General features: G+C 54.5%; 5 protein-coding genes and 1 long non-coding RNA gene across 8 annotated transcripts; 2 read left to right on the plus strand and 4 right to left on the minus strand.

Moving 5' to 3' along the window:
• Window positions 1-1,801: 1,801 nt before the first annotated feature.
• On the plus strand, window positions 1,802-5,067 carry MPV17L2 (MPV17 mitochondrial inner membrane protein like 2). Of its 2 annotated transcripts, XM_070373320.1 has the most exons (6): window positions 1,802-2,149; window positions 2,439-2,582; window positions 2,791-2,961; window positions 3,938-4,014; window positions 4,148-4,276; window positions 4,578-5,067. In XM_070373320.1, exons 1-6 carry the CDS (start codon window positions 1,918-1,920, stop codon window positions 4,668-4,670), a joined length of 846 nt encoding a protein of 281 aa, XP_070229421.1. In that variant the 5' UTR covers window positions 1,802-1,917; the 3' UTR covers window positions 4,671-5,067. The 2 variants fall into 2 exon arrangements, with proteins under 2 accessions (XP_070229421.1, XP_005906776.2); XM_005906714.2 differs by lacking the exon at window positions 2,439-2,582 and having other exon boundaries at window positions 1,887-2,149.
• Window positions 5,068-5,115: 48 nt separating this feature from the next.
• Window positions 5,116-11,283, minus strand: RAB3A (RAB3A, member RAS oncogene family). Its single transcript, XM_005906713.3, has 5 exons — window positions 10,700-11,283; window positions 9,351-9,578; window positions 8,071-8,189; window positions 6,935-7,059; window positions 5,116-5,985 (listed from the first exon to the last, which is right to left on the minus strand). The coding sequence occupies exons 2-5, from the start codon at window positions 9,576-9,578 to the stop codon at window positions 5,795-5,797; spliced, it is 663 nt and encodes a 220-aa protein (XP_005906775.1). The 5' UTR covers window positions 10,700-11,283; the 3' UTR covers window positions 5,116-5,794.
• A 1,288-nt stretch (window positions 11,284-12,571) lies between these two features.
• PDE4C (phosphodiesterase 4C) lies at window positions 12,572-27,326 on the minus strand. Of its 2 annotated transcripts, none has more exons than XM_070373319.1 (15): window positions 27,160-27,326; window positions 23,205-23,396; window positions 22,598-22,634; window positions 22,436-22,509; window positions 22,154-22,206; window positions 21,775-21,887; window positions 21,602-21,695; window positions 20,903-21,066; window positions 20,606-20,704; window positions 20,018-20,182; window positions 19,812-19,911; window positions 19,082-19,236; window positions 17,591-17,713; window positions 17,152-17,334; window positions 12,572-16,623 (listed from the first exon to the last, which is right to left on the minus strand). In XM_070373319.1, the coding sequence occupies exons 1-15, from the start codon at window positions 27,303-27,305 to the stop codon at window positions 16,234-16,236; spliced, it is 2,088 nt and encodes a 695-aa protein (XP_070229420.1). In that variant the 5' UTR covers window positions 27,306-27,326; the 3' UTR covers window positions 12,572-16,233. The 2 variants fall into 2 exon arrangements, with proteins under 2 accessions (XP_070229420.1, XP_005911970.2); XM_005911908.3 differs by having other exon boundaries at window positions 21,775-21,884; window positions 27,160-27,317.
• On the plus strand, window positions 25,773-30,073 carry LOC138988489 (uncharacterized). The gene is made up of 2 exons (XR_011464728.1): window positions 25,773-26,114; window positions 27,116-30,073. It is a non-coding gene; the product is annotated as an uncharacterized lncRNA (long non-coding RNA).
• Window positions 30,074-44,418: 14,345 nt separating this feature from the next.
• CIST1 (colon, intestine and stomach enriched 1) lies at window positions 44,419-49,338 on the minus strand. Its single transcript, XM_070374795.1, has 4 exons — window positions 49,175-49,338; window positions 46,184-46,573; window positions 44,666-44,817; window positions 44,419-44,549 (listed from the first exon to the last, which is right to left on the minus strand). The coding sequence occupies exons 1-4, from the start codon at window positions 49,290-49,292 to the stop codon at window positions 44,502-44,504; spliced, it is 708 nt and encodes a 235-aa protein (XP_070230896.1). The 5' UTR covers window positions 49,293-49,338; the 3' UTR covers window positions 44,419-44,501.
• Window positions 49,339-50,399: 1,061 nt separating this feature from the next.
• IQCN (IQ motif containing N) lies at window positions 50,400-66,453 on the minus strand. The gene is made up of 10 exons (XM_070374704.1): window positions 65,524-66,453; window positions 62,712-62,840; window positions 55,663-61,617; window positions 55,502-55,580; window positions 54,232-54,399; window positions 54,041-54,178; window positions 53,803-53,975; window positions 53,182-53,298; window positions 52,720-52,938; window positions 50,400-51,656 (listed from the first exon to the last, which is right to left on the minus strand). The coding sequence occupies exons 3-10, from the start codon at window positions 61,585-61,587 to the stop codon at window positions 50,424-50,426; spliced, it is 8,052 nt and encodes a 2,683-aa protein (XP_070230805.1). The 5' UTR covers window positions 61,588-61,617; window positions 62,712-62,840; window positions 65,524-66,453; the 3' UTR covers window positions 50,400-50,423.
• Window positions 66,454-67,379: the final 926 nt, after the last annotated feature.

The raw sequence follows: 67,379 nt of genomic DNA on the forward strand, positions 1-67,379 counted from the left end.
GTCTATGGGATTTTCTAGGCAAGAGTACTGGAGTGGGGTGCCATTGCCTTCTCCAGTCACTTAGCTGGGTGATGTGTTATAGTGAGCATATACTGAGGTTCAAGGTCTAGTAGAAGCTGTCTTGTCCACCATCTTGAACCCATTTGGTCTAATCAGTATATGTTGTGTCCTTGGGCTATGTCATTCTTTCAAAGATTGTGCTATGCCCCCTTCCCTCCCGTTTCAAAGGCATCAAAATCATATTTAGAGAAAGGAAAACAGAAATGAGAAAAATAGAGAAATAGCAAAATTCTCTTACTCATTTGGAGTTGCCAGGGCTTCAGCTACCATGAAATGTACTTTCTCATGGAAAAAGTTTATCTGACTCTGTTTTGTGAACCATAACTTGACTCTTACCCCTCTTTAAGCCATTTTGAAAGTTTTCCACCAAAATGCAGTAAAATCTGGAGCCTGGAATACCAGAATGAGGTACTTGACTGCAATAGGAAGTGTTTGAAGGATCATTTTTCCCAAAAAGTTAAAATCACACCTCTCATACAGATACAAAAATGAGCATGTGTTAAAAACTACTGTTAACTCACTTTATTAATAAAGGGAACTTGTCAGGTGTTAAAACCATTTCAAAGAAGTTCCAAATAAGAGACAGAACAGGAAGTATAAAATGAACGTGCAAATAAAGGCCAAAAAAAAAATGGGGTGAGTGTCTCTTTACTTGGCAGAATTCATTTGCATGTTTATAAATAAGAATTACTTTTTGGTGTTCTCAGTTATAACCATGCGGTTTATTAAATATCTTCCATAGAATCAAAATCAGAAAACTGAAGCGTGTCCTCTAACAAAGAGCAAAAAAAAAAAAAAAAAAAATTTTTTTTTTGTAAAGAGTAAAACAGTTTAGTTTTTGTAGACCATATAATCTTGGTTGCAACTCCTCATTGTAGTTGAGAGTAGACAACAAAAAAAAACAAATGGGCATGGCTGTGTTCCAATATATCTTTATTTATGGATTCGAAAATCGGAATTTCATACAATTTTCCCACGTCCCAGAACAGTACCTGGATTTTTTTCGACCAATCAAAAAAAGTTAAGAAAATTCTTAGCTCTTGAACCTCACCAAAACAGGTGGCGACAGAATTCGGCCCACAGGCTCCAGACACCCTGCTCTTGTAAGTAATGCATAGATTTCCATTGAAACTCAGATTTTTCCCCTAACAGGAACATAGGAGGTGATATGGTGATATAATTATCACTGCAGCAACACAAAGTTGCTGTCAGATTTCTTAAAGCACGTCATGTGCCCAGAACAGTGCGTAGCGTCTTAAGTACTATCATTATTGTGGAACTTAGGTCAGACGCCCAGCAGTAGTCAGGACCAAGGTCACGTCCAGACAGGAATCCCTGCAGCCTGCGCGCGCAGCAGAACTGGAGCCCCGAGGCCACGTCCCCGAATCTCTGCGGGATTGGGTTTCCGCCCTGGTGGCCATTACTTTTCAGGAATTGAAGGAGAATCTGGAAATCTTGAGGGCAATTTACACGGGAGAACTCGGTAACGGCCTTAGATTGGCCATCTCAATACGGGAGGCAGGACAAACAGGCTGTGATTTTTCCATCTTAAAGTCAGTGATTGGTCAGTGAAGTACTGGGCGGTCAAATAAGAGGGTGACGATGGTTACCCATAGGCCAGAGCAGAAGGGGGCGGGAAAACGAGGGTGGAACGTCAATAATTGGCGTGCGCGGTGTGACGCTAAGCCTTGTGTGATTGGTCCGTAAGGCGCGGAAGGAGGTGTGAGGCTTCGAAGAAGTCGGCGATTGACTGGAGCGATTTGGGGCGGGCATACAAATCACGAAGGCAGCGTTCGATTGGGTACCACCGCGCGGGGCGGGTAACCGGGACTCGGCGGCGACTTGGGATTGGCCGGCATGGGCGGGGCGGCCCGGTGTGCCGGTTCCTGTGTCCGGCGGACGATGCCGCCCGGCGGCTGGCGCTGGCTGCGCGGCCTTTGGGCTGCGGGTCAGCCCCTGTTCCAAGGCCGTGCGTTGCTCGTCACCAACACCCTGGGATGCGGCGTTCTCATGGCGGCTGGGGATGGGGCGCGTCAGACCTGGGAGATTCGCGCCCGGCCCGGCCAGAAGTTCGACCCGCGGCGCTCAGGTAAGGGGACCGGTGCTGCTGGCTTTTTACCCCAGATCTTTGCCCCCGTCTTCAGATCCGGAGACCGGTGAACCCGACCTGAGCTCCGTGACTATGTCCGGTGACCTCAGTTCCTGGCAAGACCCTTTACCTCAGCGTGCAACCTAGACACCCCCTCCCCGTTCTCCGCGTCCCTTCCCCCTCGAGTCTTCATCTCATCTCCAATACGTAGGGTTTCTGTCCGCTGCCATCCTGACGGTCAGGTCTTCGCCCACCCCCTAATCTGCTACCCTCTCTCTTGCACTGACAGACTTACCATTGAGCACGATATGCTGCACCTGGGGTAGTCAAAGGCACAGCATCTGGCTGCCAGCCAGCTTGGGTCGCACCCTGGTCCCACACTTCCCTGTCAGCTGTGCCTCTGTTCCCTCCTTCGGAAAGCGGGGCGATGGTGGTATCCTTTGATAGGGTAGTGAGGGAGTGAGGGAAGATGCAAAAGCACCTCTTGGAATGGTACCTGGCGGTGGGGCTGATACTGGAAGAATATTCGGTTCGGCCCTGGGAGGGTGTCAGGCTTACCCAGGTCTTAGCCAGGGAGGGAGTGGACTGGGGGGAAGGTTGCTGGCCTCACGTGCCCCCCTTAACTCTTGGACTGTCCACAGTGAGCATGTTTGCAGTCGGCTGCAGCATGGGCCCCTTCCTGCACTATTGGTATCTCTGGCTGGACCGCCTGTTCCCTGCATCCGGCTTCCCTGGCCTCCCAAACGTCCTCAAGAAGGTCCTCATTGACCAACTGGTGGCCTCTCCTATGCTTGGCGTCTGGTACTTCTTGGGTAAGGAGTCCTGTGAACTTGGGCTTGGTCCCTCCTGGATCAGGGGGTCAGGGGGGTAGAGTCAGTTTTGTGTCCAGAACTTGGAGATGTGTTATCGATGCACCTCCTGTGTGGGTGGCCCGGGACTGGAGGCTGGGGTACAGTGGTGACTGGACAGACCCAATGAAGTCAGGTGTGAATGGCAGAATCACAGACAGTGGTGCTACGTGTAGGAAGGGTGAAGACAGTGTCTGAGATGATGGTTGGGAGAACCTCTCCAAGGAGAAGACACTGAGATGAGACATGAAGAAGGAGCCACCGGGCCGGGAGGGAGGTGGGGTGGTGGGTGGAGGGGGAGGACAGCTGGTGCAAAGGCCCTGAGGCTGGAGGAAGGGGAGGTGAGACTGAGGTTGGCAGGGCACAATCATCCTAACCCTTGGCTCTGGAGAGCTGTTCATTTCTTGCCACCCAGGGTCAGTTTCATTATCTGTAAAGGTAAAGGAAGGTACAGGACTGGTAATAAAACCGCCTCAGCAAGGGTGTGTCACCGCCCACAGGGTACGAGTTTATACAGGACAGACCTCTCACTTCTTGTTCACCCATTTCAGCCTCCCTGCTGTGCCCCACTTCCCACTGCAAGGCCTTTAAACGTCCCGGTTCCTCTGCTTGGGACACTGTTCCGCTGCCTGGGGTGGTGATTAGTTGCTCAGTTGTGTCCGACTCTTTGCGACCCTGTGGACTGTAGCCTTCCAGGCTCCTCCCCATGGGATTTTTCAAGCAAGAATACTGGAGTGGGTTTCCATTTCCTCCTCCAGGGGATCTTCCTGACCCAGGGATCAAACCCGAGTCTCCTGTGTCTCCTACACTGCAGGTGGATTCTTCACCTGCTGAGCCATTGGGGAAGCTCTGTTCCTCATGGGTCCTACCCTACCCGCTTTACCACTGTACTCCGTACTCCCCAGCCCCTGATACTCTCATTTCTTGGTTTTCTTCCTAGGCCTTGGCTGCCTGGAGGGCCAGACCCTGGACAAGAGCTGTCAGGAGCTGCGGGACAAGTTCTGGGAATTCTACAAGGTGGGCATGCCTGCCCAGGCCCCGCCTATCCCTTCTCCTCCACCCACTTTCATCTCGCTTCTGACCCTCCTTTCAGGCCCCACCCAAGTCCCTCCTGGCTCCGCCCCTCACTACATTCTGCCCCTCCCCATAGGCTGACTGGTGTGTGTGGCCTGCTGCGCAGCTGGTGAATTTCCTCTTCGTGCCCCCCCAGTTCCGAGTCACCTACATCAACGGCCTGACGCTAGGGTGGGACACCTACCTCTCCTACCTGAAATACCGGGTGAGCGCAGTGGGTGGACCAAGCACCCAGGGGACTCCTGGGGGAGGGGGGCACATGTGTGAGCCCCAAATGGCAGTACAACTACCCTTCAGGGTGAGGGCTGCCTGTGTCAGCCTTTGTTTCCTGACAGCCTGCCTGCACCCCGTGGTGGGTGGGCAGGTTGCTGATCACCAACGAGGTGAGGACCAAGCCCACAACTGTCCAGCGAGGCTGACCCCAGTGCCAAGGGGTTGGAGGAGGGTTCAGTGGGGTGCCTAGGGGGGTGAACAGCACATGTAACCAGATGCTCTTGTGCGGTCAGGTCCCAGGCCCTCTGACACCCCCAGGCTGTGTGGCCCTGGGCACCATACAGACTGAGCCCCCAGATGCCAGACAGCAAGGCAAGACTGACTGAGCTGCCGCTGACCAGCCGCCTGGGCAGAAAGGGGAACCGACTCCTAGGCCAAGTCCTAGCCACACCCTGACTTCCGGGCATCTGCTTGGGCTGCCCCTGCCAAGCCCACTGCCAGGCCTCAGTTTCTGCCTCTGGAATACAACCATGAAGATGGACAGTTGTACCTCAGCCTTTCTGGGACAGCTTCAAGTGACTCATGATGGGCCATCCTCAGCTCTGGGGTCTCAGCCAGCCAGCTAGCACCAAGCCCTCAACACTGCTGTAGGCTGGGCGCTGGGACCAAGGTGGGGGATATCGCCCATCCGCTTGGATCCAGGCCCCAGAATTTGGAGCCTCCAGTCTTATCCTCTAGTCATGGAGTATGGAAGTACCATTAAATTCTCTTTGTAATTGAAAATCTTGTGGATGAACAGAGCCAGCATTATCAGGCCGGTGCTCATAGGGACATTGTGTCATCCATTCACTTTATTGGGTGTGTGTAGTGTTGTCATGACATCTCCTGGGGGGCTGGGGGGCATGTTTGACACTCATGACGTCAGAACAGGTCTGGTGGAGAGTGGTATCCCAGGGTGGTGCATATCTGCAGCAGCCCCCCGCCCCCCAACCCTGCTCCCATAAAAGGTACAGCCTTGGGGGTGAAGAGCCAGATGGGCCATTTCCTGGCTCTGACCCACCCAGTGGTCCACGTTGAGATGCCTGCAGCCGCCTGGACCCACCATGCCACAGCCAGGAGGCTGGCTACCTCCCATCACCCGACCAGCTTGCCCTGGGGTGTCACCTGGCCCCCTCTTCAAAACTGATAACTGTTGATGGGGGTGAATTTATAAAAAGGTGGGGTCTGGAGGGAAGAGTGAGCGGTGAGTTCACGGGGCCACGACACGCCACTGCAGAGCGAGAACAGGGTTGTATGTACAGGGTGGGGCGTGGAAGAGGGGGGTGCCCGAGCCCCTGGGGGACATCTCCAATAAATAAATAAATAGCTACGATAATAAATAGGGTGATGGGCTAAATCAGGGCAGGGGACTCAAGCCCATGGCCAGTAGGGGCCCTGGCTCAGGCCCAGGGGGTGGGCAGGGGCGGGGCCAGGATGGGGCGGGGCGGGGCGGGGCGGGACAGGGCGGCTCTCAGCAGGCGCAGTCCTGATGCGGAGGCGCCTGCTGGTCCGTGAGCTGTGGGCCCTGCTTGGCGCCCGTGACTGCGGGATCGGCCGTGTCCAATGACTCAGACATCTTCTCGCAGATGACATCCACAAGGCGCTCAAAGGTCTGCTTGACATTAATGTTGTCCTTGGCGCTTGCCTCAAAGAACTCGAACCCTGTGGTCAGGGAAGGGAGGGGTGAGGACGCTGGACCCCACGCCCAGACACACTTTGCTGAGGACAGGTAACACCTGGAGTTTCCCAGTGCCAGATGCATGTGAAAGGCACAGACAAGTCCCATGGCGAAGCACCAGTGGACTGAGTCAGCCTTTATTTCCTGGACTCCTTTCTTCACCTTAAAATTCTCCTCTTCTCATTGTCCCCAGAGCCCCTGCATGGAACAAGGGGGTGCCCAAGCCCCTGGGGGACATCTCGATAAATAAATAGCTACGATGATAAATAGGGTGATGGGCTAATTCCTTGCTTCCACCATCCGGCCCAGCCCTGGTCCTGACAGCATCTGACACAGATCCAGGCCTTTCCTGCTCACACAAACTCTGAGGCTTCCTACTGCCCTCTGAAGAGTCTGAGTCCCCAGCTTGTAGTTCAGGTCTTGCATGATCAACCATATTTCCTCCAAGTGATCCCCATGTTCCAGTCATGTAAAACTATTTGCTAAAAAGATCTTTCCCACATCCGGTCACACTGTTTCTTCTGTCTGAAAGATTACCCTTTTTCTTCAAATACCAGTTCCAATGCCCCGTTTCCAGGAAGCCTTACCTATGCCAGGCAGAGCCTGGCTCTCTGCTAGTTCCGCCAGCCCAGATCCCTCCCTTTCACAAATCTGGAGGCCTCTTGGACCCAGCAACATCCAGCACTAGTCTGGGCAGTGACAGTATCAGAATGAATCATTAACTTCTTGCAGAGTGAACTCCTAAACATCCCTCAAGACCCACCTGAAATGGCCCTTGGATCAAAGGCCAGCTCGCCGAGAGTATAAATTATCAGGATTCAAATCCAGGCCACATCTTGGCTTAGCTGTGAGACCTTGGGTGTGTGTCTTCCCCTTTCAGGGCCTCAGTGTCCCTTTCCTAGCCTGTGATGTCCAGCGTCACTGGGTACTCACCCAGGTGGTCTGCCAGTTGTCGACCACGTTCCGATGACACCACCCGCTCGTCCTCCATGTCACACTTGTTCCCTACCAGCAGCACCTGGGCATTGTCCCATGAGTAGGTCTTGATCTGGGTTGACCTGGAGGAGATGGTGACAGAGGAAGGTTAGGGCTTGGAGAATCTGAGCACCAACCCTCTCCCCCAATTCCTTGTCACTCATCCTATTCAAGCCCCCACCTCCCATTAATTCTCTATTTTTAATATTTATTTATTTGGCTATGCCAGGTCTTAGTTGCGGCACACGGGGTCTTTGATCTTCTTGCAGGATGAGGGATCTAGTTCCCTGACCAGGGATAGAAGTGGTCACTGGGAGTGCAAAGTCTTAGCCACTGGAAAGTGAAAGTGAAGTCGCTTAGTCATGTCTGACTCTTTAGTGACCCCATGGACTGCAGACTACCAGGCTCCTCTGTCCATGGAATTCTCCAGGCAAAAATACTGGAGTAGGTAGCTATTCCCTTCTGGAGGGGATCTTCCTGACCCAGGGATGGAACCTGGGTCTCCTGCGTTGCAGGTAGATTCTTTACCATCTGAGCCACCAGGGAAGCCCACTGAACCACCAGGGAAATCCTGTCCCATTAATTTTTGAGGAGGGCAGGCTCAGTCTCTTCTCCTGCCTTTGTCCTGCCAGGAACACTCTTCTCTCTGCAGGGGCCTGCTCCCACAGTTCCTGAACTTGAGAGTCCCTCTTTCAAGAAGTCTTTCCCACCCTTCCCAGATCCCCCACCCCCAGAAGAGAATTCTCCCTCTTGAACAAAGTCAAACATTTTCTCAAAATTTATCATTACTCTCAGCAGAAAATGTAAATGTTTATACCTTCAAAACTTACAAGCTATCTTTATATTTTCTGTCCCTCCCAGTTTTTTTTTCCCTTTATATGTTTATAGTTTCATTTTCCTACCTAAAATCTTTCTTTCCCGTTATTTTGAGCTGATGCCACATTGTTTTAATGATTATAGATTTATAGCATAGCTGGGACCCCAATATTGTTATTTACATTTTTGGCAAGGGGCTGGGACTCTCTCATCTCGGCCTGTACCCCAGGCTTTACACGAAGCCTGGCTCAGAAGAGGGCAGGTGGGGGCTCACGTACCAGTCCTGCACAGCATTGAAGGACTCCTCGTTGGTAATGTCGTACATGAGGATGAAGCCCATGGCACCTCGGTAGTAGGCTGTCGTGATGGTCCGGTACCGCTCTTGACCCGCTGTGTCCTGGGAAGGAGAGGTGGGGTGTCAGAGCGGAGATACATGGAAGTTCTTCCGCCTGGGAATGAACTCTGAGATGGTGGGGTCCAGCCCCCTTGAGGCTCAGAGGAGCAGGGGCTTGCCCAGAGGCACAGTGGGTCAGGAAGGGTGAGTCAGCTGCCTGTCCCAGGGAAGGTAGTACCAGTGATCCCAAGGTACCTATAGCATCATTCCTTCATTCATTCGACACATAGGGACCTGTGCCACACCCTGTGCTGGGCACTGAGGACACAGTCATTAACAAAATGGGCCCAAATCACTGCCCTTTTGGAGCTGACAGCTCTGTGCAGGAAACAGAATCAACCCAGGACAAGAAAGAAAATGCATCCTCAGATCACGGAAATGTACTGTCAGAAAGTAATGAGACAGGAGAAGAAAAAAAACCAGGCAAGGATGGGCAGTGTGGGATGGGGGACAATTTAAAAACTTGCAGGATGAGGGAGGGAGTCATACGGGGGTCAGGGGAAGGAAAGTCTAGGCAAATGCCCTGAAGTGGGACTGGGTCTGGTACATTTGAGGAACAATGAAGAGGCTGGAGACAGAGGGAGACAGATGAAATGAGGCACCAAAAGGGGCTGACCAGGCAGGGTCTCCTCAGCCAGGGGAAGGTTGCAGGTGTTACCAAGAGTGAGGTGGAAAAAAAAAAAAAGTGAGGTGGGAGCCATGGAAGGATTGTGAGCAGGGGACAACCAGCTCTGGCTTGGGATTTATCAGATCCCTTTAGGACCCAGAGGTGTTGAGGGAGGTGGCCAGAAGACCCTGGTGGAGGAGCCTGCTCTTGGCCCAGGGAATGAGGTTGAGGGGTCAGGATCGCTCTGAAACCTCATCCAGACACTCATGGAGGAACTTGAACATGGGGAAACTGAGGCACTAAGCAAGCAATGCATCTGATGATGTCAGGGGTAGGACAGGACCCAGCATTTACCCCTTCCCCACCCCTGGAGAGCACTGATGGGAGAAAGGGCACACTCTCTTCTGTGCCTCTAGCCCCTGGTACACAGTAAGCGCCTCATAAATGCCCAGTGTGTAATGAGCGAATCTAGACAGGAAAGAAATAGGCAGAGCTGGGGCTGCTGTTCCTGGTGGGGGGAGAGTGATGGAGCCAGAAGGCCCCCCAGCTGGACCCACCCAGATCTGCAGCTTGATCCTCTTATCGTTTCGGTAGATGGTCTTGACCTTGAAGTCGATGCCTACAGTGCTGACAAAGGCAGGCGTGAAGGAGTCGTCTGCATAGCGGAAGAGGAAAGATGTCTTGCCCACGCTGCTGTTTCCGATGATGAGGATTTTGAACATGTAGTCGAAGTTCTGGTCCGAAGATTCCTTCTGCCCATAGCGAGCGTCTGTGGCAGATGCCATCTGGGGGTGTGGGGCGTAGGCGAAGGTGAGGGATCCCTCTCCGTCCCCAAACGCCCAGGCTCAGGCTAGAGAGCTCCCAGCGAGAGACGGAGATTACTCTTATCCCATCAGGAGCCCCAGTACTAACGGCGCGCCCCACCGCAGAGGGCGGGCCGTGACCTTGAAAGGCCTGAGGTTCCAGGGGAGGACCTCAGAGCGAAGGGGATGGAGACACCTTGCAGCCCCCTCCAGCAGACCTGTGCCCCGGGCCCGGTTGTAACCTAAGCCCTACAGCTGCGCCAGGAGAGGTGACTAACTGCGGCCGGCCCCCCCGCCCCCATCAATCATTCATGTTCCTCAGAACTGAGCCTCGCGGGCGCACGTGCACACGCGTGTACTGTACCACGGGGACGCGTGTCTGCCGTCCTTCTCCCAGACTCCCAGGCTGGGAGAGCTCGAGCTGTGACAGCTATATCACGTGATAGGCACGGGACGTGCACACGCTCACGTGCACACAGCAGGGCACACACTGGGACATGCTCGGTGCAAGGGAAAGAGCCAGACACCTGTCTGCACGCCAAAATGTATATACAAATGTGCAAATGCACCGTGCGCAATGCGTCCTCCACCCATGCAGCCCAGTACACGTCACCCACACAGGCACACATCTCTGTGCACATAGGCACACTGTTGTGCACGCACACGCGCAGTCCACGCGTCTGCCTCCACATGCCTGTAACACTCACAATCTTGGGTCGGGATCCCCAGGGTATGCACGAGCACACCCTGGTAAACAAGCAAGGGTACACATAGACCCTCTTGCACAGGCGGGCGCGCACACGCGTGTGCACTCCACGCGCACGCGCACGCAGAACCTCCCGCGCGCACAGCTTCCCGCAAGGCACTCGCCTCATCTCCCCTCCCCCTCCACCGCAGAGCCGGGGGTGGAGGGATGGAGGTGGGGGTGAGGACACGGCAGGTAGAGGGAGCCGAGGCCCTCCCCCCCAGGCTCCCGACCGCCGCATCCTCCTGCCTCATTTAAGGCCGGCCAACTTCGTCCCCTATCCCAACCAGACCACCAGTCAAATGAAGGTTATATAGGTGCTCGGCGCGGAAGCGCAACTGGAGGCCTGGGAGCTCACCTTGTTCTGCACTGATGCTGTGGCGACCCTAGAGGCGGCGACTTTTTTGGCAGTGGCGGTGAAGTGACGGGGCCCCCGGTATGGTGATGTGGGGCTGCGCTGCAGCGGAGGCGGCGGCAGCGGCTGAGGCCCCTGCAGTCCTCGGTGACGTCCTGCAAAAGGCGGGGCGGGGCCTCACATGCAGATACGGCCGTGATGCCATTCTAGGGCGGAGCCACGGATGGAGATACTGTCTACTGTCGCAGGCAGAGCCGGGAGGGGCGGGGCTCTTGCGCAGATTGACGCGAGAACGGGGCGGGGCGCAGAGAGCTCATCCAGTAGCTAGCAGAAGCGGTGCAGGAGGGGAGGAATCGCTTGCTGGCTCCGCCTCTCTTCAGAATAAGGGAGGCGGGGCTTCGCAGCGCCTTCTCACTGGCTTAAGTGGTCGAGCGACGGGGCAAGTAACCAGTCAAAGATTGCCACCCCCCCCTCCTGTCCAATGGTGGTTTCCGGGCGATTGAAGGGCCCAGAGGTTGAGGCCTCAACTGAGCCTGAGTCTTCTGGGGGCGTTCCCCTTCACCGCCCCCACGCACCCCAGGTCTCAGACTCAGGAGGTCCCCGTTCAGTCCAAGGTGCTGTGACCGCTCATTAAACTCCCCCTATTCCCAATTTCAGAAAAGAGGAAGCGAGGTTCGAGAAAATGCTCCATATCTCCTATTTACGGGGTTCAAAATAAGTATAAAAGAAAAAATAGCGGAAATAGGGATCAAGATAGACCCTGTCTCATTGCTGATATGTACCCTGGTGGCTCAGACGGTAAAGAATTTGACTGCAATGCGGAAGACCTGGGTTCGATCCCTGGGTTGGGAAGATCCTCTGGCGAAGAGAATGGCTACCCATTCCAGTATTCTTGCCTGGATAATTCCACGGACAGAGGAGCCTGGTGGGCTGTATAGTCCATGGGGTCGCAAAGAACTGGACACGATTGAGCGACTAACACACTCAAGACCCCTGAAGGGGGTCAGGCTAGTAGATGCTCCACCCTGCTTCTGAGATGAAGAAAGGAGAAATCGGGATCAAGAGAGCCACCCTCTGCCACCAATTTCCGGAAAAGAGGAGGCTGACGGACACTCCGGGAACCCCCGGGAACCCCTCTCCTTCCTGCGCCCCATTTTCCAGAGAAAAATTCAAAGTCAAATTCAAAGAAAAATCCAAATGGCCGAAGTAGGGCAGGAAAACAGCCTATCCCCTAATCTCGCAAAGTCTGCGGTTAAAACAAACAAACAAACAAACAAACAAACAAACACGACAACGTAGGGAACAGTGAGGTTCAAAGACCCTGCAATAAAGGAGTGAGGTGGGTGGGAGATGCTGTACTCCTGCCGGACTCCTGAGCTAAAAGACGGGGATGGAGAGTCCTCCCTCCACCATCCTGGCAAAACTAGACTCAGAGATGGAGACTCTGGGGTCCAAGATGACCCGTTATCCCCCAACGATCTTGATGTGAAAAAGTCAGAATGGGGGGTGGCGCGGAAGAATAAGACCTCGGCCTCGATTCCTGGGCGCTACCGTCCGCCCCAGCTCCACTCTCCACACCCGGCAGGGGGCGTGTGGCCCCAGGAAAATTCTGATCTCCCTGATTCCTCCTCTGGAGACGAGGGGCGGGGCTGGTCCTGTTTATAAAAAGCTCACCAGCTGCAGAGGCGCCTAGAGACCAGAATAACTTAGCGCCTGGAGGCCGCCCCCCGCCCCCAGCGCCCCGGAAGTGCGGAGAAGTACCCCCCCACACCCGCTCTCCCTGCAGTTGGGAAATCTATTTTTTCCAAAGGATAACATCTTTGTCCCTCCTCCTCACTCGGACTATAAAAGTATCACAAACCCACTGCGGTGAATTGAGAAAATTTTTAAAATATAAATCCACCTCCAACTCGCCCCACTGGAAGACCAGCAGTCGAGTTTCCGCTTTGGGGTGGGGAGTGGGGGCTCCAGGCGTTGCCCTGGTGGAGGTGAAGGCATGCGAGTTTGCGAGGCTCCCTGACCTCCCGGATGCATGTTCAGGCGAAAGTCGGCGATACCCATTTATTTTTTCCCCAAAGGGTAAAAGCTCACAACAATGTGCACCAGCTTCTGCCCAAAGGTATTTGGTATTTTAAAGTAAAAATAATGGAAGGACTTTATTGCTAAGAATCAGAAAAAGGATCTGGAGTTAGGGATGGTTGAATCGGAGGTGCAAGCTACAGACTTCAGGGGAGGTGTCCTATATGGCCAGGGAGACATAGCCGGGGGTGGGGGGCGCTGGGAGAAGGGCTCCAAACCCTCTCAGATCCCACCCCACTGCCTCCCCACTAACTCATCTTTCTCCTCTGGTGAGTCACTCCATATTCTAGGTTCCAGATGCAATCTTGCCTCAGGGCCTTTGCACCTGCTGTTTCCTCTGCCTGAGCTGTCTCCCTAGCTCTCCCTGTGCCTGGCTCTCTCATCTTCAGGTCTCCAATCAACACCCACCTCCCTCTGGAAGCTCTGCTTTCACCCCGTCACTTCCTATCATGTCATGTATTTCTCCTTCCCGACACATCCCATTAGAAGTGTCATGCTAACTCATTTATTCAATAGCCAGCTGTGAGCTCTGAGTCAGGGATTGGTGTCCTTAGCACCTACGCCTACTGTGTAGACACAGTAGGCGCCCTGTGATGGTATGATATGAATGGATCAATGAATCAATGAAGGGTTGAAGGGAGGGTGACTTTGGCCACTGAGGTTAGGGAAGGCCTCTCCGAGGAAGTGACATTTGAGCAGGAATCTTAAGGAGGGAAAGGATCTGGCCACTGGGAGAATTGGGGGGACAGCGCTCTAACAGAGGGAACAGCAAGTGCAAAGGCCTTGAGGCCGGAACTCACTAAATAAGCTCAAGGGACACCCCTCTTCATCTCTGTAAGGGGGGGCCAGGCAATATTTTCTCCCTAAACAGAGGGCAAACAGGTCCTAGAGTCAAGGCCTGAAAGTTCCCAGGGGCCCTAAAGAACTTCTCCTTCCCTTTGGGTCTAGGGTGGGCCACAAAGGCAGAGAGTGTGCCCCTCAGGAAAGACCCTAAACGGGAGAAAATGGGGGACCTGGAGCATGCGGGTGACTTCTTCCTCCCCCTCTCTGTGAGCCTCAGTTCCTACTTCTGTGAAACGGAAAGAAGAGGGCACTAGTGGTAAAGAGCCCTCCCGCCAATGCAGGAGACATAACAGACGCGGTTCAATCCCTGGGTCGAGAAGATCCCCTGGAGAAGGGCTTGGCAACCCTCTCCCGTTTTCTTGCCTGGAGAATCCCATGGACAGAGGAGCCTGGCAGGCTACAGTCCACAGAATCACAAAGAGTCAGATATAACTAAAGCGACTTAGCACACACACAGGCACAAAGCAAGCCCATTCTACCTGTGAAATGACAAAGGCTCAGGAAGGTTAAGAGATTTGTTGAAGCTGTCAAAGTCAGTCTCTGAAGGAGTCTGAAGATCTCAGTCTGGAGAGGGTGGTAGAAACAAAGCAAAGAATCCCAGAGAGCTTCTACTATTGCCAGCCTGGAGTGGGAGTGGGAGAGTCAGGAAGGACTTCCTGGAGGAGGGGATGCTGAGCTGAGACCCAAAGGGTGAGGATGAGGCACAGAAGTATTCCAGGTGGCAGGCACAGCATGTGCAAAGAGCCTGAGGTGGCACTGTGCTTGGGGTATGAAAAGCCAGCATGCATACTGTTCACAGTAAGGAGGAGAGGAAGGAAAAGCTGTGGCCCAAATTGAAGGAGAACATATGAATGTTCTTATGAATGAGGGGGAGAAGAAAACAGAAATAAGGTGAAGTGCTGAAGGCAGATGATCTAGGGGTGATGTTACAGCAGAATTTTATTTTCATCCTTACATGTTTCCATTATTTGCAAATTCTCTACAGTGACCATGTATTACTTGCAGGTAAAGGGGAAAGGATAAAAAAAATTATAAATAAAAAATCCCATAAATCTCTGCCTTTTAAAAGCCTGGAAGGAAATGTACCAAGTTCATGATCCAGATGCCCTTTAATTCTCCCTCAGTGAAGTTAGATGATTAATTGTGATGACGATGAATTATCAATGGAATGGAATTATTAATGAAATTATTTAGGAATGAAGCCAGAGGCTGGTCTGTAATGACTTCTGTCATGTATAAATCTTCAGACACACAGGGAGGGAGGGTAGCGGGGTGGGGGGACGGGGGATGGGGAATACTGAGGACTCCGGAAGTGAAAACTGAATCTGAGACGAGCACAGAGCCACCCACCTGCTCTCCCCCACGCCCGCAACCCTCAGGATGAACTCCACTTAGCCGGGCTCGGAGAGACTTCCTGCAAGGCGAGGACCCCCGAATTCTCCCCGCCTCCCCTCGCGCCTCCTGCCACCAGGGGGCGCCGCTGGCTAACGTCTGGAGTCCAGCAGCATGGCCTTGAGCCCTGAGACCACAGGACAGACTCTCCGCTCCTGTTTCCCCATTCGTGAAACGGGCACGGTACTAATTCTGTGTGATACAGTTTATTTTAATCCAAGCAAATGCCCCATATTTCTAAGATATTTCAGGGAGGTCACACACATCACCCTCCAACCATTGTTTACCCAAGTACCAGGATCAGGCCATAGAGGGGAAACTGAAGCCCAGAAGGGGTGATGACTCACAAGAAAGTGTCAAAGGTCTCCTTTTCCCTACGGGGAGTCTAGACAGCCTCAGAACCAGAAGATGGAGAGAACCTTCCTTGAAGGAGAATTCTGTGCTTTTGTTACTGTTCTAGAAAACGGAGAGCATATGAGGGAGCCAGCAGGAGGCCCTGGGGCCAGGGAGAACCAGGATCCTTAGACCTGAAGACAGAAACCACAGTAACTTAAAGCAACATCCAGGGCACAAGCAGTGACGGCTAAATCAACGTTCAGAGACAGTTCCTGACACAGAGCCCTCTCTTCCTTGGCCCCTACCATCACCCCCCCATCACCACCAGAACTCCAGAGCCAGAATTGGGTCCAGATGAAGTTTGGTGCTGAGAACTTCCCCATTCAAATTCTTGTTCTCTTTCAATGAGCTGCCTGCCTGGTAGACTTAGAGGAGGTGTCTAAGGGAGGGGTCATCTCCTCGAGACTGATTCCCCATCTCCTCGTGCAGTGGTACCCCAGAGGCACCTAACAGGCACAGGCCTGGCACACAGTACGTGCCCAGTAAATATCTGATAAAGCATGAAAGAATAAAGTGACGGAGTGGCTCAAGAGTGACCACTGGACAAGATGGACAAAGGTGCCTGGCAGACACTCCCTTTCTACACCACGGGTGGAAGTCCAGGAGGGGAGAACACAAGGGCCCTGGAAGAGGCTGCCCCCTCACCAGCCCAGCTCCTTGGAGAGCTCTCTCAGCTGATCCCAGGGTCAGAGTGGACCCCAGTCAGGTGCCTCCGATTCAACCCTGAGACCTGCCTGTAGCAAAAAGCCCAGTTGTCTCCCTGGGGAGGCAAAGCAGGGGCCGCCTGGGACCTCTTCCTGGAAAGTCCACCCACCCATCAGGGGCCATTAGGTGCCCAAAGGCTCAGCCACTGCATTGCCCTCATGGTCCGTGCAGGGCTTGCCCACAGTCCTCTGGTAATCCAGGTGTGGGGCCCCAGGGTCTGGGCTGGCCTCAGAGGATAGGAGCTCAGTGCCAGGTGACTTTGAGGCCTCCCCATCCAATGCTTCCTCCTCTTCTTCCTCCTCTTCTTCTGCCTCCTCCAGAGGGAGCTGAAACTGAAATCTGTCAGGGCTACCCTGCTTGGGGCTGGTGGGGTCCTCAGGGCTGCGTGGGATCTTGCTCTGGTACCACTCGCGGTTGTCCTCCAGAGTGTCCAACAGGTCCTGTGCATCTGGGTGTACCAGGTCAGCCCATGTCTCCCACAGTGGATGGGCAATATAGTCAATGAAACCCACCTGTGGGTAATACAAAGTTGAGGGGTAGAGGTTGCTGAATGGTGAGTCACTGTGGAACCTAAGCCCAGTCCAGGCAGGCCTTTGCCCAGGTTGTTCCCCTCTGCCTGGAATGCCATTTCCTAACTCCTATTCATCCTTCAAAACCCTCTTCAAAAAACCCCTCCTCTAGGACACCTCCCCTGCCCCTTCTAGGCTTCTCCAACACCTAAGTCTTTCCATCCACCTTAGCCCTGACTCCTGAGTCCTCAGGGCTGATGAATGTGCCCCCAGATTGGGACCCCTTCTAAAATACTCCACGTCACCCAGAACAAGCATTTCCAAACTCCACGAGTAAGTGCAGATCTCTCTTAAAGCATCCCAGAGGGAATATATCCCAAGACACATCAGAGCCAGCCCAGGGCAGACCCTTAGGCCACACTGCCTCATTTGCCAGGCTGGGGTCAAGCCAGGAATCATAGGGTCAGCTCGGCCACTCCTTTCTCTCCCCTCTCCCCAATGCCCAGCAGCTCAAATCAGTCACTCTCAGACCTGGGACTTCTCCACTGAAGCTGTGTGCTTATCACACATGGGGCTGATGTCCAGGCCTGATTCCCGTTCAGAGTCGCCCTGCTGGAAGAACTCGGCCATGATACGGTCTGTCCACTGGCGGTAGAGTGGTAGCGGCTTGGTGGGGTTGCTGAGGTCAGCGCAGTGCACGAGGCTTTGTAAGACCTAGTGAGATTGAGAGTCGGGAGGGCTCAGGCCAGGCCACCCCCAGGCCTGGTACCTGCCCTAAAAAGGCCAGTGCCATGGACACACCCATCTTACAGGTGGGGAAGCTGAGGCCAGGGAGGGGAAGAGGCGGCTAAGACAAAGGCGCATGACCATAGGTGCCTCTGTTTCTTCAAGTTGGGCATTCAGTCAGCACTTCATCCATGGAGCTAAAGGAGAGCTGTGGAAATCGGCCCAGGGCTGCCCAGCCACACACCTGGATGCGGTCAGAATAGTTGTCTAGCAGCAAGACTCCAAGACTTGTCACCTTCTTGGTCTCCACCATGGTCTTGAGGTCAGCCAGGAGGTTCATGTGTTTGGACATGTCCGTGGCCAGCACCTGGAGGCAGGCGAGGGAAGATGACAGGTATGAAGATAATGCCTGCCCCATCCCCATTCCCCACCTTGCAGATGCTGGACCCACTTGGTTCTTCAATCCTCTGAGCCTCAGTGTCCTCACCTGAGAAATGGGGGCATGTGACAAGATTCATTGCAAAACCAGCTCACAAAGAGGCTGAGTCAATAGTCCCTTCTCCAAGGTTGCTGGACTTGTGGGGTGCATCCCACAGTGGGACAGGGCATGGAGGAAGGAGATTAAACCTAGGGGCTGAGATGAGTGTGCCTGAGGGCAGTAGAGAGACCCCACTGATGACACAGCCAGTGCAAAGGCTCTGAGGCTACACAGAGGAGACAGTTGTGCCTGGACAAATGAGTGCAGGAGCAACAGAGGAGCAAGTGAGGGTGATAAGAGTGGGGAGGGCCTCGGGGGGAGTGGGGGATTTATCCAGAGGGCTGTGGGAGTCACAGCTGTACTTGGTGCTCCCCAAACTTCTCTGTGGCTGCTGTGTGGCTGGGAGGGATGTTTTCAGCCATTAGAAGGGAAGTTCAGCCTTGAACACTACTGTTTAAAAATTACTTAGCTGTACCCCTACAGGCCCAGCCCAGGAATGACCCACAGGTTTCTCTGAGAATCAGACAGAAGTCTCAAATCTTCTCCCCAAACCTCCCATCTGGCCCAAATGATGCTTCTGCTGGGGGTGCCTACTGCCCAAAGCTCCCACTCTCCCTTACCAAACTTTTAGTTATTCTTTACTTGGAGCCTTGGTTTCCTCTGAGCCCTCCCTACATGCTGTTCCCTCTGCTGGAAACACTCCTCCCCATCCCATGATCTTCTGCACTCTGCAGGCCCTGGCTTCAGTGTTCCCTCTTGGGGAAGTCCTCCCACGCTGAGCACCTCTCTATCACAGGGTCTGTCTACAGGTCCCCCATCATGGCTCTGCCTATGTGTCCATCTCCCCCACAGAGTGTAAGTCTCATGAAGGTAAGAATTCTAATGGTCACTGCCAAAGGGCAAGCACACAGTAGATGCTCAATAAATGCTAGTTACATAAATGACTTGAGACAAAAGATCACAAAATGTACTGGTGTCTCCCAACTTGAAAAATATCAAATGCAGATAAAGCTGCACCTGAAATCCTAGAAAGAAAAGCTTCTGGGAAAGAGTTTCCCAGAAAGAGTTTCCACACAGTTTGCACGTGAATTGCATCGAAGACTTGATTAGCCTAACCAAGTCCCACCCAAGGCTTGGACAGTCATCGTCTCATTGTACAAAACCAGGAAGCTCAGGCTCAGAATGGGGAGATGCCCTCATCCAACTGAACCCCCAGCCATGCCAAAATCACCCTCCCATCCATCACTGTGATCTCACTATGTCAATGACCATCTTGCGCAGGCTCAGCCGCTGCTTGGTGCTGAGGTTCTGAAAGATGTCACAGTTCTCTGCTTGCAGCAGCTTGAAGCCCACAGCTAGGTGGTGGTTCTCCAGCACGGAGGCATCATTGTACATAAGTGCAAGCTCTGAGTCTGTGGGGGAGGTGGAGAGTCTCAAGACCCGCACACCCAACCCACTCCACCCAAAGGCTGGTTCTGTAAAGTCTTGGCAAACTCCTACTCATGCATTGAAGCCCCAACTTTAATGCCCCCTTCCTCTAGAAAGCCTTCTAGGACCCTGTCTCTCCCCATGGCCCTGATCTGGTTTTTCAGAGCTGGGGGCATCTGTGTTCAGCTCTGCCTCCTTGAGACTGCTGACTCCTTGGAGACTTGGCATGGCAGGAGAGAGTGCTGAGTGCTGGTTGAATGAACTACTGAGTCAGGGCTCCACTCTTTATTTCCAGCTCTCCAGAGATGTATCAAAATATAAGAGGTACCTAACCATTGCTTACACCTCCTACAGTATCCTAAACTTTAGAATCTCAGCCGGCTCACATCAGCTCTGCCACATTTATTATTCTCTCATTTACTGGGTATCTGCTGGATATCTAGGCCTGCTCCGAGCACCTAAGGGAGAGAAGATTGTGGCAGCTGTTTCAGAGCAGGGATGGGACAACCTAACATCACTTGATTGACAGGCGGTGGCAGGGCCCAGCTCCCTAACTCACTGGTGTTAATGAGAAACTGATTGGAGACCCCTGGATGGTCCACGTCGTGGATGGCACTTGCAAAGATGGCAGCCAGGACTTCCAGGTCTGTGAACACGGCCTGAGTGGGCATGGAGCATATGAGGTGAGGGACAGGGCCTCTGTGCCCAGCACCCACCAGAGGTGCCCGGCACCCACCAGAGCTGCCCGCAGCCCCAGGGCCCTACCTCGAGCGCAGGTGTGGCGAGAAGCACGTGTGTGGACTGGGCCACGTCAGCAGCATGTAGGCTGTTGTGGTAGGCCACATCGTTGTGGTAGTGGCCCTCCAGCATCAGTAGGTAGGTGGCAAGCGTGTCTGCTGGGATCTGAAATGTCTTGAGCAGGTCCCGTTCCTGGTCCATCACAGGCCCCTAGTCAGGGCCTCGGCCTCTGGGTGGCAGCACGCACTATTCCTGTGCCGCCTCTCCTTCTGAATCCCTAGCCAGCTCTCAAGCGCCCCCTCTTCCAGGATGCCTCCCCTGCTTTCCCTCTGAATTCCCTTGGTCTCTGTCCTTCCCCTCTTTCTCATCTCTGACCGCACAGTTGTTCCCTCCAGACTGGGTCTCTTCAGGCCTGGCCCAAGGCTGAGTTTTGTTGATAGTCAGCAATGAACTGTTAAACCTAATGAACTCCTATCCATCCTTCAATGCCCCTACGCAAATGACCCTATTCAGACATGTTAGGGAGGATGTGAGGATTATGCATCCCCTGAAGTCCTGAGGTAGGAAGAAGAGGAGGAGACACAGGGTATCAGAAGCCACAGGCAGGGGAGGTACCTGAAAGATGCTGAACATGATAGCTGTGAGAGGCCGGTTCCCACTTAGCTCTGCCACCTTGAACACATCAAGCCCCCACTTGCTGGTGTCTTCCAGTTCCTAAAATGTGAAGGACTGTAGCTTAACTCCAGCCCAGCTTCCACAGATTCTGGAGCCTTGACCCCCATCCCCAGCCTCAGGTCCTACCATGAAGCCCACCTCGTCAGTATACAGGTGGGCAAACTGAGGGCCAAGACAGGGTGTCCATACAGAGCATGCAGCCAAACCTGGGTTTCAGCATTCCCACTGGAAACCCACCTTGGCCAGCTGCCCCTCCTGATCCGTCTGGACCCCAAAGCGTGGGATGGTGGCTGTGGAAAGACTGGAACTGTGGGGAAGTCCACGCAGGCTGCTGATCTGGGACACGGGCCTCGGGGGCTCCGCAGGGGTCGCCCTGGGTAACTCCACCTCAGTCTGCTGCTCTGCAGGTGGGGCAGGGTAGGACTCAGAGAAGTCAGTTCGTCTGCTAGCGTTAGTCTGCTTGGCTTCAGGCACTGGACCTTGCCAAGCCTTGAGATCAGCTTATTGCCTTTTACCAGAATCAAAGTGATCTCAGAGTAAAGTCCTGTCTGGCCTGTAGCTACCCTTCCCCTCTGTTCAAGGTCTATCTCAGTAACCCCTTCTGCTGGACATGGCCTCTGGGCATCTGGAGCGTAGCATTTTTTCTGGAAAGCCAAATGTCCTTTCCATCTCCCAAACTGGAGACCCGGCTGCGTGGTTCCTGCTAGCTCCTCCTTGGCAAACTTCTACTCATGCTTCAAAACCCTAACTTTAATGTCCCCCTCCTCCTGGAAGATCCTCCTCTTCCTCCCTCTGGTCCAGCCTTACCCCATAGGGCTGGAGGTGTCTGTGTCTGGTTCTATCTTCCTCAGTTGGACTCTGCAGTAGAAGGCTTTCTTTCTCTTCCCTCTTCCTATCTCTGCAATCTGGCCTAGGCAGTGACCCACCATAGCTCACCCAGGAAGGTCTGGGATATGTACTCGGACACTTGATTCCCCGAGCGGCTGGTTTCAGACAGGTGAGTCAGCTCCCGGTTCAGCATCCGCTTGAACTGCAGAGGAAGATGAGGACAGTGAGGATGGGGCCCTGTGGACAGAAGCAAGGGGTCGCAGTTATCTGGCCTCCCTCACCTTGTTGGAGGCCATCTCCCCCACTGAGTGCCGCGTCTGCAAAGTCTCCAGCTGATCCAGACACCAGTCCAGCTCGTCCAGTGTCTCCAAAGCCAGCTTCTGCCCAGTGTCTTCTGGGGGCCAAGTTGATCAGGGGTCTGCCCCACCCCCCACTCGGGAACCCCGCGCCCCTCCTGCCCCCGTCTCTGAATCTGGACCCTGCAGCTCTTCCCAATGAGGCCACTCAGGACCCCCGGCTCTCTCCATCCCCAAGGGTGTTTGGGGGAAGAGGGCTTAGAATTAGCACAGCTTAAAGATTCATGGACTGGAGAGGTCACCACAGAGAGGAAGTTCACAGCTGTCCCACAGTGGAAGGAGGGGATAGGAGTAGGCACATTACCTTTTGGTGGAGGGGGCTGGCTGCCAGATGGGGTGTTACAGACGCACGCCTGCCTGCAGTATAGTAGGCTCAGGAGTGGCCTGCCTCACCCATAGGGCCCGCCCCCAAGACCTCCAGGCCCCGCCCCTCCTACGCTACTCCCCCCTGCCCACCCCGGCGAGTTGACAGGGGCACCCCTTCCGCCCACGCCCAACTCTCCTTGGCCCACCTCTCCTTGGCCCACCTCGTCTTTTGAACCCGCCCCTCTTTGCCAGGCCCCGCCCCGCCCCGCCCCCTGCGTACTTGGCTGCCCCGCGATCTTGCAAGCGGGCAAGGGCCGCAACGTTGCTTCGAACTGTCCGCAGACTGGCTAGGACCTGCCGGGAGAGGGGGTGGTGAGCGTTGGAAAGGAGGGGTCGGCTCTGCCTCCTTTGCACACGACGGAAGGAAGAGGTGGGCACTCACCTGGGCAAAGGGCGTCACAATCAGGTCTTCTCCGTGTCTGTGGGGAGACGGGACATGGAAGGGCAGTCAGGAGGAGCCCTCCCAAACTTCCATCTTCCAGCTTTTACCCACACTGTGCCCTCAGCTGAGCACGTCCTTGGAGTGTCTTCCTGGAAGTCCCTCGTCTCCCCTCACCCGACGCTTCTCTGAAGGCCACCGTAGCCCCTCTGACCAATCACTCACTTTATCCCCATCTCACAAATGGAGAATCTGAGTACCAGGGACAACAGGGGTTTTAGTAGAGGCAGGAAATGATGGCTACTAGGAAGCTCAAATCAAGGACTTTGTTGGGTTGCTGTTAATTGACTTTCTGGATTACCACCCAACCCCAACCTGTTCTGTTAATTGACTTTCTGGATTACCACCCAACCCCAACCTGGAGTCAAGCATAAAGAATCACGAGTTAGCATTGTCATCCTGCTCAATTGAGTAAGTGAGTTGTCTGGCAAACTGCTATGTATACTTCAAAGCCCAGCTCAAATGGTCACCTGAAGGAGGTGTGTGAAATGGAGGAATAAAGGAAAGAAGAAAGTAAGAGGAGGTGTTATTCCACCAGCCTCAAACTCACAGGTCGCTGGCCACGGAGGAGTTCCGAGACATGGTTTTGGATGAGAGTTCATAGTCACTGTCTGAGCGGTACAGGAAGGACTCCCGCCTCTGACTGTGCTGGGCAGGTGCTTGGACGATCTGGCCAAAGCCAGATCCAGCCTGAGGGTCCAGGATGCTTCTCCCACACGAGAGCCCATTTTCCAGGTCCAAGCTGAAGGCAAAGGAGACATAGTCAGAGCCGAGGGTCCTGGCATATGGATGCCACATCATAGTCTAAATCCATTTTCTCAATGCCTCCCCAGGGCAGGGCAGGAATAGCCTGCAGCTTGTCCATCTGTTACAGTCATACCCCCACTAAGGGACACAGTGCCCCTCACGCCTCCATCTCTGCCTCTGAACCCCAGAGTCTTTTCCACTGGCACTAATCTGGACTCCAGCACGTGAGTTTTGGATTTGTCTCTAAGTGGCTGTGTGACCGTGGGTCACAGCTTTTCTGTGGACATCAACCACTCTGTTTCTAGTATGGGTATCGTAGACTACATCCAGGCTTCCCAAGTGGCGCTAGTGGTAAAGAACCCGCCTGCCAATGCAGGAGACTTAATAGACATGGATTTGGTCCCTGGGTTGGGAAGACCCCTTTGGGTAGGACATGGCAACCCACTCCAGTATGGAGAATCCTATGGACAGAGGACAGAGGAGCCTGGCGGGCTACAGTTCATAGGGTCGCAGAGTAGAACACAACTCAAGCAACTTAGCACGCATGCAGACTTCATCCCCAGCACACTTTTAGGGAGTTACAACCCAACGCCTGAGGAGGGCGACAGGGCGCCCGTAACTTACCCAGATTACTAAGGGTAAGTGCATGGAGACTGGAAATTACTTCCTGGGCTTTCCTCTCAGGAGGGCACCTGGGTTTTGCCTAGATGGGGCACACTGGAAGGCCCCCCACAGCCAGGAGAGGCCCCACCCTCAGCTGTCCTTGGCTATGCCCTGAACCGCCTGTCCTTTACCCCAGCTCCAGTCCTCACCCTAAACCATAATATAGCCCTGCCCCCATGCCCAGAAAATCCCATGGATGGAGGAGCCTGGTAGGCTGCAGTCCATGGGGTCGCTAAGAGTCGGACACGACTGAGCGACTTCACTTTCACTTTCCACTTTCATGCATTGGAGAAGGAAATGGCAACCCACTCCAGTGTTCTTGCCTGGAGAATCCCATGGACGGAGAAGCCTGGTAGGCTGCAGTCCATGGGGTCACAGAGTCGGACACGACTGAAGCGACTTAGCAGCAGTAGCAGCCATCTCATCAACTTCGCCTCCAGCTCACTCAGCCCCATCCTCAGTGCCCCAGTTCCTCAGCTTTATTTTTGGCCTGAATGCTTTGTCTGTTCTCCTCTTCCTTCAGGCCTTTGCACAGGCTGTACCCTTTACCCAGGGCATGATCCTCCCCTGTTCAAGGCAATCCCCAACCCCATCCCCCTATCTCTTAGCCCCATCTCTCCCTCCAGCCACACTCTGACGAAGTAAGGAGGATTTAGGCCTCTCCCACTTGGAGTCAGAGGTCAGAGAAAGAATGGCAGGGGCCGTGGGGCTAGAACAGAAGTGTGAGGCCAGGAGTGTGCAACCAGGGAGAGGGGCTGCAAGTGGGTCACAGAGAAGAGAGTAGGCAGGAAAGGCGGAGACAGGAAGACCCTGGGGGACGCCCCTAGACAAAGGGCTCCTTGCCAAGGTCCGGTGTCCACCTGGTCCCCTGCCAGGTCATCCCATCCAAGTCCGCGCGGGCTGGGATCGGGGCCTGCCAGAAGGAAGACTCTGAGCAGGGAATTCGGTTCAGACCGAGTTGCGGGTCAGGAATTCGGCAGGATTCTGCCCGACTCAGTCGAATTTGACTAAGTTGGGTCTGGTCATACAGAATTGGGCCTCTTCCCTCTGAGTTCGGTCAGTGTGCTTTGCTGTGTTTAGTCGCTCAGTCGTGTCCCACTCTCAGTCGTGTCCCACTCTTTGCGACGCCATGGACGGGGGCCTGCCAGCCTCCTCTGCGCATGGGATTCTCCAGGCAAGAATACTGGAATGGGTTGCCATGCCCTCCTCTAGCGGGTTTTCCCAACCCAGGCCAACCCAGGGATCGAACCCAGGTCTCCCGCATTGCGGACAGATTCTTTACCGTCTGAGCCACCCGGAAAGCCCAAGAATCTGGGCTCTCTGAGGGTCTGGTCTTACAGGATTGGGCCTCTTCCCGCAGAGTTCGGTCGGGTGAGTTCAGCCGAATTTGGCTACCTCCGACTGCACTCGGGTATGTTCGGAAGTTTTCGGGCATGTTCGGCTGTGTCCGGCCGCACGAGGTTTTCGAGCAAGTCGGGGTGGCGCTCAAGCCACGTCAGGCACATTCGGTTTAGTCCGGCCCCATTCGGGTGTTCGGCTGTGTCCGATCGCTCTCGGTCCGTTCGAGTTGGGCTCTCGCAGAAGTCCCTACTCCCAGAGCTTCTGAATTCCCGCCTCGTGACGTCACCCGGAGGGGCGGGGCTTCCTTGCGCTTCCCCGGCCTTGGAGCTGGCGGAGTGACTGGTGGAGACTCTTGGGGGCGGGGTACTGGTGGTGGATACCCTAAACCTGCGATTCGAGGGGGAGGCCCGGGAATGGCTACCACCTACCCCTCCCTCCCCTCTCCCCAAAAGTTCTGGAAAAGGCGCAACTGTAGATAAATAGGGAAACTGAGGCCAGGAGAGGTCACAGGGTGCTGGGTTCGAATCCAAAAGCGAGTGCGGCGAGTTAGGGCTGAGCCGGGGTTTTCTCGCTGCGGACGACGCTGTTTTTCTTTCTGCTCTAAACTTAGCCGAGAGCGGCGGGGTCAAGCCGTGGTTCCATGACGCGGGCGGCGGGGAGAAAGTCGCACGGACTGTGGGAACGGCGCGTCCGTCCATCGGTTAGACAGGTAAACTGAGGCACAGGGGCTTCGGAGAGACCCGCCCTTTTCCAGCCTCACACCCTTGACGTCCTGGATGCCTTTGTGCGCACTCCCAAACCCTCGGCTGGGACCCCTCTTCTCAGGCGGCTGGTGCACCGGGGCGGGGGGGGGGAGTGGGGGTTCTCCCGAACCCGGAACCCCACTCTGGCCTGAAATGGTGCCATCAGGGACCACCGTCACGACTGCCCCCACACACACCCCAGATGTCATTGGCCGTGTGACCTTGGAGAAGGACCTTTAGTCTCTCAGCCTCCAGGTGCCAAGTTACCAAATTGAGTGCTAAAGCCGCGCGAACCAAGCGCAAGGTACCAGACCCAGTCGGCGCCCACCAGCCCCACCTCCAACCCCAGCCTCTGCCTCGCAACCCACGATGTTACAGTGGCTTCTTGAAGGGCCGGAATTTAAACCCAAAGCGGTGGGACGAGTCTTTGAAGGAGGTAACTAAGTGGGGCTGCGCAGAAGTGGCGCTCCGCGCCTGTCAGCTCTCAGCCTGGGACAGCAACAAGCCCTCTTACATCGCCAACACCCTGCCTCAAAGGCCTCCATCAAATCACATCTTCCTCCGAGGATACCGAGGGCTTAGTGTGAGGCCACCAGGCCACCCCGTTGTTGGCACCGGGGCGGATGGCCCGGGCACACCAAGGCGGGGAGTGACCCTCATCCTTCACTGCCTGGACGTTCAGCCCTCCCGCCCCGGGTTGGCAAGGGTCAGAAGGAGACGTGAGCCTCAGCCCGTCCTGCTCCAGGGCACTCAGCTGGAGACGGACAGACGGCTGGTCCCCTGGGCATGTATCCAGGCGGTGGGTGGAGGGAAACAGATGGAGAGAGAGAGGCAGTCATCAACTAAAAGAGACAAAGAGCAGGGGCGGAGAGATAACCCCGGAAAAAGGGCAAAGGAGCAGAGGTTTTATGCCCTGACCCTCCAACCTGGCTCCCGCTGTCCTTGACTCTGCCCCTCCCACCTCCAGCCCGGCGGTTCCGATGACCCCTGCGAGGCCCTGTCTCGCCTCACCACAGCGGATGGGCCACGGTGAAGCGCCGCTGCAGGCGAATCCTCTGGTTCACCAGGAGCTTCCTGAAGAGCCCGGGGGAGCCGCGTGGGGAGCCCCGAGGGGAGCTCGGCCCAGGGGCCGGGGCGGGAGCAGGGGCACCCTGCATCGCCAAGACCGCGTGGAGGCTGGACGCAGCACTGGCTGCGCGGGACCTTTTCTGGACAGCCATGGGGGCGGGGCCCGGCGGGGAGCGAACCCAAGGCGCCTCGCCCCGCCTTCGCCGCGGGACCCGCTCAGGGACCCCCACGGGGACACATGGGGAAACTGAGGCACTGAGCTAGATGAGGCTCTCTGCTTCCCTTCTTTGGGGGAGCCCAGAAACTGCATCTTACACCACTTCCCTCTGTCAGCATGTTCCCCAGAGGTGTAGCTTGCTGGGCTGAAAAGAGAGATACGGAAGTCAGAAAAGGAAGTGCCCTCCACTATCACGGAGTCTCCGAGTATGCCGAGGGGCTGCCCAGATTCCACATAGTACTTTCAATCCGCCTCTGCCCGTTTTCCAGATGGAGAAATTGAGGCCAGAGCCACCAAGAGCCTGCTCAGGAACTACAATCCTTGAGTCTTTTGTCGGGTGGAGAGACTGAGGCTTGGAAAAAGGTGGAAACAGACTCAAGTCTTCACTGCAAGTCTCCCCCCCTCTTTCTGTCCCCCTCCACAAGCCCCCACGTGACCTCCACCTGCTCTGACATTCTCCAGTCCCTGTCTCTGGATCCTTCCCCCTCTCCTGCTGTCTCCGCTGGACAAACATCCGCACTCTACTCCTGCCAAGACTTCTGCCCTGTGTAGCTTCAGCTGCCACAGCCCACCCCTAGAAGGACCCTCAAAAAGGGAAGCTTTGCCCCTAGTGCCAGAGATGGGGGGCATTCAAGAGTCTGTACCAGCTGGCTTACCCTGAATTGCTGGGGTCAGATGGTCCTGCCTCATTCTTCAGAAAACAAAACCAAGTCTCAGAGAGTGTCATGCCTGGAGGTGAGACCCAGAACACCCAGCTGCTGGTGACAGAAGTCACCAAGGTGCAAGGAGACTGGGCCTCCTTGCTGAGGCTCCACAGGAGCTCTGCACTTGACTGTGTCCTGCTGTGTGATAACAGCCCCCCCTGCCTGAGCCTTGCTCCAGGGGACTTCACCAGTTTGGGGGTGCCCAGACAAATGCCACCCAGGTTTCTGGCAGTCTTGGGGGGGTGTGAGATATTATTTCAGGAGATCAGGCTTCAGTGGGGAGACCCTGACCCTCCCCTGACATCTCGATCATACTATGGTCCCTGCTGTTTAGATGAGAAACTGGAGGCCCACAGAGGAGTCACGCTGGGGCCTAGGAGGACAGAGTCTCAAGGGTCTGGCTAGGAACCCCCTTCTGTCACCAGGGCCCTGCAACCGGACACCTGGTGGGAATCAGACTCTCTGTCCCCAAGACAAAAATACCATCTGTAGCTGCTGTGACTGGACCTAATTATAGCTAGTCCCCAGGGGATAAAGGCCGCCGGGCTCAGCCTAGTGGAGAGACTGGGGTTGGGGCCAAGGAGTCTTGACACCACCCCCAGCCCTGTGGGAGGGGCTCAGGATGCTCTCGTGGCCCCAAGGAGACACTGAGGCGCAAAGAGATTCAGTCCCTTTCCTGAGTTCACAGACACAAAATGGAAGGTTAAGACTAAACACGTGGGTACAAACTGAGCATTTCTTGCTCTTCTGGTGCCGAGCCAAGGGCTGTGCATGTAAAAGTCATTTGCTTTTCAGAGCAGCTCTATAAAGTGGGGACTAGTATTCTCATTTTGTGGATGGGGAAATTGAGGCACGGAGAAGGGTGCTCATTGCCTGAAGTCACTCAACCCTGGGTTGGCAGGCTCCCCAGCCTCTCCCAACTTAATGCTTAACTAGCTCCATCCCCTGAGTTTGAGTAAGCTCCAAGAGTTGGTGATGGACAGGGAAACCTCACGTGCTGCAGTCCATGGGGTCGCAAAGAGTTGGACTGAGCAACTGAACTGAAGTGAGCTCCATCGCCTGTGTAGTCCCAGATGCTACTCTGACATTAATGCTTTATCGATAGTTTTAATGTTAATGTTTCATTAATAGATTCAACTTTAAATATTTTATGACCAGTTCTATCAGTAATGCTTTTACTGTTATCAATTGCTTTTTGGATGGAGAAACAGCTGCAGAGCCAAGACTCGGCATTCAAAGCCTGGCCTGCTGACCTTGCGAGACTCCAAGCTTCACCCAGGAGGGCAGAGGCCAAAGGAGGTGCTGACATGACTTTGTCTCACCCTAACTTTGTCTCTGCATGCTATATGACCTGGGAAGGTGACCAGCAGTCTCTAGCGCCCTTGACACATCAATGTCTCCATTTCCCCTACTTGAGTGAGCCTCTTCCTTGGGCAAGCACTTATCTCCTCTGCCACTAGGTGGCGCTAGTGAGACAGGAGGTGCGTGCTGTTACCCTGTTTTCCGTACAAATACACCTGGGTCTGGAGAGAAGTGATGACTTGCCCTTCTCCCTGAAGAATCTAGAGAGAGAGGAGAGTGGAGGCTGAGTCCCACGTGCAAGTGCTCAAGGGGTAAGATCTCACTCTCCTCTGCTCCAGATCCTCCCGTGGCTCCCCATTGTCCTCACTTCTGAATCCGCACCTCCCTGGCAGCCTTGTGTAGCCTAACCCCTGCCTGTCTCCCCAGCTTCCTCCTCTTGGCTCACTCTGCTCTAGGCTCATCATCTCCCTCTCCTTGCTGTTTTTTTGGAAGCATCCAGGCTCATTCCTATCCCATGCCCTCACCGGAAGCCTCCTCCCCTGCTAACTGTTTTGGTTTTTAGGTCACAGTTGAAGCATTGCCCTCTGCAGGAAGCCCTCCCTGACCAGCTAAATAAATGAATATCCTCAGAGCACCCTCCTCTTATTGGTACAATTTCCTATGTAATGTCCTGATTATTTGATCTGTGTCTGCCTCACCCACCAAAGCTTCCCAGGTAGCTTAGCTGGTAAAGAATCCACCTGCAATGTGGGAGACCCCGCTTCGATCCCTGGGTCGGGAAGATCCCCTGAGAAGGGATAGGCTACCCACTCCAGTTTTCTTGGGCTTCCCTGGTGGTTCAGACAGTAAAGAATCCACCTGCAATGCAGGAGATCTGGGTTCAATCCCTGGGTTGGGAAGATCTCCTGGGGAAGGGAATGGCTACCCACTCCAGTATTCTTGCCTAGAGAATCCTATGGACAGAGGAGCCTGGCGGGCCACAGTCCACAGGGTCACAAAGAGTCAGACACAATTGAGCGACTTTCACTTTCACCCACCAGCCCCTTGAGGGAAGGACCAGGTCTGCCTCGTTCCCACTTGTGCCCTCCATGGCCAGCACTTAGTAGGTACTCAATGAATGCTTGAGAAATTATTAGAGAACCTCCCCTCCCACCCTCCAGCCACATTGGTCTGTGTTCGGCTCCTCACACATCTGGTCTTCTTGAGTCTGAGGCTTTACACTTTCTATTCCTTCTTGGCACACCCTTCTCTACACTCCTCAGCGGACTTCACTTTATCCTTCAGGCTAAGCTTAGAGGTCACTTCTTCCAAGTGGTCCTTCCTCACCTTCTGGCCCCAGCTGCTGGGTCAGAAGCCTCCTCTGGGCCCTACAGCACCCTGATCTCATTCCATCACAGTATAGATCACTCTGTATGGTCTCCAGCTGGTATGTCTGCCTCTACAATTAGCCTATGAGTGCCCTCTTGCCCTTGGCCTGTGCCCCAGTCCAGGATGTGGCACACAATAGCTGCTAAATAAATGTTTGCTGAACAAGATACTCAGACCCTCCCAGACTTTTGTGATCCACCTGGGGTGGTGGGGAGGCAAGCCACCCTGAGGCCTATGCTCTGGCACAGAATGTTCTTGACAAAATTCAAAACCTGTGAGTTTTTGTGTTTGCATTTCGCTAATGACACTGAGACTCAGGGAAGCACCACCACTTGCTTGGAAGTGGGCAGAACATGGGCCTTGAACCTAGCTTCCCTGAGGACTGAGCCTCTCCCACCATATGTGCACATATACACACAAGCAGAACACACACACACTCACAGGAACACAACCCACCACTCCTGCCTTCCAGGGCCACGTGGTTCTCCCCCGAGATGGGCCCAAACCTAGTTTCCATTTGTTCCTTCTGGAAGATGGAAAATCATGAGTCACCGGGAGGGAGGAGTGGGGAACTAAGGGTCAGAGGGTGGGGGCAAGGGGCCTGCTGGGCCACCTGGGGAAGCCCCAACCCTACAGGTCGTGGGGCCCCGCTGCCCCAAACACCAATCAACACTGCTGGAGGGCCAGCCTGGGGTGTTAGGCCAGGCTTGTTGACCAAGAAATCAGTAGCCCTGGGAGGTCCATGGACCAAAGTATTAATAGGAGAAAAGCCCAGAGAGGATAGGCTTCCCCAATAGCTCAGCAGGTAGGGAACCCACCTGCAATGTAGGAGACACAGGAGACATGGGTTTGATCACTGGTTTGGGAAGATCCCCTAGAGGAGGAAATGGTAACCCACTCCAGTACTCTTGCCTGAAAAATTCCATGGACAGAGGAGCCTGGCAGGCTACAGTCCACAGGGACACAAAGAATCAGATATGACTGAATGACTAAGCAAGCATGCTAGAGAAGAAAATGACTCATTCAAGGTCACCTAGCCTGGCCTCAAACCCAGAGCTCTAGGTCTGGCCTGATTTAGCTCCCTCTCCCATCCAAGGGCTTCCCAAGTGGCACAGTGGTAAAGAATCAGCCTGTCAATGTAGGAGATACAGGAGACACAGGTTCAATCCCTGGGTGGGGAAGATCCCCTGGAGGAGGAAATGGCAACTCGCTCCTGTATTCTTGCCTGTGAAATCCCATGGACAGAGAAGCCTGGTGGCTACATGTAGTCCAGGGTGTTGCATAGAGTCTGACAGAAGTGAGCACACACACACACTCACACACATACACACACACCCATCCAAGGAGGACCCTGCTCCTTGGTGGTGCTGAGACCTCTCTGGCCCCTCCAAGTCCCCTGTTTCTCTGTGTTTCTCTTCTGTCTTTGTCTTATTCTGGTTATATGAATCTCTCTCAGGTTATATGAATCAGGAGCAGCCCCCTACACACCTCTACTCCCCTCTTCTCCACCTCATTCTCACATTGGAAGAAACATCCTGTGCTCAGGCTCCCCAAGAGGCTTTCCTCTGATGGCAGAGGACATGTGTGTGTGTGTGTGCGCGCGCGTGTGCGCGGGGGGGAGTGTGTGTGTGTGTGTGTGTGGCAGGATATGCAACAGAGGAGGCTCCTCCCTCCAGCACAGCAGACAGCTGACCCTGGCACTCTAGTATATCTAGCCCAAGCTCCCCTCAAATGTTTTCTGTGACCACAAACCCCACAAACACCTGAGGACAATCCAGGATCTGGAGGACCCTTGGACACCCAACTGGACACACCCAGCCACAAACACACACGGGCACCACAAGGGGAAACACTCAAGCAGGCACACAACTGGTATACAAGCGCATACATAACTGGTATACACACACCCGAACGCCCTGTCACCCACAGAGACCCAGTCAGCGGAGCACACACTGAGTCGTAACTGCTCAGACCCACACATACTCGGACGCAGCAGCACGGTGTCACACACATCATAAGCAATCATGACACCACCGCCCCCCAGCTCCACCTCCGCGTAAAACAGCCTTTTCCTCTAAAGCGCCGGCCGCAGCCACGAGGCAGAGACCCCCGCTCCTGAAAAAGCAAAGACCCTCCCCTACTCCCGCCAGGCCCTGCGCGCCGCCCTGCCCCCGCCCACCTACCGCCTGTGGAAGGAGGTGGGCCAGGAGCGCCGCGACTTTTCGAGAGCTGGCCTCAGGCTCGAGTCCCGCTCCCTGCGGCCCACAGACTTGTCCGGGTCTGAGTGGAAGCGCTGCTGGATGCGGATGGGGCGCCGGGGCTGCCGCCACAGGTGCTTCGGGGCCCTGGCTACGCCTTGGCGGCTGCGAGCGGAGTTCAACTCGCGGGATGCCTCTAGCCCTTCTTGGACCTTTGGGGTCTCCATGCGCCAGAACTGGGGAGCAAGCGGAGAGCAGGGCGCGAGAGCCGTCCCCGGGAGGGAAGAGAGTCTGAGCCGAAGTCCCGGCCAGAGCCGGGAGTGGAGACGACAGCGAGGAGCTGTCCGCGCTGAAGGTGCTGAGGCAGGAAAAGGTAGCAACAGGGGCTCAAGGTGGGGCTGATCCCGAGGAGCTGTCCTCACTGAGGTGGTGCTGAAGGATAGATAGCAGGGCAAAAAGAACTTGAGGGTGGGGGTTGGGGAAAGGGGATGGGGAGGACCCCTGCGCCAAGGATGGTCTGCCGTCCCCTCTAGAGCTGAACGAAATAGGTTCAAGACATGGAGTTGGGGTGAAGACAGAAATTGTCCTCCCGTTTTCTGCCAAACAGAGAGCAGGGAAACAGGGTCTCTGGAAACTCCCAGCACTGAAGCATTGATCCTACTCCTGATGCTGAAAGTGTAGTAGATTCAGGAGCTCCGAGTGGCCAAGACAGAGAGGAGCTGTCCGCGACCTGTCGGTTCTGAAGGCAGGGCAGGAAGACAGACAGGAGTTCAGGAAGACCTCCAGACCAGGGCGTCGATGGCCCGGGAAATGCTGAAAGCAGTAGCGGGTCTTCAGCCTTCCCCTGTGACTGTAGCAAAGAGGTGTCTGGAAGCAGAATCAAGGGCTCTAGTCTTCAGAGGTAGGCACAGATGGCGGTCTCTCTGCTCAGAAAGGTAGGCTTAGCAGTTCAGCCCCAGATTGGGTCTCTTTGGGATCTTAAAAGCCCCATACATGCTGGGCAGAAATCAGAGAAGTAAACAGAAATGGGGAAGGGCTATGGAAGGGTGCTCAATGCCTGGGGTGTGCACACAAGAAGCTGCCCCTGGCTGGGGGGTAGAGAGGGGCACTCTTTTATAACCACACTGACGCCCAGACCCTCAGCGGAAATGGCAGGATCTCATTTGCCCCGTTACGCCCTGGGCCCCTCCTTACAGCCGCAATTTCTGCTCTCAACTCTCAGGCGTGCCCCTCCCTTCCCCAGTTCTAGACACTCAAGGCCCTGCTCACCAGACATTCTAATCTCAGGGGTTATTTTCTGGGAAGTAGCAAAGGGAGGGCGAGCATATTTTCTATCATGGTTAACAGAAGTAGACATGGACAAGAGCAGGCATAAGAGGGTGGGTGTGGGCCGAGGCAGGGAGGTATTTGGGACCATTTGGTGCAACAGATTTGGGGGTAGGAAGGGCTCCGATCTTTTCAGAGAACTCACAAGGACATCTCAAGCGTATTTCCCGTGAAGACTGTCTATCCTCTACTCTAGTTGTGTCCCCGAGTGGGAAGAATGGAAAATACTTGTACCAGGGAATCAGACACACTGAGCCCCAGTTACAATACTGCCATGTCTTGCTGGGTGGTGCCAAACAAATTGCTCCTCTCTGTCCATTCCATCTGGCTCAGTCCCCGGCCCCCCAAAGCTGATAGTGGGAGACAACTTGGTCCAGTGGTGGGGGGTGTGGGTTCTGCCACTGGCTGGCTCTTGCTTTCCCTCCCCAAACCTGTTTCTGTTCCAGAAAATGGGGATAATGATGGTGTTCCCATCTCTTGGCTTTGTTACAAGGATGAAAAGGGATGTCACATGTGAAGGGTCAAAGACCAGGAGCTGTCCACACCAGATCCCCTCTCTCTTACCTACTGCTGGTGCCCACCAAAGCCTGGTGTGTCTATTTTATACATAACTTCTGAATCTGCCTACTTCTCTCCAGCCAGTGGCTCCCACACTGGTCCAGGCGCCACGATCTACTGCCTAGAACTGTCAAGGTGTCTTAATTGGACCCCTGTTGTTTTCACTTCTGCTCTTGACAGTGGTCCCTACAGTAGCCACAGGGAATTTTTTTTTTTAATGCCAATCTGATCAACTCACTGCCTTGAAAACCCACCCATGCCTCCCCTTATATCCCATGAGATCTTGGGTAGTCAGGCCCCTCCCCACCTCTCCAAGCTCCCCTCCCATCTTCCAGCCACACTGGTCTATGTTCAACTCATGCAGCTGATCCTCTTGAGTCCAAGACTCCAGACATTCTGTTTCTTCTAATTGGCACACGCTTCTGGCTCAGCCAGTGAAGAACCTGCCTGCAATGAAGGAGACCTAGGTCTATTCCTTGGGTTAGGGAGATCCCCTGGATTAGGAAATGACAACCCACTCCAGTATTTTCACCTGGAAAATTCCATGTACAGAGGAGCCTGGCAGGGTACAGCTCATGGAGTTGCATGAGTGGGATACAACTTAGCAACTAGACCACCACTCCCTGTCTCCTCCTGGCTGACCTCTCTTTGTCCTTTAGGCTAAGCCTAGATACTACTTCTTCCTAGCAGCCCTTCCTCGTCCCATCCCCCTCCCCCTCCCTCCACAGTGCTGGGTTGGAAGCCTCCTCTGGGCTCCCTTATCACCCTGATCTCTCCAGTTAGAATGAGTCTATCTCCACCATCATCCTGTGAATATAGCCACATGCCCATGACTATATTCCAAGTACGAGGTCTGGCACACAGTAGGTGCTTAATAAATGCTTGTTGAACAAGTTAAAGAAAGGTCCAGCTAGACGAGGCACTCTCTTTCTCCTGGGACAGGCCCCCTTGATCCCCACAAGCCTCTTGACCTGCCTGGGGCCAGCCCTGTCATTTCCCTCCAGCCCCGACGTTGAACAGCACACAGGCCCTCGGCTCCACATCTACAGTGGTCCTGAGGCAGTGTGACAGTCGCGGCAGCAATGGGGTCCCTGAGAAGCATGTCTGGATGACACCATTGCCAAAGGGGCTCATGGGGGCCAAGCCGGAATCAGCCAGCTCCCAGACTGCCTGGGGAGACAGCAGCAAAACATGAGCACGTTCCCAGGCGTGGGAGCTCTCTGGAGCCCTGGGGACAAGGAGTCTCTGAGGTATCTTCACCAGGTCGTGTGTGGTCAAGCCCCTGCCCATCTCTCCAGGCTCCCCTCCCACCTTCCAGCCACACTGATTTATGTTCAGCTCATGCACCTGATCCCCTTGACTCCAAGACTTTGCACATTCTGTTTCTTCCAGAAAACATTCTTCCAGGAACTGACATTCTCTCAGTCCAGATTCCTGGACTGACGCAGAGAGTTGTATCTCAGTCCTTCTTTTCCCCTCAGTGAATTTCCTTCTCTCAGCCTCAGTTACCCCACCGATGAAATGGGAATGTGGATCTCAAACCTTGCAGGATATGAATAGTGCCTGGCCCACAGTAGGCACTGAAAAAATATTTTTTATCAGTCAATTCATATATAGTATATTTATTGTTTATAACATTATATATATATTGCTATTTATTATAATATTATAATAACATGCACTGTAATGGTATTCTAGCATGTCTTATTATTATTAAAATGTAAAGATAAGACATGCAGTACATAAACAAGTGAATAATGACAGTACCAATAGCCACTCTTTCTTACACACTCATTCCACACAGGTGGTGTTCTAAGGATCCTTCATGGATCAGCTCCTAAGAACACAATGAGACCATTTTGTACTATTATCCCCACTGTACAAACAAGAAAACTGAGGCTCAGAGGTTAAGTAACTTGCAGGTGGTAAGGAAATGGTGGAGATGAGGTTCTGGGTTCTGAGGCTTCTTGTTGGAAGGACTGAACAGGAAAAACTAAATGAGATAGTGTTTGCAAACGTGCTCTGGGTAAACACTTGAGACATTTAGAAATCAAACAGGGAACTTCCCTGGTGGTCCAGTGGCTAAGACACCAAGCTTCCAATGCAAGGGGCATGGGTTTGATCCTTGGTCAGGGAACTAAGATCCCACATACTTTGTGCATAGCCAGAAGATATGTATATATAAATCAGACAGAATCGGGATGAACTGATGCACTCTCCATCCCATCAGATCTGAGTTCAATCCATGCGATATGGTCTAGGCCAAGCATGCTTCAGTTTCCTCATCTGTCAACCAGTAATGAAATCCACACTGGTTCCTTGGAGTTGCTAATAACAGAATCGTCCAGCAGGCATATGCTAGCTTTAGGCTGGGAACTGTCCGCAGTGCTGACCCCAGGAAGTAGCGTCAAAACTGGAACCCGTGGCCATGGGGATAGGGGTAGGAGGCAAAGGCACAAATGAGGACTTGGGAGAGGCAGAGCTCAGAACCAGCCTTCTGCGTCTCTGTCCCTGCACTACACAAGTAAGTGTGACCCCACCATCAGGCTCAATATTCAGATGGAGAAACTGAGATCCAAGTGTGTGTGCATACTAAGTCACTTGAGTCTTGTGTCCAACTCTTTCCAACCCTATGGACTGTATCCCGCCAGGTTCCTCAGTCCATGGGATTCTCCAGGCAAGAATACTGGAATGGGTTGTCATTTCCTTCTCCAGAGGATCTTCCCAACCCAGGGATTGAACCAGCATCTCCTGTGACTCATGTATTGCTAAAAGATTCTCTACTTACCACTGAGCCACCTGAAGGCCAAGACTAGAAGGCTAATCTGGGCCAGAGCCAGGGCAAGGGGCGATGGGGAAGAAGGTAGGAGAAGAGGACATCAGTTGAAGCTCTTCTAGGTTCACTTCCTTCCTTGTGAGGTGGCCCCTCTTATTCCCATGTCCCAGAGGAGGATGTTAAAGCTCAGAGAGGAAATGAGCTGCTGAGGGTCACACAGCCAGGGGCGGCTCAACTCCCCACTCTCCCTTCAGCTCTTTGCGTGAATCCGATCCTCCTAGGATGCAGGACACCTGACTGTTCCCACACGCACACGTCATCCTTCTCTCCCAGGGGCATCTGAATTCTAATGCAAAAACCGAAGTGTTCCATCCTAGGCTCCCCAGGGAGGATCCCTGGCAGCTGGAGGACGTGCAGGGAAAGCTGAGGGTGGGGAGGTGGAAACAATGGGCTCCTTCCAGAACGGGAGGCCCATGGAGACATCAGCTGCCTCTTCTTCAGGAAATGGATTTCTAGATGGGAAAATCACTTGCCCACATTTATGTTCATCCATTTATTCATTGAATACAAAAAGATGGCTTGCATGGTGCTAGGAAGAAGAGGAATCTATGCCAGGGACTGGGGGTGTGGCTGGGGGAGGGGCCATTAATGTTGCTCAGGGGTTATTGAGGGTCTTTTGAGGAGAGGACTTTGAGCTGAGACTGGAAAGAGGAAAAGGAGCTGGCCAGGGGAGAGCTAGGGAAGTAGAGTGCCAGGCAGAGGGAACAGGACATGCACAGGCCCTGAGGTAGGATCAAGCTGGTCGGTTAGATGGACAGTGAGGGGAGGTGGGAATGGAGTTCGAGGAGGTGAGTTGGTGGGAAATTGATGTGGGGCCTCGGGGGTGGGGTGATGAGTTGGGTGTTGCTTCTGGGTGTGGATTGAGAGCTCTCAAGTTACACCACTTGCTTTATGATTTTTAAAAATATATATATATTATTTATTTATTTATTTTGGCTGAGCCAGGTATCAGTTGTGATATTTGGGATCTAGTTCCCTGACCATGGATCAAACCTGGGCCCCCTGAATCAAGAACTGAGTCTTATCCACTGACCTACCAGGGAAGTTCTTCCCTTTATGATTTTAAGGAGCCTCCTGTGTCTGCCAGGGAGCAGGGACCATTGGGGGAGAATAGAGGCTGGGACAGCATCTGGGGGGGGGACATGGGCCAGGCTGGGGCCCATGAGTGGATTTGGGACATGTTTTGGTGGTTGAGAGACAGGCCATAGCTATAGGATGTTCAACGGGATTCAAAGGTAACTCATGATTTCGATGGGTGACGAGTCACGCAGTTCTCTGGGTGGGTGGGGCAACCACCACCTAGATGGGGAAGATCTGGGAGGAAGCACCAAAGAGCTGGTGAATTCAGGTTCCATTTGAGCATCACATGACTCCAAGGGGAAACCAGAGGAGGCAGCTTGAAATATGGATCTGGGCTCTTTGGGGTGGGGAGATAGCTGGTTTTGGGGTGAAATAGACAAGCCAGGCCCTATAGAGAGCAGTTGATAGCCCTGCAGTGGGTTGGGAGGGGTGGTTCTTCAGCAAACCCTGACTCCTGGGATCCATCCCGATTGCCTCTCCCTCATCCAGAGTGAGGGTAGGAGAAGGGTGGCAGGAGGGTGGAACTCTCAGAGCTGCAGGTGGGGGAGGGGAGGGTCCTCTGGGCCTCTCAGCTGCAGATTAATCAACCGGCCACTCCAGACTAATTGCTTTCCTCACTGAGAGGCTGGAGTGGGGACAGAAGGCCTGGCGGAGGAGGGGTGGGGTGGGTGGGGAAGGGATTGCAGAGAGGCTGAGAAGCTGGCTTGATTTGTGCATCTCTCTTGTCTCTGAAATCCTGATATGCCGTAGCTCTGGCTGCTAGTCTTGCCTCTAAGACTAGCCTCCAATCTGTTCCTTGCCTACTCCTGACCCTCCTGTGGCTCCCAGCACCTCTACATCACAACCCACACCCCTCACCTCGGCCCCAGAGGCCCCACGTGCCCTGCCCGCCACTTCCTCTCACCTTCCTCCATCACCCCTCACTCTACCTGCTCCAGCAGCATCAGCCTTGTCATAGCGGCTCCCTTAAACCCGCCTCAGGGCCTTTGCACAGGCTGTGCCCTCTGTAGGAAGTGCCCTGCCCCCAGCTCTCCCTGTGGCTGGCTTCTTCTTTACATCCATTCTTCAACTCAAATGTCACCTCCTCAGAGAAGTCCTCCCTGCCCAATCTGGGAAGCCTCACTCACATTCACCCACCTTCAGAGGTTATCCTTCTTCTTGGTTTAAGGTCTGTCTGCCCAGCCTGTGAGTCTCTGCGTCCCCAGGCCCAGGGCAGGAGGCACCCCACGTGCAAGTGGGGTGCCTGATGCTGTAAAAGAGTGTTTCAGGGAATGTCAAAGACCCCCACTTTAAAGAGAAGGAAGGTGCAATTTGGAGATGGAGCCAGCTGCTGGGGTTCAGGGCTGCCTGATCACATACCACAGTAAAGAGGGCAGCCAGGGAGTGTCCTGGGCCATTGGAGCAGTTGGGGATTCGTCTCAGTTGACAGAGGTTCCAAGCTCAGAAAAGGGTCCTGAAGACTCAGGTTCACGCTCACTCAGCCACTCAGCTTAAGGGAGAGAGAACCTCTCTGTGCCTCGGTTTTCTCGTTGCAAACTGGAGTCACCTTTATCTTTCTCCTCCACCGGCTAGCAGCTGGGGCATGGCTAAGCAAGGTAAGGTATGTGGGACCTTGCCTGCTGCTGGGACCACCTCATACTGACTTCTCTCCAGCCACACAACTTTAGCTTTTTTTTTTTTTTTTTTAAAACACAAGCATATATAGAGTCCCAGCGGCTTCCCAGGTGGTGGTAAAGAACCCACCTGCCATTGCAGGAGATGTAAAGACACAGGTTCAATTCCTGGGTCAGGAAGATTCCCCTGGAATGTGAAGACCCCCTGGAGGAGGGCCTGGCAGCCCACTCCAGGACTCTGGCCTGGAGAACCCCATGGACTGAGGAGCCTGGCAGGCTACTGTCCATGGGGTCGCACAGAGTTGGACATGACTAAAGCAATTTAGCATGCATGCTCACAGAGTGTGAGTGTCCCAGCCGCTCGGGCAGTAACCTGGGATTCAAATCCAGCCCCTTCCCAGTTCCTCACTCACTACTGTCTTTTACTCCTGCCTCAGTTTCCCTGCCCTGTAAAGAAAGGAGGTGTGAGAGGCTTCACACTCTCCTCACCCTGGACTGAGGACACCCAGACCCCCTTTCCTTGGGTGAAACCTTGCATCCAGACCCAAGGGGACCGTACTGCCTTCCCTCCCCTCAACCCCCTCCACTGCTCTCCTCCCCGTAAAGCAACAGCTGCAGCCAGGGGCTGGGTCCTTGGAACAAGCAGCCTGCTCGTGGCCTCTCAAGGTTTCAGTTTCCTCACCTGCATGTGGGTCTTCAGGCTGCTCTGGGTGTTCCTAAGTACTGGGGCCCCTGCCCCACAGCACAAACAAGGCCACCCCGCTTCAGTCACAGCCCCACCCCTACTGCTCACCTTGCTTAGTGAGAAGGAGAGCAGTGTTCTGTTATGCCTCAGGGAAGCCTGAGGTGTCTTTGAACCTGGGGAGATGAACATGAGATCTCTGGCCTCCGGGAGCCCAGCCACTCCCCTGCGAGACTCCCCTAGACAGGGAGCCCACTCCCACAGCCTGCACTCTCTCCTGGAAGACACTCAATCATGGTAGCCTGGGCCAGGACGACCGTCCAGCCTTCCTCAGGGCCCTCTGTCCAGGGGCAGCGTGTCTGGCACCCACACGTACTCCCCAAGCCCCTCCCAACTCCCTCCCAGAGTCAGCAGCCTTGGAGCATCAGGACCCTCAGGAAGAAGTCCCCTGGCCCCATGGGCTGTCCATTTAGCTCCCAGCCCAGCTCTGGACAGTTCAGGGACCCCAGCCCACCACTTGGGAACCCCTCAAACTCACACAAGTTCTGAGAGGCCTGGGTAGGTCTGAGCTCACTGCCACCACTGAGTCCTGTGACCCAGCAGGAAGTGGGGGCAGGGAGGACAAAGCCTGCCCAAGAGGCAGCCCAGGGTCCCCGCCCTGTTGGAGTCCCTTAACTGTCTGAGCGCCAGCCCTGAGCAGGACACACCCACACCCACATGCTACCCTCAGGACCCAGCCGGAAGTGGCAGGCACAGAGACTGGGAAGGTGTGACAGTGTCACCGAGTTGGTGTGAGACAGAGTGGACAGGAGCATTGACCATCTGTGTTTGTGGGGGGAGATGGGGGATGGGGTGAGCCCAGAGTGGGCAGGCATTAAGTTTAATTGTTCCTGTGTTTGCTTATGAGAGAGGGAGGGAGACAGAGAGAGGAGAGGACAGAGCCAGAGAGAGAGTTGGAAAGAGAAAGATGGAGACGGAGAAACAGGGAGAAGGGAGGCAGAGAGGCAGAGGGAAGCGCAGTTCTGAGGCCAGAATGGGGGGATTTGGGGAAGGTGGGACGAATTAGGAAGTTAGGGTTGACATGTATACATTACCATGTGTTAAACAGATAATCAGTGGGAAGAGCTCTATAGCACAGGGAACTCAACTCGCTGCTCCGTGAGGGGTGGCGCGGCAGAGTGGGAGGGAGGGCCAAGAGGGAGGGAATACAAGTATTTGTTGTTCAGTCGCTAAGTCGTGTCTGACTCTGCGAGCCCAATGACCACAGCATGCCAGGCTTCCCTGTCCTTCACCATCTCCTGGAATTGGTTCAGATTCAAGTCCTAGAGTCAGTGATATTATCCAACCGATTCACGCTTTGCCACCCTCTTAAGCGGATACCATTTCCTTCTTCAGGGGATCTTCCCGACCCAGGGATTGAACCCAGGTCTCCCGCAGTGCAGGCAGACTCTTTCCCATCTGAGCCACCAGGGAAGCCCTAAGTGGATATCTGTATACATGAAACTGATTCGCTTCATTGCACAGCAGAAACTAACACAATATTGTAAAGCAACTGTTCTCCAAAAAAAAAAAAAAAAAAAACAAAGAAAGAAAAGGATGGGAGGATTTTATTTATCCCAGTCCCTGGGGTCTGGAGCATGGGCTTCACAGCAGAGTCCATGAGGAATGGCTTCAGGAACATGCGGATGGCTTTCAGGGGGTCCCTGGAGGCTCTGGGAAAGTTACTTGTCATGCTCTGCTGCCCCAGGCAGATTGATGACCTTCTCTGGTCCTCTGGTTAATACTCACTTCACAAACAGTAGGGGCTGGAGCTGCAGCAGGAACTGGGGGCCTCCAGGAGGGGCTGTGGGATGAGGGGGCACTGTGGCCAGAGGAAAGGCCACCTCCCAAACTGCCACAAGTTAATGTTTCACCACACCCGCCGCCTGCCCAGGAGGCCCTGCTGTCCCCTCTTCCTCCAAGAATCATCAGAGCGTGACCCTCCCCTGGGCAGGCTTCACCTCCGTGTTCTGGGTGACCCTGACCCCCAGCCTCTCTGACCACCCATTTTCACTGCACGGTAAACCCAGCCCTGAGGGGGCAGCTCCAGATCTGAACCGTGGCCAAGGAACAAGACCAAGACCCAGCCTGAAGCCTCCATGTCCCAAGCTGCTAGAGACTCCTGGAAGGTCCCCTTAGAAGGGAAAGCCCATAACCACCGCGGGCCCGAGCCCCAGGCCTGCCCCGCCCTGAACTCAGTTTTCCCTCCTGTACGAGGAGAGGGAAGAGAATGGATGCCTGGCTCAGACCTTGGGAAACGGGACTGAGATAATGGAGGGGTTGGGGGTGGTGGTGGCTGTTTTCTAAACTATTTATATTTGCTGTGTCAGGTCTTAGCTGTGATGTGCAGGCTCATCGTGCCACATGAGGGCTTAGCTGCCCCCTGGAATGTGGGATCTTAGTTCCCCAGCCAGGAATCGAACCCACATCCCCTGTATTGGGAGGCAGTTTCTTAACCACTGGACCACAAGACTGGGGCAGGGAGGGTGGGGATTGTTTTGACTCCCTGTTCTCTGCCTGCTTCTGGCCCTGTCCAGTCTCCAAGCCTTTGCACAGGCTGCTCCTGCCTCCTGCAGAGCCTCTCCCCCTGCTGATCTGCCCTCCTAAAGACCTGAAGTTGGATTTTGGCATTTGCTGCCTGAAAATGCCCCCACGGTGTTCTGGCTAAAACTCATACTCTTTCCCATAGCCCACCTGGTGCTCCACGTATCTCTCCCTCACCCAGCTCTGACCTCACTCATCTCCTTGTTTCCCAAACACCCCAAGTTCTTCCTACCTACCACAGGGCCTTTGCACTTGCTGTGCCTGCTCCCAGGCACGCCTTCCCTGGCGTTCCCCACAGTGGCCCCGTTCTCTCTTTCAGGTCTCAGCACAAACATCACCTTCCAGGGAACTCCCTGGTGGTCCAGTGGTTAGGAACTCCATGTTCTCACTCCTGAGGGCCTGGGTTCAATCCCTGGTTGGGGAACTAAGATCCCACAAGCTGCATGGTATGGCCGGGGAAAACAGTATCACCTTCCAGAGAGACCTCCCTGCCCTCTCGGCAAACCTGGGCACACAGGACCCTGGGATCCAGCTGCAACCCCACTGTGCGGCCCTCAGCCATTTGAAATTACATCAATTGATTACCTGGCTGCTGTCGGTCTTCCCTCTTGAGACTGTGGGCTCCATAATGGTGGAGAAAGGGTCCCCACCCACTGTGACCCCAGCACAGAGTAGACACTCTAAAATGTTTGTCAAATGAATCCATGACTCAAGATGCCTCAGAGGAATGATAGGGGCTTTATTCCCACAAGCTTTGCCCCTCGCCAGATGCCCCAGCCTCATCCAAGTCCCTCTCCCTCAGCTTCAAAGATCGAAGATCACGGCAGTGTGTGATGGGCAGAAGATGACCTTCGGCTCACAAGCCCCTGAAGGAGGAACACACACGAGGGGGTGTTCAGGGACCAGCAGTCTCTGCAGCAGGGGCCTGCCCTGCCTGAGAGGGCACCCCCACCCCAGTGCAGCCTTCCCCCGCCATGGATACCTCATCCAGCTTCTGGAACTCAGAAACCCCGTTGTGACAGCGCCTCACTGCCATGATCGCACCTCCGATGAGCAAAGCAGACACTAGTAGACACACGGCCACCACCACACCAGGGTTCCTGTGCAGCCTGGGAACCCCAGAGTCACCTGGAGCTGAAGGGAGGAGCCCTGAGTCAGCCACAGCACCGAATTCTTCTAAGACAGACACACCAGGGCCCCAGGGCCTTTTTTTTTTTTTTAACTGTGCTGTGAGGCATGTGGGATCTTAGTTCCCTGAATCGAACCCACATCTCCTGCAGTGGAAGTATAGAGCCCGGGGCCTTTAAGTCCTTTCTCAGGACTCGATGCTTACTTCCCTCTCTAGTGGCTGCTGTAACTATCTTTTCAAGCACATTTTTTTACCCTTTTACTTTCACTTTTGTTTTTCTCTTTCTTTTCTTTTGAATAGACTTGTCTACAAGGCATTCGTTTTCTTTGCTGTGTTCCCACTCCACTCTTGGCCATTTCTGGGAGTTCTTGCAAAGTGAAAAAAAAAAAAAAAAAAATCAACCTAAAACTCAATTCCCAAATGCAGTGTCTTTCTGAGGATATGTACAGAATTTGACACTTTGTAAAGATGGTTTTATATCCTGTGACTTTAAGCAAAATGTTTTTATTTATAGCAAACTGTTATTAAATTTATAGCAAAATGTTATTATACTTCATGTTTGCAGTCTTCTTTGCATGTTTTGGAGACAACATATTATTTTGAATGATAGATTTTTCTAGACTCTCTAAAAAATGCTTGGACCCCAGGGACCCTGTATAACCACACTGTGCAAATTCCCCACCCTCACCACCCCAGCTAGTACCCCACTCACCCCATTCCAGCCACCTCACTTCTCCTTGGTTGCTCCTCAGATGCCCCACGAACAGTCCTACCCCAGGGTCTTTGCACTTGCTGTGCTCACTGCCTATCCTGTTTCCCTCTAGGTACCGGCATGGTTCCTTCCTTCACCCCCTTCAAACTAAGACCTCTGCCGAGTAGGCTTTTAAAATTTCAAATCCTTTGCACTCACGTTTCGACCCTTTATCCTGCTCTACTTTGTTCTTTTATAAACAAATTTACTTATAACCTATCTTCCAACATAACTGTTTCCCGCAATAGATGCTTAATAAAATGTGCTTGGGATGAAGGTCTGAAGAGGCTTAGGTGATGGGAGGTGAGGGGGTGGGGTGGGGAAGAGGCCCATCCCAGCACATTCTTAGGACTGTGTTTCCCCCTGGTGGCCAATCCCAGAACTGCAACTTGGTACCCCCAACCATCCCCCCTTCAGTCGCTCAGCCTTGTCCCACTCTTTGCGACCCTATGGACTGCAGCACTCCAGGCTTCCCTGACCCTCGCCATCTCAAGCGCTTGCTCAAACTCATGTCCATTGGAGCGGTGATGCCATCCAACCATCTCGTCCTCTGTCATCCCCTTCTCCTCCTACCTTCAATCCTTCCATCCCCCTCCAGGCCCCAATGTCCCAATACTCACCATAACCAGAGGTCTCGAATGTCCGGTCAGTGGTGGCCAAGGACACAGAGGGAGGCCCCGTGCTGGGCTTGGGGTGAGTGGGACTCCAAGGCAGGGTGGCCAAGGAGACAGAACCCAGGGAGGGGGAGGTGACGGTGTGCTCCGAACTGGGGGAGCCAGAGCTGGGATGGGTGTCTGGCTCTGGTTGTGAGGAGGTGGGCTGGGTGGTGGAGGTTGTCCCTGAATTTGAGGGGCTGTGGGAGATTGTGGACTCTGAACTAGAGCTGTTGGGATGGGATGTGGAGGCCGTCTCTGGCTTCTCTTGGCTGGTTTGCTTTTCCCACACAGTAGGGGAGCTGGAGCTGAAGGAAGAAGTCAGAGGTTTGGAAGTCAAGTTGTCCGTCTCTGAGGCTGTAACATGTGGAAAGAAAACACCATTGGGGTGTAGGAAGGAGATGATTAGGAACAAGGATATGCAACCCTGGCCCCAACCCGCCAGATGCCTCTTTCCCTATTATGCCAGTAGACCACACCCACCACTTAGGGAGACTTGGAGGGATTAGTGCACGGTGGGAGTGCTCAGTGGGAAACTGAGGTGTTGGTGTCTGAAGTTCCTCATCTGAGTTCCCACAGCCAGCATTTCAGTCTGGGGTGGACCCTCCCTGCCCCCTACTCTTCTTCAGGGCTCTGGAACTCTTCTGGATATAGGGAATGGCTGCCAACCCAGGCAGCATGCTGGGCAACTCTTTCAACCCTTCTGGGACTCAGTTTCCTTATCTGTAAAATCGACATCACAGAAAGTCAGTCTCTGAGAGCACACGCAGGTCTGATACTCAGTGACGCTGGGCAGCAGAGATCCATCTTTGAGCTCCCAGAGAGTATCGACCCTAATCTCCTTTCCCAGGTACCTGGAAGGTCCCCATGGCTAAACTCAAGGTTTTAATGGGGGCACTGAGGCCTGAGCTCTAAGAACAGTCAGCAGATATTCATTGGAAGGATTGATGCCGTAGCTGAAGCTCCAATACTTTGGCCACCTGATGCCAAGAGCCGACTCATTGGAAAAGACCCTGATATTGGGAAAGATTGAAGGCGGGAGGAGAAGGGGATAACAGAAGAAGAGATGGTTGGATGGCATCACCGACTCAATGGACATGAGTTTGAGCAAGCTCCGGGAGAAAGTGAAGGACGGGAAAGCCTGGCGTGCTGCCGTTCGTGGGGTCACAAAGAGTCAGACACGACTGAGCAACAAGACTCTAGAACCTCTGCTACCTTGCTCTAGCTGCTCCCTAGCTTCAAGCCCAGGGGCCAGGCTGAGGGTGGGTAAAGATTTCATAGGCCACCTCCCACAATTACTTCCTTCCCAGTTCCAGGCTGCTGGTAAACTTAACTGATTGCAAGTTCATTCATCAACCATATCTTGCCACACCCAATCCACTCTGCCCTGGGTGGATCTTTGTGCTTGCCTCACCCTAAGCAGCACAAATGAGGAAATAACATCTGGCCCTGGCCCCAGGAGGGGGCTGGGTCCTCATGCAGACCCCATTTCTCTACCCAGTTTCCCAGTTCCTGAGGGGATGACAGATGAGTCTGGAAGGAGACATGGTGTACTGGCCTGACTTCATCCTCATTTCACAGGTGGGGAACTGAGGCTCACAATGGTAGAGTGTCTGGCCCACAGTGACTGGGAAGTAAGAAGGCTCTTCAACCATCTCCAGGGAGAGTAGCATGGAAGTATATTCACTACCACATGTAAAATAGACAGCCCACGGAAATCTGCTGCATGACTCAGGGAACTCAGACTGGGGCTCTAACAACCTAGGGGGTGGGAAAGGGTGGGAGGTGGAAGGAAGGTTCAAGACGAGAGGACATATGTACACCTAAGGCTGATTGATGTTGATGTTTGGGAGAAATGAAACCAATATTGTAAAGCAATTATCCTTCAATTAAAAATAAAGTAAAAAACAAAACAAAACCTCCAAGCCGTCAAGGACTAAGAGTCCAGCCTGCTCAAACTGTCTCCTACCATTGAGAAGGAATCCAGATGACAGAGGTTTCAGCTGAAATGAAGATGACTCAGGGGCCACAGTGGACCCCAAGCCAAGCAAGACCTCTGAGGAGTTGTACTTCTAAAGCAAACTAAGGCAAACTGGAAAGAGGAGGTTGTGGAGGACATAAGCTCCGCTGAGTGCCTGGCACAGACAGGGCACTCGTGAGCTGCTGGAGAGTCGACCAGAAGGTAAAGTGGGGCTGAGTCTATGCACCATGCCAGGACTTTGCTTTGCCCAGAGACTCCTAGACCAGGAGGCTGGCGTGAGTCAAGTCAGTTGGTTTAATCTGGGTCTGGCACAGGCTGGGAAATGTGGCTTGTCTGAGCCTCAGTTTCCTGAGCTATGTGGTCCTTCTGAGTAAAGCTTTTGTCTGCTATGAGAGTCTCATTTGTGGTGGCCTCCACTCTGATATTCCAGGTTTGGGGCTGGGACACTGGTCAGAGATTTGATGGGGTGGAAAGGATGGGGGCCATGGATGCGAGAAATTCAACTCTTCTCCACCCCCGGAGTTGTCTTACAGGGAAACAGAAAGAAATTAAGTCAGGGGCCAAGAACCTCCCGCTGGGAGCCATGGATGTTCAGTAAGCAGGAAGTAAGCCCTTCTCCCGCCCGCATCCCCATGGTCCCTGGGTTCTCACCCTTCTCCCTTTGGGGGCTGGCTAAGAGAAATTGAGATTGGGAACAGAACCTCAAGTTGGGTAGGCGGCATTTACCAGCCTGTCGCTGTTCATGTAACGCTGGGGTGGCAGACCTGGCACCCTCAGGACTGGGGTGAGGTGGGGGGATGGAGGGGCTGGTGCTCCCGCTGTTCTTACTTCCAGGAGGAGCAACAGCTCCGGGCGAGGAGGGGGGTGGGGGGCGGTGGCAGACTAGTGTGGCCTGAGGGAGGTGTCCAGACACCAGGTGTGCGACTAGGCCACTTCCCCCTCCAGCTTCCTGGAAGCCGGATCTTACCTGTTCTTACCTGTAGAGGTGGCCGTGGGAACAGAGGAACTCGTATCAGAAGCTTTCAGCAGGAGCAGCAGAGCCAGCAATAGAAGCGGCGGCGGCGGCGGCGGCAGCGGCGGCTGGGAGCTCGCCATTCTTGCGAGAGGAGAGGGGGAAAGACGGGCTCCGCACAGGTGTGTGGCCAGGTGCCCGCTCTTTACACCTGCGCGCCCCCTGCTGTCGGCGCGCGGCACTGCTCAGGGCCGAGGCGGAGGCGGGGCCTCCGGACGCAGGGCATGTGAGGGGCGCTACTGTTCACCGGGGCTGATATTCCTGACTTCCCCCTCCACCTTTCCTGACAAATCCTCTTGGTTCATGACCCCAAAGCGTTACACTCTGCCTGTCCCCTCAGGGGACTTCCCAAGTGGCGCGAGCGGTAAAGAATCCGTCTGCCAATGCAGGAGACGCAAGAGACTGGCAGGTTCGATCCCTCGGTCGGGAAGATCCACTGGAGCAGGGCAGGGCAACCCACTCCAGTATTCTTGCCTGGAGAATCCCATGGACAGAGGAGCCTGGTCGTCCGTGGGGTCAGTGTGGGACACGACTCAAGTGACTTGGCACGCACACACGTCTCTCCAGGACACCCTTGCCCCTCCTACCTTCCACTGAAGCCCCCACCACTCTGCTGCCCCCTATGCCTTTCCCAAGCCCATGCTGTCACCCCCATGCCCCTCTGCTTGGCCAGGCGGCCCCCTCTGGGTGCCCCCAGGCCCCTCCCTCTGCCGTGTCCCTGATCCCACCTGCATCCAGCTCTCTCTCACCTACACTGGGGCCCCTTGAGGGTGGCCCAGCATCCCCCCAAGTCAAGATGTGGCTGGAAGCCTCTAGGATTTTCTAGGAACAAGGGCCTCATGGTGGCCATTCCAAGTGAGGCCCCCCAGACAATGGCTTCTGGGGTGCTTCCGTCCACAACTGACTGGACGCTGCCCTGCTCGCCCTGGATGAATACAGTGGCACAAGTGAGTCCAGGCTGGCTGCCCTGACCTCCGCAGAAGGCTTAGGGTCCCGATTCCAGGCACAGACCCCAGGTGCCTGCGGCGTGGCTGAAAGTTTTGCACCCCTCCGGTCCAGGATGTTCTAGGGCCCCCAGATTCCCACCCCACACCATGCCCAAGACGCCCACCCGCACAGGAGGCCAAGATCCAGGCTGTGGAGGGCTTTATTCATGAAACCCAGAGAGCCACGCGGCCCCTCCCCTGGCATCCCCCCACCAGTAAGCCAAGGTCCTAGACGCCTGGCCACTGCGTGTGTCGTGAGTTGTCCCACACCGCTGGCCCCAGGAGCGCGTCCGTGGTGAGGGAGGCCCGGGTGCTGTGGCCGCGCCAGGTGGCTTGAAGCATCTTGGCTGCGTCCTGTTGCTGCTTCAGCCGACGACGCACGACGAAGCCCCTCCAGGCAGACTGGATGGCCGTGGCCGCCTTGGTCTGATGATGGGGTGGCCGCCGAAGGCTCTGGGCGGTTGACTGGGTCAGGCAGCCCCGTGGCACACCGGCCTGGCTGGCAGCACCCCGGCCCGTGCCATGCACCACCCGGGTGGGCAGCGTGTGGCCGCACGTGTGGCATGTGCGGGGGCTGGAACCCACAAGCATCACCACGCTGGGTGGGCTTCCGAGTCCGGAGGTCAGGGACTGGCAGAGAGCACAGACATGGGGCTGGCAGGACTGGAAGCAGCGGTGGTCAGACGTCGTCCTAGCCCCACTGCCGGTCTTAGCCCACACGTTCTGGAGCAGCATTTGCTGGGTGCGGCTCTGGCGGATGACGAAGCCTCTCCACGCAGCCTGGATGATGGTGGCAGCTCGGCAGAGGCGGGCCAGGTCCCGCCGCACACAGTAGCCACGCCAGGCAGCCTGGATGATGATGGCCCACTGGTGCCACACCTTGATGGTACGGCGCACCAGGAAGCCACGTGCACACGCCTGGATGATGACCGCCGCGTGGATGATTATCTTCTCTACAGCCTGCACTGATGCCACCAACTCCCTCGGCTGTCTGGGGTCCACCGCTGCCTTGCTGCCCACGACATCCCAGGGCACAGTGCCCCCAGCTGGCTCCCAAGCGCCTCCAGGGGCCACGGTGCTGCCCCTGGGCCCAACTGCTATGCTGGGGATGGTAGAATTCCTCGCTTGGCCACCAGACATGGCAGTGTCCTCCGGGCCCTGGAGTACAGCGGGAGTCAGGGACATCCCGAGACTGTCAGCTGGAGTCAGGGGCACCCCAAAACGGTCAGCTTGAGTCAGGGATGCCCCGAGACTGTCAGCCGGAGTCAGGGACGCCCCCAGATTGTCAGCTGGAGTCAGGGATGCTCTGAGACTGTCAGCTGGGGTCAGGGGCACCCCAAGTTGGTCAGCCGGAGTCAGGGACACCCCCAGATGGTCAGCTGGAGTCTGGGATGCCCCAACACTGTCAGCCGGAGTCAGGGACGCCCCGAGACTGTCAGCTGGAGTCAGGATGCCCCGAGATGGTCAGCCGGAGTCAGGGATGCCCCAAGACTGTCTGCTGGAGTCAGGGATGCCCCGAGACTGTCAGCCGGAGTCAGGGATGCCCTAAGATGGTCAGCTGGAGCCAGGGACGCCCCCAGATTGTCAGCTGCAGTCAGGGATGCCCCGAGACTGTCAGCTGGGGTCAGGGGCACCCCAAGTTGGTCAGCCGCAGTCAGGGACGCCCCGAGACTGTCTGCTGGAGTCAGGGATGCCCTGAGACTGTCTGCCGGAGTCAGGGATGCCCCAGATGGTCAGCTGGAGCCAGGGACACCCCAAGACTGTCACCCGGAGTCAGGGATGCCCCAAGATGGTCAGCTGGAGTCAGGGACACCCTGAGACTCTCAGCAGGAGTCACAGAAGTTCCAAGAATGCCAGCGGGAGTCACGGGTGGCCTGAGACTCTCTGCAGGAGCCATGAAGCTAAGGGAAATTGGAGACGCCTGCGGCAACTCCTGCCTAAAAAGGGGCCGCCGGGAACCCCTCGGTGAAGACTCATAACCCAGAGACACCCTCCGAATCCCAGGGTTCTGCTTAGAGCTGGCCATGCCCTGTGCCAGCTCATTAGTGTGGATTATTGGCGTTAAGGCTGGCGGTGCATGCAGGGAATGTTTAGGAAATTTCTGTGAGGACTCGGGGGCATCCTGCTGCTCTTGACCGGAGGGCACAGTCCCAGCTGCAGAACTGTCTGGCTTTTCTCGTACAGAAATAGCATGCATGGACCTGAAGGATGTTCTAGGGCCAAGGGGCCTGTGGCCATTCTGAATCAGACCGCCAGCCGCTGTCTTCTGGGGTGCGCTGGGAATGGCTTCCTTCTGGAAACCACTGTACGTCAGCTTTCTAAACAGGGATGGATGAGGTGAAACACGTGGCTGTGACCTCCGGGAAGTTCTTGGGGTCCCCGTCCAAGCCACAGACCCTGGGTGTAGACCGGTGGCCACAGTATTGTCAGGGGTCAGCTTGGGTGACCCTGAGACTCCAGTAGAAGCCATGATCCCACGGGACTGGTGAGTCATTGAGGGGCTCTGAGGCAGTATATGAGCCACCAAAGCCTTTTGATAAGCCGAGGGGCTCCGGAGTGTAGTGTGAGAGCTTGGCCTCTGCGGGTGAGCCAGTGGGGCCCCAGTGCCCTTGATGGGCACCGTCTGCACACTGGGGCTGGCAGCCGCAGTGTGGGAACCAGGGGCCACCAAATTGGTCTCTGACCTCTGCTGCAGGGTTGGGGTGCCACTACTGACCGTGGAGGGCTTGGCAAGACTCGGCGACTGGGGAAGGACAGAGGCCACACTGCTGGGCATTGACTTAGCTTGGCCGGGAGCTACCTCCTCCAATAGCGGCCTCTGGTCTTTGGGAAGAGCCTCATTCTCTACAGGGAATTCTTGGCTGTAGTCAGTGTCTATTGCCAGGGGACTATGGTATATCCATGGGGTTGCCGCAAGGACTTCGGACCCCTGCCTGGATACGGACCCCTGGGGAGGAGCCCTGCCCGGGTCCTCTGGCCTCATCACAGTCTTGGGATCTGTGGTCTCAAATGCCGTCACCACCCCAAGAGCCTGGTTCAACTGTGAGGCTTTTTGCAGAACCGAAGGCACTTGGTATACTCCACCGGCCGTGCCAGGAGCTTCCTGGAGGGGAGCTTGAGCCAGGCCAGGGGGATGGGATGCCTGCAAGGTGGTTGTGGACCCTTCCCCTGCCAGGCCCCCATGGTATGGACGAGGAGAGATTCCAATCAGCAGGGACCCCTGGGGAAGGCTCGGGGCCACGCCTCCGACTGTGGAGGGTGGACTGGCTGTACTAGCCATGGCCTCCAGAACTAGGTTCTGACTCAGTCCCCCAGGCATAGATGCTGTGTCCACAGTAGAGTTCACAGGACAAGGAGGGATTCTGGAGTCCACTGCACCTAGCACTGAATCTAAGAGCAGGTCCGGAGCACTTAGACTAGCTGACGGCTTCACCGAGAGACCTTGCTTCTTCCCGTCACTGCCAGATGCTGCAATCAGACTGGGGGACACTGAAGTCGCCACAGAACTCATAGGCACAGTTCTGGCCATGCCAGTTGCCCCAGACCCTGGAGGAAGGCCCTGGGCTACACTGCTGCTCATGGGATCTAGAGCAAGGCCCTGGCCCACGCCACCGATCACAGGCCCTGGGGGAAGGCCCTGGCCCACGCCACCAATCACAGGCCCTGGGGGAAGGCCCTGGCCCATGCCACCGATCACAGGCCCTTGAGGAAGGCCCTGGCCCACGCCACCGATCACAGGCCCTGGGGGAAGGCCCTGACCCACGCCACCGATCACAGGCCCTGGGGGAAGGCCCTGGCCCACGCCACCGATCACAGGCCCTGGGGAAAGCCCTGGCCCACGCCACCGATCACAGGCCCCGGGGGAAAGCCCTGGCCCACGCCACCCATCACAGGCCCCGGGGGAAGGCCCTGGCCCACGCCACCGATCACAGGCCCCGGGAGGCCCTGGCCCACGCCACCGATCACAGGCCCCGGGGGAGGCCCTGGCCCACGCCACCGATCACAGACCCCGGGGGAGGGCCCTGGCCCACGCCACCGATCACAGACCCCGGGGGAAGGCCCTGGCCCACGCCACCGATCACAGATCCTGGGAGAAGGCCCTGGCCCACGCCACCAATCACAGACTGAGGAGGAAGGCCCAGGCCCACGCCACCAATCACAGACCCTGGAGGAAGGCCCAGGCCCAGGCCACCAATCACAGACCCTGGGGGGAGACCCAGGCCCACACCACTGATCACGGACCCTGGGGGAAGGCTCAGGCCCACGCCACTGATCATGGACCCAGGGGGAAGAGTATGGACTACACCATTGACCACATAACCTGGTGGAAGGCTGGGGGCCACACAACTCAATATGGGCCCTGGAGGAAGGCTCTGGCCCATGCCTCTGATCATGGACCCTGGGGGGAGGCTAGAGGCCATGCCACCGGCTACAGAACCTGGGGCCACAGCACTGGGCATGCCCATTGCAGGCTCCTGGCTGATAACATCAGCTTGTTGGTAACTGCTGGAGATTGTGGACACAGAAGGACACCGGTGGTCCAGAGATACTGGAAGATCCACGCTGACCTGAGATATGCTGGGGCCCACACTGGTCACGGAAAACTTAGACGAACTCACACCCAGTCTACTGGACACTGAAGCCTGAGAGAAGCCAGGAGCCATCCTGGCCGATTCATGAGTCAAAGGGGCAGCAGCCACAGAGGCACGGGATGTCATGGGAGCCATGCCCCTGCTCATCTGAGATTGGCTTGGGCCCATGGCGGTAGCCACACTCCTCTGGCCCACCCTCCCCGCTCTGCCAGGGGCCATGGGTACCTGAGACATACTTAGGAACATGCCAGTAGCCAGAGTCCCCCGAGACACATCTGGGAGCACTTCGGAGGCTGTGGCACCCTGGGATCTGCTCACAGACATGCCCCTCAACAGAGACACACTGGCTTCCTGGCCTAGACAAGAGTCCTCCCCACTGGCCACAGGCGCCTGGTAGAGGTTTGGAGCAGAAACGATGACAGCAGGTTGTTCCGTTACTCTTGGGTGCCTCCCACCAATATCAGGCAGCTGATGAAAGCCCAGGGCCACCTCGCTGAACTCAGGGACCTGGGGATGCGGGGCCACCCCTCTGACCGTCAGAGGATCTTGACGTGGGTCCACCCTAGCAGACACGGCTGGCTGGCTCAGACCCTGGCCCACGCCATTAGCCACTGATGCATATGGTGCACCTGAGGTGACTTCAATGGCAAAGGATGAATAATGCTGACTGGGAGCCACTGCATTCACCCTCGAGGATGGTAGATTTGGACTCACCCTGGGGGCCCAACTCGGCTGAGTCATAGCACAACCTGCACCACTCATCACAGGTAGCTGGGCCAGGCTGGGGGTCCCCCTAGTGGCCACAGATGGCTGCGCTAGGCGGGGGGCCACCACACAAGTCATAGAAGGCTGGCCTAAGCTAGGAGCCATCCCACTGGTAAAAGATGGCTGGCTTTGGCAGGGGGATACTCAAAGGTCAAAGATGGCTGGCTTAGGCTGGGGACAACCCCACCAGTCACAGATGTCTGGGTTAAGCTGCGGGCCACTCCAGTAGTCACAGGTGGCTGGGCGAGGCTGGGGGCCACCCCACTGGTCACAGGTGGCTGGGCAGGGCTGGGGGCCACCCCACTGGTCACAGGTGGCTGGCTGAGCTTGGGATCCACCCCACTAGTCACAGCTGGCTGGGCAAGTGTGGAGGTCACCCCACTGGTCACAGGTGGCTGGGTGACGCTGGAGGCCACCCCACTGGTCATAGATGGCTGGGCGAGGCTCAGGGCCAATCTGCAGGCCATCAGTGGCTGTGAAAAGCTGGGAACCACCCCCTCAACCATCAATGGCTGGCCTAGGCTGAGGGACACCTTCTTGGTCCTGGACATCTGGCCTAAGCTGGGAGTCACCTTATTGACCACTGATGGCTCAGATAGGCTGCTGGTCATTCTACTGGCCATAGAGAGCTGGCCTGGATTTGAGGCCACCTTACTGGCTACTACAGGCTGAGATAGGCATGAGGTCAACCTACCAGCCACAGACGGCTGCTGATAGACAGTAGGGACCATGTTACTCGATGACAAACTTCTGGTCAACACAGTCCCATAGGGTGCCTGTGACAAACTCTCCTTCAGATTCATGGAACTCTGATCTGAGGACATGTCTTCCTCATCCTCTGAGTCCCAGTGCACACTCAGTGTCATGCGACTGGCCAGTGAGCTATGCTGTAGAATGGGGATCAGCTCTGAGTCTACAGAAGACTGGTCATGGAGGCTCGGGGCCAGGTGCCTGTGACCTGCTCCCTCAGTCTCTTCCACACTCCTGGGTCCCTGGGACCTCTCCACGGCCTCTGCGGAGAGGAGAGCATCTAGATCAAAGTCCCTGTCCAAGCTGGCTTCCCAGGCCTCCTCGTCCACCACGTCAACAGCGGCCATGCTGGCCACAGACATGGTGGAAAGGCCGAGTGAGCCGCAGCTGCGCAGCGAGCTCTGGGAATTGCTCATATTTAGGCCGTAGTCTGTGCAGCCCTGGGAGAAGCTTCTGGACAGGTCATTGTCTGAACCTTGTGGCATATTGGCCACCAGTTCACTAGGTATATGGCCAGTTATCCGCTCCTGTGGGCCATGTGCCCTGGAAAGGCTACCCCGTGTTTGATTCTTCTCCTTCCCAGGGATGGCTGTTCGGGAAAGGGTGGGTGTCAGCTTATTGCCTGGGGAGACTTGGAACAGACCGGGATCCACCTGACCCCGTCGCTTGGGTGCCCAGCAACGACCAGGAGCCATGGAGCCGGGCCAGGGACCTGGGGTTATGACGCAGGCCTTGGGGGCATGTACTTGTGCTTTGCTCACTGTGGCGGCCTGTGGCGGAACTGGGGTCGCTTCTTTGGTCACCTGCCTAGGGCCCCTGCAGCCTCGTTTATGATTCGGGGACCGTGTTCTCTGCACGGTCTCCTCGGGGACCACAGGTAGCTGTTGTGGAACTTTGGCCCCTTGGGGTTGGCCCCCACCGGGGGATGCCCTGCTGATCCCTGAGGGCTGACACCAGCAAACAGAACCCCCATAGTTGGTGGCACAGCTGTGGGAGTGGGTGCCGCTCCCACGACCTGTGGTGCTGGGAAGCTTGCCCGGTGCTAACCTGCACTCCCCTGGGGATGCCCTTGTGTGTGGGGCCACCCTGCTGACCACGTGTGGACTGTGGGTGCTTGTGGTTGAGCTGCCAGTGGCCAGTGATGGATGGCTGGTGCTCGGGCCCACGCCATTGGCAAGGAGTGGCTGCCACAGACCGGAGGCCGGCTGTTGGTGGGGCATGTTGGACAAGTTGGGGTCCACATCACTCACCACTGGGCCGAGGGCTGATGCCAATTCACTCACCCTGGGGTGCAGGCACACTCTTTCCTCACAGTTCTTGAGGGTCAGGTACAGATTTAAGGGGCTTCTGCTGGGTTCCGTCTCCCATGACAGAGTGGGACCCAGGGCAGAAATAGGGGGATACTGGTGAATGGTCATCACCCCAGCAATCAAGGAGGCACCTACAGAGACCACGGATGAGCAGGGTGACCCCCCGAGCATAGCCCCATCCCCCCTCTCTTCCAAGAGCCCGGACGGCCAGCCTGTGACAAAACCCTCCCAGGCCCCACCCCAGGGAACCCTAACCTTGCTGGGCTGTAGTCTCATGGGGCCCAGGCTGGGCCCCCACGCGGCCGACAGGCTCCCCCTGCAGTCCACCTCCACGGGGGCCGGCATCACGGTCATCCCACTTCCCATCGTTTTGGAGGCAGCCTTGGGGAGGCCGACTCCAGACCTCAGGGCCGCCTGAGAGAGAGATTGGCTGAGGACTGCACCCAGCTCACCCTGACACAGGGCCTGGCTCAAGGTGGCGCGCTCCTCCTCCGTCAGGGCCTTGCTAAGCACGTCCGCCAGTCTGCTCTGAATGGCCTTAGTCAGCTCGCCCCGGGACAGTGCGCGGGACAGGCTGGTGCCCAGCTCGCCCCAGGAGAGCGCCTTCACCAGCACCGTGCCCAGGATGCCCTGGGGCAAGGCCTTGGCCATCGTGGCTCCCAAGACTTCTTTGGACAGGGCCTGGTTCAGGGCCGCCCTCACTTCCCCCTGGGAGAGGGCTTTGGCCAGCAGGGCGCGGAGGTCCTCCTGCGAGCCCAGCACGGCGGCCAGCTCAGCACACAGGGAGGCGAGTTGGGAGGCCGCTAGCTCCTCCTGGCTGGGCGGGGGTGCGCTGGTGGTTGACGGCTGGGCCCGGGCAGCCCTGCCGTCCCCCCAGGATTCAGCGTTGCACGTGGTGTGGCCAGCAGAGGCCAGCAGAGGCACCAGCGTGTTCTGGGTCTCAGAGGCCCCCTGGTGCAGGCCCAGGGTGGCCTTGCCCTGCACGTAGCTGTGGGATGGGAGCTGGGTCAGTCTGTCTTCTGGCTTGGCTCGGGGCAGAGCGCCAATGTGCTGGCAGGGCTGGGTGGAAGCCTTGAAGCCCACCAGGAGTGGCTGCGACTGCGTCTTGCTGCTGAGTTCAGCAGCCTGGTGGGCCGCATAGAGGCTCTTGGCTGTATCTGTGACCAGCTGGGCCTGGGACTGCGCCTTTGTCAATCCGGTGGGGAGATGCCCTTGGGACTGTACCTTGATCACTGCTGTGGTCAGCTCTGCCTGGGACTGCGCCTTCATCAGCTTGGCGGGCAAGTGTGCCTGGGACGGTGTCTTAGACAGACACACACTCAGGTGTGGTTGGGCCACGGCGGCGGGGGGTTGGGCTTGTGGGTATCCTTGGCCCTGGGCCATGGTCAACTTGGCAGACACGTGCTCCTGGGGCAGGGCCTTAGTCAGCTCGGCCAGCAGTTGGGCCTGAGGCGAGCCTGTGGTTGAACGAGGGGCCAGTTGCGCTTGAGGCAGACATGTGCTCAGAGGCGCCCCAGCGGTTCTCGCAGGCCCATACAGTTGGGATTGAACCTTCAAGATGTCCGTCCTCGGATGTGCCCACTTGTTCCTGTCGCTCGCCACTTTTGCCCAGGTCAGATCCCCGGGCATTTCCATGGCCATACTGGTGTCAGACGTGGTTTCCGTTTTCCCTTGTTTCTGGGAGAAGGCCTTGATTTTCTCACCTTCCAAAGGAGGCCTGGCTGGAGGCTTGGGAGCCCCAGCCCCCGGATGTGACGGGGGAAAGCATTTCACTTTTCCCTCTGTCAAGTATGAGCGGGACGAGACCTTGACCGCCCTGGTTGCCTGTCTCGCGTTCACCGTGGCCCTGGCCTTTGGTCCACTTAGACACGTGTGGGATGAGGTGTCGGAAATTCCAGCTGTCGCCGCTGCTGAAAACGGAGGCTTGAGGTTTCCAGCTGCTGACGGGGGCAGGCACAGGGTTTTGAGGATGGTGGCCACTGAGCGTAACTGAGCTGGAGTCTTGGTGATCATGGCCGCCAGGCGCGTCTGGGGAGGAGCAGTTTTCGCCACCGTGGCTCCTTGGAGCATCTGATGAGAGAGGGTCTTGGTCGCTGTAGCCACCTGACATGTCTGCAGTAGGGTCTTGGTTCCCGTGGGTGCTGGGTGCGTCTGGGGTGGCGTCTTGGTCAGCAAGGGCACTGCACACGCCTGGGGCGGGACTTTGGTCGCTGTGGCCGCAGGCCGTGTCTGAGTTGGAGACTTGATCATCGAGGCCAGCAGGCCTAGCTGGGGTGGGGCCTTCGTCATCGTGGCTGCCGGTCGTGTCTGGGGTGTAGTGTTGGTCATGGAGGTTGTTGGTCGCATTGCAGCTGGGGTCTTGGTCCCTTGGGTCACCGGGCAGGGCTGGGGTGGGGTTTTGGTGATGGTTATCATGGGCACTGGGCATGGCTGGGGTTGGATCTTACTCATCATGGCCGCCAGGCATGACTGGAGTGGGGTCTTGGTCGCCGTGGCTGGTGGGCACATCTGAGGTGGGATCTTGCCCACCGGGCCTTGGGGGTACACCTGGGGTGGGGCCTTGGTTATTGTGACAGTTGACATCGGGCATGGCTGGGGTAGGGTCTTGTTCATCATGGCTGCCAAGCACGACTGGAGTGGAGCCTTGATCATGGTGGCCGCCGGGCATGTCTGGGCCGCAGTCTTGGTCATGGGGGCTGCTGGGTCTGTCTCTGGTGGAATCTTGGCCATTGCAGCTGCCAGGTACATCTGGGGTGGGGTCCTGGCTATTGTTACCATGGGCACTGGGCAAGGCTGGGTTGAGGTCTTGGTTATCGTGGCTGCCGGGTACATCTGGAAGGGAGTCTTGCTCGTGGTCATAGTGGGCCCTGGCTGGGCGAGGGTCTTGGTTATCACAGGCGCTGGGCCTGTCTGAGGTAGCATTTTGAGGACCTCTGCTTCCGTGTGGACCTGGGTTTGGGTCTTGAATTGTCCTTGAACTGCCTGGGCGCACCTTGCAGATGGTGGTGGCCCCATGGCTCCTGCCTTGTTGGCCCTGGAAGTTATTTGCTTGGTCTTCATTGGGTCCCCTTCTACTTGGACAAGGCAGGTACTTCTGACCGTTCTTGTCATCAGGCATGGGCGGCACTTCGCATCGAGACTCATGGGACATGGAAGTTTGATGGCGACTGTCTGGTGTGGCAGGAAGGTGACGCTGGGGCCTCCGGCAGAGCACGTCCCAGGCGGTGACATGCCCTGGGACTGCAAAAGGGCCGGTTGGTGGGTATAAGTGGCCAGGCTGTCAGAGGAAGGGAACTGGGTCTCCTTGCTCACCATGGTGGGCTGGGCCAGAAGGGACTTGCCCTCTTCCGGATGCTGGAACCGCACCTGCTGGGGCGGGTGGTAAGGGATGTCGCGTTCCTCCACCTTCGCTTTTTTCTCCATCGCCTTGCCAGCCCGGAGGAGGCGCCTGGTGTTGAAGCGTCGCCAGGACGCCTGGATGGCCTTGGCCGCCATCATCTGCGAGATAAGCTTCTGCCGGAGGCGGTACCCCCTCCAACAGGCTTGAATGAGGGTGGCTGCGCGGGACACCATTATGTCCATTTCATCCACCAGGACATTCCTGAAGGCCTGGCTCTCCACCACAGCGCGGAGGCGAGGGACACGACGAGCCACCGTCTTGTCCTTGTCAGGCTGTTCCAGAAGGGTCTCCTTGGAGGCAGGGGGTTCGCTCTGGGGCTGTGGATGCAGTGTTCCCGGTTTGTCTTGGAGACTGGGATCGGGCTGATAGGAGCTCTGCCCACTGGGTGACGCCTGTAGCTGTGAACACAGTGTCCTCATTCTATCTTGGAAATTGGGGATGGACTGATAGCTCTGCCCACTGGGTGACGCCTGTAGCTGTGAACACAGTGTCCCCATTCTATCTTGGAAATTGGGGATGGACTGATAGGAGCTCTGCCCACTGGGTGACACCTGTAGCTGTGTTGCTTGCTGCATTGTCTTGGTTCCTAGGCGGGTCGGCTCTGCCTGTGGGGGGCAGTAGGGAGGTGGTCAGGGAGGGGCGTCATGCAGACACGAGGCCTCCTAGCGGGGGCAGGTACTCACCCGCAGAACCTACATGTTCTTGTTCCTGGGATCTTGCCATCTTCCTCCTCCACTTGGCAGGTACTCCTTCCCAGTCACATGCCCGGGTGCCCTTTCGTACCCAGGCCACATCATCCTGTGGCTACTTCGACATCAGCACACAGGGCACATTCTCACCTGAACGCCTGACCACCTACCTGCTCTTCAACTTTCCTCTGTATCTGGAACACACTATAAGGACAGTACTGATCATACTGTTTTGGAAATATCCTGCCTGTGTCCGTGTGCATGGTGTGATTTGCTTTTTCCCACTGACTGATGGTATTCTGAATTCTTAGATGGTAGGAACCAAGCCTGACTCATTTCTGGGGCCGCATCTCAGGCACAGGGCCTGGGCTCCCAGTTGTGAAAAGGTAGATGTTCTGAGTGGCTAGCTTGGCTGTAAATGAATAGGGGAGCAGATTGAAGGTTGGATGGATAGATGGATGACTAGATCCTGAAGGGATAAATTAGTGGACGAATGAATATTGGATGGGTTGGAGGAACAGATAAGAGAGTTTGGGCTGAAAATGGGTGAGTAAATGAAGTTGATGAATGAATGGGCAAACAGATCAGTAAATAAGGAAATGGATGCATGGATGGATGGATGGATGAGAGCATAAACAGATAAATGGATGGGTGTCTGAGTAGCAGGATAGTTGGATAGATGGAGAGATGGAGGATAGATGAGTGGGTGAGTGAATAGATGGAAATGAGTAGATAAATGAGTGAGTGAATGATGAAAGGTAAAGGAATTGGTAAAGAGATCAATGAAAAGGAGGTGGATTGACGAATGGCTGGATGGGTCAGATGGGGGATAACATAGATGATGGATAGATCAATGACAGATGGAAGGATGGGTACAGGAAAAAACGAAGAGGTGACGAGATTTCAGAAGTATCCCGGTGCAGAGTATTCATACACTCAGGCAGCCCTGGAGCATAAGACACTTTCTTTACAGGAGTCCCCCCTTCTGGCTGGGACCACAGACTTCATACCTTGGAAGATCATAGAGTTGGAGGAGGAGCAGGAGAAGAAGGTGCAGTCTCAGAAGCCAGCTTGCAAGAAGCAGCAGCCTTCAGCCCTTCATCCCACGCAATGTGCAGCAACACTGCCCTGGGCTGACTCTGTCCCCAAGACCAAAATGAAGAGATGTGAAAACCAAAAAAAACCCCAAAAACCCCAAAAAACTAAATTCTATTTAAAAAACAAAACAAAACCTTTTTTGTTACTGCAAAGTTCACTTATTCAGAGGTAAAACTAGAGAAATAACAGTCAGGTCAAAGAGTAGGGTAAAGCCACCATCAAAAATTGGTATTTTGGGCGACTTCCCTGGTGGTTTAGTAGCTAATGTAGTGGCTAATTCTTGTGTCCAGTGGAGGGGACCTGGGTTCGATCCCTGGCCAGGGGACTAGAACCCAAATGCCTCAACTAAGTCTTGGTGCATCCAGATAAATAAATAAATCTTTTTTTTAAAAAATGGCATTTTGGCTATGACTGTCAGTGAATTTCCTCCATGTTCATGTCTTTGGATTAACAATGAAACATCAAAAACAAAGAATTTTAAGTCCAAAACTGAATGTGCAAGGAAGTTTATTCCTTTTAAAAAAATTTTTATTGAAATATAGTTGATTTCCAATGTTGTATTAGTTTCAGGTATATAGCAAAGTGATTCAGTTATATATACATGTCTATATTCCTCCTTAGAATATTTATTTGTGCTAGTTTATTTATTTAGCTGCACCAGGTCTTATCTGTGGAACGTGGGGACTTCAGCTGCAGCATATGAGATCTCGTTCCCTGACTGGGGATTGAACCCAGGTCCCCTGCACTGGGAGCTTGGAGTCTGAGCCACTGGACCATGAGGGGAGGCACATATATATTCCTTTTTGACATTCTCTTTCATTATAGGTTATTACAAGATATTGAGCATAGTTCCCTGTGTTATCTTGTAGGTCCATTTGGTTATAGATTTGATATGTATCAGTGTTATTTTGTACCTAAAAAAAAAAACCTGGAAATAACCAAAAAGGTGATTGCTAGGGGGTCAGTTAACAAGTGTATAAGGAAGGGTACTCAAGGATGTTTATCACCGTATTGTTTATGAGAGTCAAAACTGAAAACAACAATGCTTTTCAGCAGGGAGGTGGCTTAAATGCAGGAGGCCCGGGTTCAATCCCTGGTCAGGGAACTAGATCCCACAAGCCACAACTAAAATTTCTCATGACTCAAGGAAGACTGAAGACCCTGCATTCTGCAGCTAAAATAGGGCACAGTCAGATAATATTTTTAAAAAAGAAAAGAAAGGGTTTGAAAAAGAAATGGTGTGCAGATCCACCAGAATAGGTAAAATTTAAAAGGGAAACAAGTTACAACCACTTGGATCTCTATCTTGAGGACAAGTCATCAATTCTACTCAGATGAATATACTCAGGAGGTTCAAGTGTTTACACTCACCCCAAACCAGAAACCATCCAAATGTCCATCAACAGAATAATGAATAAGTCAACTGTATATCTATCAATATATTAATATAAATGAATAGAATTAAAAATATCGACCTATTTATAAATCAATGCATTTTATTTGACATGTCAGTGAGAAAGCGGTCAACAGTATAGAGGAATCTCACATACATTGTTTTGAGTGAAAGAACCTGAACATAAAAGACAACAAATTGGTTCCTCCAGTTATAGGACATACAAAAGAGAAGAGAAGAAATTAAGCTCTGCTATTGAAAGTCTAGACAGGGGCTTCCCTGGTGATCCAGTGGTTAAAAATCCACCTTGAAAGGTAAGGGACACGGGTTTGATCCCTGGTCCCGGAAGCTCCCACATGCCAAGGAGCAACTAAGCCTGTGTGCCGCAACTGCTGAAATCCGCACACTTAGAGCCTGTGCTCCACAACAAGAGGAGCCGCCGCGATGAGAAGTCCTCGCGTCACAACAGAGAGCAGCCCCTACTCACGGCAACTAGAGAAAGCTGGTGCGTAGCAAGGGAGACCCATCACAGCCAAGAAATAAAATAAATATAGAAATGAGGTGATTGAGAGGGGACATGGGCGGGCTTGGGAGGCCAGTCACGTAGGTTTCTTTGGATTGTGAAAATATGGCCTGGCTTTTCTCTCTGCATCACCTTCATATAGAGGCCAAAATACTCATAAGTGATGATGAGGAATATGTAAGGAGATAAGCAAAGAATCAGAGCATAGCTTAAATGAAAAATGCGAGTTATAAACAACAAGCGCACAGGACTTGACCTTTTTCTTTTCTTCACGTGCTTGGCCGCATCAGGTCTTAGAGTGGCGGGCAGGCTCTTCTCTACTTAGGGCGTGTGGGCTAAGTAGCTGCGGTGTGCCGCCTCAGCTGCCCCCGTGGCATATGGGGTCTTAGTTCCCCGATCAGGATCAAGCCCACATCCCCTCCGTTGGAAGGTGGATTCTTAACCACTGGACCACCGGGGAGGTCCCAGGACTTGACTTTTAAAAAAATACAAACACACACAACACACACACACTGGAATAGACATTAAAAAATCTGGAAGGATAAACAATTAAATTGACAAGTGATTGTGTGTGTGTGTGTGAGGAGTAGTCTCAAGGGGTACTTTAATAAACAAAATTTAACTTAAAACATTAGAATTTGGCCTTTTAGTCAAGCTGGCAGGAGGATATGATGTGGGGACCTGGCCTCCCTCACTCCTTCACTCAAACATAGAAAGAATGATGGAGTATTTTAAAACAGTGTTACGTGGTGATCATGGTTTAATGCACAGAAACATCAGATTACTAAATTGAAAACCAGTAACTAACTTAACACTGTGTGTCGATTCCACTTCAAAACCAAACAACACGGACTTCTCTGGCGGTCCAGGGGTTAAGACTCCACACGTCCACTGCAGGGATCTCGGGTTCAGTCCCTGGTTGGCAAACTAAAATCCCACGTGCCTTGTGCTGCAGCCAAAAACAAATGAACTCATAGGAAGAGAGATCAGATTTGCGGTTACCGGAGGGAGTGGGGTAGGGAGAGGGGGACGTGGATGAAGACAGTCAAGAGGTACATACTTCCAACTATAAGATAAATATATATTAGGGATGTAATGTACAACATGATTTAAAAATACTGTTGTATGTTGTATATGAAAGATTTAAGAGAGTGAATTCTGAGTTATCACCACAAGGGAAAATAATTTTCTTTTTCTTTTATTTTGTATCTATATGAGATGATGGATGTTCACTAAACATTTTTTTATTTTATGCATTTATTTATTTATTTAAGGCCATGACTTGCAGCACGTGGGATTAATTCTCCAAGTGCAAGTGAAAGTCGCTCAGTCATGTCCAAATCTTTGCAACCCCATGTTCTATACAGTCCATGGAATTCTCCAGGCCAGGATACTGGAGTGCGTAGCCTTTTCTTTCTCCAGCGGATCTTGCCAACCCATGAATCAAACCAGAGTCTCCTGCATTGCAGGCATATTCTTTACCAACTGAGCTATAACCAGAGATCAAATCAGCAAACCCTGCACTGGGAGCTCAGAGACTTAACTGCTGGACCACCAGGGAAGTCCCAATGTCCACAAAACTTCTTGTGATCATTATTTCATGATGTACCTAAGTCATTATGCCATACACCTTAAATTTGCACAGTGCTGTATGTCAATTATATTTCAATAAAACTGGGGGAAAACTTTTCTTTAAAAAGAAAACTATACCTCAAAAACAAACCAACAAGTCACTCAGTCGTGCCCAGCTCTTTGCGACCCCATGGACTGTAGCCCACCAGGCTCCTCCATCCATGGAGTTTTCTAGGCAAGAGTACTGGAGTGGGTTGCCATTGCCTTCTCCAGGGGATCTTCCTGACTCAGGGATCGAACCGGGGTCTTCTGCATTGCAGGTAGATGCTTTACTGTCTGACCCACCAGTTACCATAAAAAAAGGAAAAGAAAAACTTTGTAATTTCCTTTTTAAAAAAGAAGAAAAAAGAAAAACGTTATCAAAATCTAGCTCTCACCAACAGATATGATGCAAATACTCTAAAAAAAAGGCCAGTTATCAGAAGAATAATACTATACCCAAGTAGGATTTATTCTAAAGATGTAACATTAGTTCAGTATCTTTAGATTCCCAAGGTAATTCATTACATCTAGGACTTTAAAAGATAGCCATATGGTTTTCCAAATAGCACCCCAAAGCACTTTCCCAAATCCATAGCTATTTATAATAAATATTTTTAAAAATAGATAAGATAGTACCTAAAAATGGTAAGTCTAACCACAAAACCATAACAAATGCCATTTTTACAATGAAATTCTAAAGTCAGTTTTGCTAAAGGAAGGAGAAAGATGTTGCCCACCCTTGCTGTGGGTATCATTATTTTTGGTAATTACAGCAAAAGCAAGATAACAAGGACTTGGACAATCAGTGTAAATGTTTGAAAAGAGAGCTTAGCAGAAATTGTCAGTTAGAAGATCCAAGAGATTCTAATTTTTAAAAGCATATCTATATACACATACAGAACACATGTATGTATATATATATCCCATCATTCCTAAGGCACATGGCTGCATACAAAAAAAAACAAGCTGCAAATGGAAATGAGAAAAAAAAAATTCATAGTGATGTCCAAAACTCTACAATTCACAGGAACAAATATTACACAAAAGCCA

The sequence above is a fragment of the Bos mutus genome, chromosome 7 (assembly GCF_027580195.1).
Source record: "Bos mutus isolate GX-2022 chromosome 7, NWIPB_WYAK_1.1, whole genome shotgun sequence".
Lineage (NCBI taxonomy): Eukaryota > Metazoa > Chordata > Mammalia > Artiodactyla > Bovidae > Bos > Bos mutus.

Bases quoted from the DNA above. Each gene is read 5' to 3' on its own strand.
- IQCN (XM_070374704.1), bottom strand. From the start codon at position 61,587: ATGCAGCAAGCAACACAGCTACAGGTGTCACCCAGTGGGCAGAGCTCC. The intron at 55,581-55,662 runs GTGGGATGGCTC...TGTGGCCACTAG, and splicing joins AAGCCAGCCATCTTTTACCA to GGGGACCCCCAGCCTGGCCC. The intron at 51,657-52,719 runs GTGGCTCATATA...TCCGGCTGACCA, and splicing joins CGGCTTATCAAAAGGCTTTG to TCTCGGGGCATCCTGACTCC.
- MPV17L2 (XM_070373320.1), top strand. From the start codon at position 1,918: ATGGGCGGGGCGGCCCGGTGTGCCGGTTCCTGTGTCCGGCGGACGATG. The intron at 2,962-3,937 runs GTAAGGAGTCCT...TTTTCTTCCTAG, and splicing joins TGGCGTCTGGTACTTCTTGG to GCCTTGGCTGCCTGGAGGGC. The intron at 4,015-4,147 runs GTGGGCATGCCT...CCCTCCCCATAG, and splicing joins AGTTCTGGGAATTCTACAAG to GCTGACTGGTGTGTGTGGCC.
- CIST1 (XM_070374795.1), bottom strand. From the start codon at position 49,292: ATGGCGAGCTCCCAGCCGCCGCTGCCGCCGCCGCCGCCGCCGCTTCTA. The intron at 44,818-46,183 runs GTGAGTATTGGG...TCCTCCCTTCAG, and splicing joins ATTCGAGACCTCTGGTTATG to CTCCAGGTGACTCTGGGGTT. The intron at 44,550-44,665 runs GTATCCATGGCG...TTCCTCCTTCAG, and splicing joins AGTTCCAGAAGCTGGATGAG to GGGCTTGTGAGCCGAAGGTC.
- PDE4C (XM_070373319.1), bottom strand. From the start codon at position 27,305: ATGCAGGGTGCCCCTGCTCCCGCCCCGGCCCCTGGGCCGAGCTCCCCT. The intron at 20,183-20,605 runs GTACCTCCCCTG...GTGATGGACCAG, and splicing joins TCATGTTCAGCATCTTTCAG to GAACGGGACCTGCTCAAGAC. The intron at 16,624-17,151 runs GTCTGAGAGTGA...TATTACCCACAG, and splicing joins CTTCAGTGGAGAAGTCCCAG to GTGGGTTTCATTGACTATAT.
- RAB3A (XM_005906713.3), bottom strand. From the start codon at position 9,578: ATGGCATCTGCCACAGACGCTCGCTATGGGCAGAAGGAATCTTCGGAC. The intron at 8,190-9,350 runs GTGGGTCCAGCT...TCTCCTTCCCAG, and splicing joins GGATCAAGCTGCAGATCTGG to GACACAGCGGGTCAAGAGCG. The intron at 7,060-8,070 runs GTACGTGAGCCC...CATCTCCTCCAG, and splicing joins TTCAATGCTGTGCAGGACTG to GTCAACCCAGATCAAGACCT.